Raw genomic sequence first — 72089 nt, 5'->3', positions numbered from 1 at the left:
AACTTGATCCTTGCAGCCATGGGGAGCCAGTGAGGGAATTTCAGCACCTGAGAGATGTGTTCCCTGGGCTTGATGCCAAGGATAAGTCTTGCGGTTCTGTTCTGCATAGGTTGTAGAGGTCGGAGAGTAGAAGTAGGAAGATTGAGAAAGAGACTGTTATAGTAGTCATGTCTGGAGACAGCCTCTGTTCGAAGGTGAGAAAAGGTAGAATACCTCTGGGGAGGTGCAGCTTGTAGTGTGACTTTCTGGACATGTCTGAGATGTCAGAAGAGAAGGAGAGAGTAGAGTCAAAGATGACCCCCAGATTTTTTACCTCACTAGTGGGTGAGGGTGCAGGCCCAAGGGTGATCGGCAAGAGTTAAAGTGGGAAAATGGAAGCAGGGGTCCCAATGAGGATGATCTCTGTCTTACTAGCATTAAGGCAGAGATCAATAACAGCACTCCAGGACTGAATTGTGGACAGACAGTCCGGGATGAGCGAGGGGGAGGAAGAGGCCAAGGGTAGCCTGAAGGAGAGCTTTGTGTCATCGACATAACACTGAAAGTTGAAGGTGAAGGCAGAGATAATGCGGCCAAAACATAGTGCGGTAGATCGCTGGACAAGCAGGGTGTGATGATATTTTTTTAAGGCATGCTTGAGGGAGGAGGGGAAGGAACCAGTAGCAAAGGAGTGGTTACAGGGATCAGCGAATGCAGGGACAAGAGAGACAATGATGTCCTTGATGGTTCTGGATGTGCAAAGGGAAACCTGTTTGGAAGAGACCTTCATGGATTGGACAACTCTGGTGACTTCATCAGGTGAGACACGGGTGAAGGAAGAGAAGGAGGAAGGTGGAGCGTGAGTGGCCAAGGGAAGCAAGGGGGTGAGAGATGGGTTAAGAGAGTGTGTATCAAGGCTGTTGCGGATGTCCTGATTTTTGGTGATGAAGTGAGTACTGAGTGCACTGCAGAAGGCCTGAGAGGGAATAGGGGAGGAGGATACTGGAGAAGGGTTAGCTAGTTCTGTGCAGATTTTGAAAGGTTCAGCTGTTGGCCGTTTATATACTATTTTGAAACAAAAATCTCTCCCACATTTTATTACTCTCCACCAACCTAATATGATTGGACAAAACATCTTCAAAGAAATTCCACCTTTCCCCAATTCTTCCATTTTCATTAGTTAGGCTTATCTTCATTATCATCTTCAGATCATATTTTAAAACACATTTCTTCTTGGGATTGGTTGTAGTAGGTTCTGACATTGGTGCATGGTTTAAACATTACTATTGAAAATATAATTCATTTCTAGCAATAACTGGCCTAAAATGTTTTAACTTTAACTATGATTGAAAATGGTCTTGCTGACTTATTTTAGCAAATAGAGGAAGGTCTGCTTAACCATTATTTACCTTGAACTATAGATAGCCATCTCCATTCCACAGACTTCTGGTGCTTTTAAAAGACCTTCTAAAAGTGTGCAGCCACATAAAACCTCTGATGCCCTGGAAAGATATTTAACCGAACACATGACTAATCCCCAATAAACATTTTAATACAAAAGACAAGATAACATCTGTTCCCTTGCAACTTTTCCAATTTACAAGGCTCCCACTTTATCGCACAAATTGAAACTCCTAAATAGCTTTAGGCATTTAGCTTATCCCCTGTTTTACTACTGATCAGAATCAGAATGAACAAAAAACTCTTTTGGTCACGCTCTCAAACATCAGGAGATTATATGGCTTACTCATTTACCTGCCTTCTACTAGAAGTTAAAAGTGCATTTTTGCAAGAGATGCCTAACCACTATGTTTTGATCCATTTTAAAAGGGCACTTATGTCGAGATTATTGAAACCGTGCTCAATTTGCTGCACCCCCAGTCATCAATATGGCACTCGCAACATAAATTCCTCATAATAGAAGGGACCCTCTCTGACCACCCCGACATTCCCCCATTAGTTAATACTTTAACAAATCATAATCATCTTCTTGGGGAACATCTCTACAACCATCCCTCACCCTGGTCTTAATAAAGGAATACTCCTCCAATGAATCAACCTGACTTGTGCCTCCACCATTTTCACAATCTACTGTCCCCCTTCACACAAACATGCCAATTTGGTGGGGGAAACAAAACAACTTCAGTTTGAGTATTCGTATGGGATGCAGCAGTGGTGGCCCTAGTCTCGGACAGAGTTACAATCATCACGGCCACAGCTGTTGGTACCTGGGCAGAGCAACCATGTAAAACTAACTGGCAGGAACAAAACATAATAAGTAAAAAGACTAAAATAGGCATCAAAATCTTCACACCAAGGCTCAACCAGGGAGGTACCCATGCAAACAAAGAGTCTATCCAAGAGTCGTTGGTGATCCCAGCCTCAGCAGTAGTTCTGGTGAGAGTGCCACTCTCTGGTTCATTTCGAGGAACAGATGTACAGCAGGTACTCCCTATTTTCCGGCATACTCTGCCCTCCATTTCCGTCAATAGGTTGACCATTTAGCAGTTTTGCAAAGTTATGAGCTTTAGTGCCTGCAATTCCTCCTTGATGGTATTAAACACTGTCTCGGAAGTGTTCAGAATGAGCAAGAGTTTATACCTAGTCACCTGGAGCCATTTGGCATTTGATGCTGCTTGAATGCCAGGTGCCAGGAGGGTGTAAAAAATGGTTTCTGTGTGGCTAAACAGCTGATATCGATCAGGAATGTCTACTAAGGCCTGTGAGGATGCTGCTGGGAGGTAGTTGAACCTTTTCCTTCGTAGTCATTTTTTTCCAGTATTTCCTCCATCAAAAATAGTCTCAGGTTTGTCCTTATGTGGTGATGAAGAGGACACAGGGGGCACAGGGGACAAAGGTGGCACCGATGTAATTGCAGAAATTGGATGAGCCAGAATCAAATGCTCTTCTGGGATTACAAGGATGGGCACATGAGGGGCTGAGAGGCTGCGCACATCTCATCAGGTTGGAGGGAACTGCCAGTATGCATGCTGTCCACAGATCCAGAAGTTGTTGAGAAGGGCAGCCGTACCTCTAGCCAAAACCTCAATGTGCAGAGTGTTACTGCAGTTCCCATTTTTGCAAGCGGGCACCATGCCATCGGCATTAAAACATAGAGAAAAATGGTTAAGTGTCTGTATCTTAACAGGTTTTCTGGTTCTTTGAGCCACGCCAGATACTGCAAATGATTTTCCATACTGTTCCACACTCTTTGTTTATTTATGCCACACTTTCTTCCGAGAATCCCCTCATTCCTCCAGCTCTGCAACTCTTCACCCCTTGCTCCCATCTATTTTTTTAGAAAAAATAGCTCCTTCCAAAATCAATTGAACTGTTTCAGTACACATAATTTTGATGTGCTCTGCCCCCTCGGCAATTGAACAGTCCCCATCACCAGGTATAACTGATGCTGTGCATTGACAGGCCCTTAAACTGCCCTCGAACCCTGCATAGGGCTAAGTGCACTATGCATAGCACATCTGCTACCTCCATCTCATTTGGAATAAACACAATATGAACGCCAGAAGCATGAGAAATGAGAGAGTAGATGTAGCAATATCCTAGGGATCTCTCTCTCCCCACCTTTCTCATATGGCTGCACCATATGTTGTCAGCTGCAAAATCATGTGCATCCTTTATGGGATTTAACGTATCATCATCATTATCAAAACAATAATTGTTATCATTTTGTTTTCTTCGGAACATTTTCTCCTCATACTTCATAAGATTAGACAATTCTAATTGGTTTCCATTTGTCATCTTCAGACATGATGACCCAAGGACCTGAAAAACCAAAAAAAAACATTAATTGTTACGCAATATACAATCATAAACATACCTTTTCTTATACAAACATTATTTAAACTCCTGATCTCCATCCACACCCCCTCTCGCACTGAAATGAACAGTGAATCCCTAGGGCGTACTTAACTTCTATGTCTGCTACTGCTCCTGTGCAGGTGGAGGGCTTCCAGTATCCCTTTGAGTGTCCTTTAGGTGGATCCAACTCCTATTCCCTTCCACCTTCATCGCAGATGCAGTGCATAGACTACTGTGTGTGGCCCATGGAAATGCTGCTCATTCCCACGATGCACGAAGGTGCGGATGCAGACTCTGTCCCAGCAGAGAAGCTGTATCTTGTGTTGATTTTCAGTAGTCTTGCTGGTTGCTCCTGTTGTCTGTTGGTGTGAAGACACAACTTGTGGTGCTATAATCTTAACACTTTGTGTTAATGCTGTAAGATACTCCTTGAACTCTTTCTCCTAAAACAGCTGAGGTCTTGTGTGCATCTGATGTCATACGTGTAGGTGAGAGAGGTGTATGTAGCCTATAGCCAGTCACAGTTTCGTGAGGGCTTAAATGGTGGTCCTTCCCTGGCTGATTTTGCATGTAAAACAAAGCCAGTGGAAGGCAGGTGAGCCAGGATTTATTTACTCTGCACAAAATCTGGAAAACTGGGCCTTAAGGACCCCTTTGAGCCTCTCAATGATCTGTTGGCCTGCAGGTGGTACACCAAGCACAACCCATGTTTTATTCCTAGCAGCAGAGTGGTTTCTGTGAACAAGGAATTAATGAAGTGGACTTTGTTGTCAGATTTTAGAACTTCACAAATGTCCCACCTCAGAAATACCGCTCTCATCAGAAGTTTTGCTGCCGATTCGCAACCTGGGTGTACGCAGTTACCAACTTCAAGCAACCTTGAAAATGCACAATCCACCACAATAAGATATCTGTAATTGCTGCACCTTTTCATCATGTCCATTAAATCGATATGGAGCCCATTCAATGGGCCTGAAGGCCTGGGCAAGACCCCCCTCACTGAACTCATGTTATTCCCGGGATTTAACTCCTTGCAAACTACACAATTCTCTATGAGTCTACTAGCTTCTTCTTGTAAGTTAGGGATAAACCAATTCTCCTGGAGCTCTGCTGCGATTTGTCATCGAGAAGTATGTAACAAGTAATGTAGTTTCTTGAGGGCCAAAAGAAGCAGCTCTTCAGGCATTACTACCTTCCCTGTCATGTCCTAAGCAAATCTCTGGGTGTGAGAACACACCCTCTCTGTTTCCAGAGCTCCTGTTCTTCTCTAGGGGCATTACCTTGTATTTCTATTATTTGGAGAACTGCGACTGCGGTGTACAGGGCTGGTAACTGTACTTGTTGGGATATGGTTTCCATTTTCTGGGAAACTATGTAAGGAAAATATGCTGCTTCAATCGCTTCCTTGTCTGCAGCATTATTTCCAAAAGCTATTGAATTAGTGTCGTTAGTGTGGGCAGCGCACCTCACTAGGCCTATCTCTGCTGGCAAGGTTAACGCTTCAATTAGCTGGGATAGCAGCACAGCATGCTGGACAGGGAGCCCGTCAGGCCTCCTAAATCCTCTTCTCTGCCATGTTGATAACCCAGAATGGACAGTGGAGGTGAGGTCAGAATAAACAGTGACCACCTTCCCCTTCCACATTTCTAGCACCTCTATAAGTGCCACCAGTTCTGCCGCTTGTGCAGAGTAATGAGAAGGCAACCATTTCGTCAATCTGACCCGGTACTCCCCATCCACAATGTCCATGACAGCTGCCTCCCTCCCATCTCTTGGTTGATGATTGAAGACTCAGAAACAAAAATCACCTCACCCCTCTCCGGGGCATCCTCTTTCACATTTACCCTCTCTTGCTCTTCTCGTTCATACACGGTGCAATCATGAACAATAGCCTTAGGGTGCACCAGATCTGCTACCAATGTCGCAGGATTTACTAGATGACATCGCACAGGATGAATTGATGAATTTAAAAAGATGACCTCATACCTTGACACTCTTTGAGTCATCAATGTAGATTTAGATTTTTCTAGAATCACAAAGACGTCATGGTCTACATACAATGTCACTGGGCAACCCATCATATTGGTTGAAGATTTTGAATTGCAAAAGCTGCTGCCGCCACAGCTTATTCGCAAGGGAGTGGTCCCAGCATCACTGGGTCTAGGGGTCTGCTGTAATACACTGAAGGTTTGTGGCCTAGCGATGTATGCTGGGTCAGGACCACTGTCATTAGCTGCCCATTTGAATGGGAAAATATAAAGAATGGCTTCTTGTAATTTGGGGCATTGCTGATTGCAGCCTTGAGTTCCAGAAAGCAAGTCCCCATTCTCTCGGACCACTCTTCTGGATTTTTGTATTATGTGCTTGGGCCCAGCATGTTTCCGCTGCACTACTCTGCTGTGTTCGCATTCTGTGCTTCCTTTAGACCCTGCAATAAGGGACTCACATAACTAGAGTAATCATAAATCCATAAGCTACAATAGTTACAGAGCCCCAAAAACGGTTCTATTTGTTTACTGAGACTGGTTGAGGTGTATTTTGAACTGCAGTGGCTCTCTCTGGCATTACTTTCCTTCCTCTGGACAATATTACTTGCCCCAAATAAATTACCTCTGTCTGACAATATTGTAATTTCTCTTTGTCCACTTTATACACTTTTTCTTTGAGCAGGCTGAGGAGCGTTATTGGGTCTCCTCGACACTGCTCCTCTGAAGTGCTGCAGATTAATAAATCATCCACGTACTGAATTACGGTACTGGACACATGCACATTCCACAAATCCATCTTAACCACCCTGTTAAAAATACTTGAGATTCGCAGTACCCCTGGGACAAGCTCACGTGTTCGAATCTCTCACCACGATACGAAAATGCTGTGAGGTACTGAGAATCGGGGTGTAAGGGAACAGTGAAAAATGCATTCTTTAAATCAACTACCGTAAAGTGGGTCGACCCAGTAGGGATGTTACAGAGAATGGTGGCAGGATTTGCTACCACCGGAAATTCCACCTCAACAATATTATTGAGGGGGTGCAAATCCTGGACCATCCCCCAACTGGACCCCTTCGCCTTCCTCACAGGATAGATATCCGTATTGCATGGGGATGCAGAGGGTTGTATTATGCCTTGCCATAATAGTCTCATAAATACCTTTGTCTGGCTCCTTGGACATGGGGTACTGCTTCACCGGTGGTAATATTACACCGGGTTTCAATTTTATCCTAACTGCTCCAACACTTTTTAGCAGCCCTACATCATGAGGATTGCTGGTCCACAAATAGTCTGGCACTTTTCCCAGATCCCCCTTCCAAAAAGATAATGCATCTTTAATGCCGTGCATGGTCTGTGATACTTCCCTTTGCTGAATCACTATTTGTAAAGGCACCCCAAGGTCAAAGACCATCTCTCCTGTGTCTTCAGTGTCTTCGAACAATTGCTCATCAGACACGTCCTTTAGCGATAAGGTTGGATCGATGCACAGAACTGTGAGACACTCTCCGCCTTCCTCATCTGTGCCTGGAAGAACCACCCTGTACTTTCTAATCACTACAGCCTCTAAAAGAATTGTAACAACAGCACATGGTGTTATTTCCTGTGGCACATCAGGCTCAAATAAAAACTCAAATGGCACACCCCTGGCCTGATATCTGATCCCTGGGACCCATCTCAACAAACCATCACCCCATAGAGAAACAATGCTGTATGAACGGGAACCCCCCTAGTTGCACTGTTGCTACAATAGGTCTAAAAATGCACTGCTTCCCTTACCGGATACAACCCTGGGGTTGAACATACTGTAAAAGCCAAAGGAAATATCGAGGCTGAGTACCCCAAAAGGAAATACACCTAACACGGGCTTATAAAGATACACAGATCTTTATTCTATAACTGTACAGTTTACAAAGAAACAGTATCAGATAGCTATCTGGCCCCTCAGTACATCACAGCGAATACCAGCCCTTTCGGTGTGAGAAGTGAGAGGTACTGGACGTCTAGACATTTACACTTTTTATACAGTTCTGATCATAATGTCCAGCCCCCCTACAGGTTAATAATTCTCGGTCTAGGGTTCGTGCCGAGTTCACTTATAGTTTGTCCAACTATATGCATGTGGATTATTTTCAGTTTGTACATCAACAAGTCACAATGGCAACAGTGTATCTTCAGATTTAACATTAAGCCTTAGTACATGTCCTATACAATGTAGTTCAACAGGTGTCCACGTTCAGTATTTAGACAGCATTGTATTTGATTAGACAGCATTGTATTTGATGTATGTCCGTGGATCGGACTTGTTGGAGCAGATAATCCTCTGTCTACAAGTCAGGCGTAGGACAAGGTTGCTTTACTTGACCCAAACATTCAGCCAACCGACAGTTTATGCATTAACTTGTGTACAAAAGTCGGGACGGCTCAGTTATGAGCGGAAAACACTGTCCACCATTTTAGAACACAGAACTACTTTGGAGTGAGAATAAAAATGGCAGATGGACCTAAAATGGCGGCTAAATCGATCTAAGATCGGAACTTTGCAACGCAGATTTCTTCGCAGAACGACTGGACTTAGGCCAATATATACAATAAAGGAGGCACAATATCATATCCCGTTTAACAATACAATACCTTCCTCCATAAAGGCAACTGACAACTCCAATTTGCCCAGGATCTCCCATCCCAATAGATTTGCTATGGTATCCGTACAATACAAAAAAGAGGCTCATACATTTTGATCATCCATCTTGATATGCAGATTTTCACTATAAGGAACCAACAGGACAGCCCCAGAGAATCTCTGTGTGTACATTGTTTTGCCTGACAAGGGGAATCCACCTTCCTTAATACAAGACTTGGTAGCTCCTGTGTCGACCATAAATGAAAACATTTGGTCATCCACCTGCACACCTATCTGGGGTTCCGCTTCCAGATCAGTGGTAATGGACAGGACTGGACATATTAGAGATCCCAGTGGGCACTCCTACTCCTGGAACATATCAGCACCTGGGAGCGAAAAAAGGATTTCCCCTGAAAACACTTGCTTCTGTGTAGTGTGCAACTGTTCCTTGGGGTAAAGGATTCATGTCCCAAGTCTGCACTGATGCTTATGCTGGCATGGTCGGCGGGATCAAAAAAGGTCTGTAAAGCCCCAGTTGCCGGGTTCTGGTAAAACCATGCCTAATGCAGTTGCACAGGACATGGAACATATGGCATGGTCGGGCCTGCATCTGTTCAGCTCCCATGCTAAAGTACTGTGGCAGTTCACAACAATCCTGTGACACATGCCCCAACCTTCCAGATGACCAACACTGAATCCCATAAAATCCTCCACAATTATTTCCTGTTGGCTCATTGAACCAGGACCCATTCCTTCGAACCAACCAAATGACCCACTTCCCAGTGGAAATCCTCCTCTGCCACTCAGAAACCATCTCATTGGCCTCTGATCGGCAACATACCCATCCACTCAACCCTGCACCATATCCGGTTCACTGTATCCTTGTTGTCCCAGTTGCCCCTGCTGTCCCTCTATAGAATTTGTAATTACTGCCCCTTCTAAACAAATCTTTCCTAATGTATTTTGAATAAGCTTAGCCTCCTCTTTTCGTGCCTGCTCTACATTCTCTCTCTTTTTCCTGCCTTCTCTTGCAGAAATGCACAATGTGTGCCTCCATTTCTGGCCAACTCTTGGCTTCCATCCCCACTACTTTATCTAAATTGTTCTGGACTTCTTTCAGAAGTCCCTTCTTCTGAATGTGGTTAAGAAAATGCCATATTCTTGTCTCATGCTTCTCCTGTTTCTTCCCTCAACATCTCCTGAATTAACTGGATGCATGTGGCATGATCATCATCTAATTTCTTTGTCTTAGCTAAAGTCAAATTGATATCAGGAGTATAGGGGTACATAATCGGCAAGACCCCCCATACATGTGCCCTAACATTATTAAGAGCTGTGCCATCGTGGGCATTTGTATGCAACTGAACTCCTGGATACCCCGACCTCTTCCAAAGTTCATTTTACCACTCCCCAGTGGGGCCGTGAATAATCTTGTCATGTCCCCTATGGCCAACATGACATCGGCAGTGTGTTTCTCTAATGCATAAATACACTTCACTGCCCCTGCAGTGAGCAAAGAAAGTGTCTTCATCAAATTCTTAGGGTCCATGAGTGGCCAGGGGGCATAATAAGCCCTTCCCAGACCCTTCTGGAGCAACGGAGACTGAGTTATACCTATTTTTACTGGGGCTTCCCCATCTCTCCCATGCCATTTAATACAACCATTTGAATACCCTGGCGTGTCCTATAGTTCCATAGTGTGCTTTCTATTGCTGCTACTGGAGTGGGAGGTAGGCTGCCTACTCCCTTCTCTCCTTGCCCGACATCCCATTCCTCTTCTTCTTCATCATCTACTCTGACTGCTACATCCGCTACCCCTTCTACAGGCATGGAAGCATAATCAGCACTACCATAGGGTGCCGTCTCCCATCCTCCCTGCTCAGCCTCTGTACCCCTGGCAGCATCCCTGTTCTCCTTGGTCAGCTCAACTGTTCTGATAACTGAGTTTTCCAATCTAACAAGAACCTGCCCATTTCTCCACCTTCCTTCTTCTATGTCCCTTGCCTGTCTTCTCACTTCCTCTCGCTCTTCATCTCTCTGCTGTTGTAACAGCATTACTTCTTCATCCGCTAACCGTAGCACTTCCTTCATGTTTTCCCATTCTTGCACATCTACTACTCTTTGCAATCAATCCTCTATCCTCACAGGAAAAGGCCAAACCTCCTCTTTCTCTCTCATTTCCAATCCTGCCCCTGCTCTTCTAACTATCGGTCTCAATGATTCTTGCTCCTTCACCCTTAACATATCTTCTAACCTAGCAGTTGGAGGAGTTATCCCCTTCCTGCTCTCTATTTTCAACCTCTCTGCAGCCCTAAACATTGAAGGAGTTACCCTTTCACTTTCCTCAGAATCCCAGTTCTTAGAAATTGTAGCTGATTGAGGTGCTACCTGTGTCCGTCTTCCAACCACTGGAGTAGCTGTTGGGGAAAATGTTGGTACAAACTCAGGGTCTGTGTACCTCTCTCCGGCAATAAAGGATAGCACCCATATGGGGGGACGGTGCAAAAGAAATTTCTGCACCTTCCTTTTTCAGCCCTTCCGCCATAATTTCAACATTATGGCCCTTCCCCCTCTTTTCATACATCCTCCATAATTCCTAGATGTTTAACTGCTTTTCTAGCTTCAAGCACTTGTGCTCTGTACTTAAAAAGGTATGCAGGTTCTCCAAAATCTACGTATTATAGGATTCCTCAATAAGACATGAGTTTATCATTTTCCCCTTACTCTCCCGAAACCATTCCCTATGATATTTTAAAATATTAGCCATGTAGCCAGGCAACATGGCACAAATGATTCAATGAAGTGTCCATGCTCCAATGCAAGTTATCAAAAAATAGTTTCACAATAAATCTGATACTAAGCCGAAACTGCAGCATGAAAAATATTTCACCCAAGAGCTCCCTTTTTACCCTTTCATAATTCCTTAGTCGCCCTTCACACTCATTCACCATACTCGCTTATACCACAATTACCACACTTCACTATTTGCTTCAATTCTACTTCTCACTCATACAGAGAAGACAGCATTTTATCAAAAACACTCGCCGGCCAATATTACTGAGGTATCCTCACCACTCAAGCATAGGAGGGGTTCAATTCTTTCCACTACAGCACAGCTGCTCTCGCTCTCCCTTCTTTTACTAGTACAGCCTTCTCTACTACAAAACTGTCTTTTCTTGACTACAGGAAGTTTCCCCTTCACTACTTCGACTAACCAAGAAAATCGAAGAGAGGGACTCTGTCCGGATGCCAAATACAAAAGAATGCCAAGACCTAATTCAGAAACATATCTACGACTTATCCTAAGATACCACCTCACCTTTAAGTGAAGGCTCCTGCCAACCATACAAGCAAACTAAAGAGTATCAGGACAAGCTTCACACTGGGAGTGCAGTGTAAGATACCCCCTCACACCTCTAAAATAACAAATTAAGTAAAAAATATATACAAAGGGTTACAACACAAAACAGTTCAATCATTCTATCAAAAAACATCCACTTTTCCAAACCCTGCAACCTCAACTAATCTCACAACCACACTCCAGGTCTACCCTTGCCCTCCAAAAAACAAGAAAAGCCCAAAACAAAACCCCTTAAGTCAAGGAAACAACCCCTTTTCTACCCCTATTTCCCTTCTTGCTTTACACCCCCAACCGTCTACTCACGTGAACTTGAGGTGCTCCGATGTGGTTCTTCGTCAAATCGTTCCACACTGCTAGGCTGTGGCACCACGTCTCTGGGGAGCAGACGGACCTTTAACCAATATGGCTTATGCAGGCCTCTTCTTCATTGTGCATGTAAGACTGGATCCCGACGGGAGGTGCCGCAGCTGAGAGGTGTGGACAGAAGACCCCAAACATCTTGGAACGCCTGGGCTCCTACCTGGCCTGCCAAATGTGGCGGTGGACCTTTAATCACCTTAACTAAAAACAGCTTCACCACTTAAGAAGTGAGCAAACAGTTGTCCATTAAACAAGTTTGCTGTAGAAAAGCTCCGGGGAGCGGTTAGATGGTGTTGCTGGACCAGCCTAACGCAAGTCTCAAAAATACAACATCAGTTGGCAGTTTATATACTTTTTTGCAACAGAAAACACTCCCCGATACATTTTCTAACACTCCACCCACCAAATATGATTGACCAAAAACTCTTCAGAGAAATCCCATCTTTCCCCAATTCTTCCATTTTCATTGGTCAGGCTTATCTCCATTATTATCTTCAGATCATATTTTAAAACACACCACTTCTTGGGATTGGTTGTAGTAGGTCCTGACGTTGGTGCATGGTTTAAATATTACTATTGAACGCATAATTCATTGCTAGCAATAACTAGCCTAAAATCTTTTAACTTTAAGTATGATTGAACATGGTCTTGATGACTTATTTTAGCAAATAGAGGAAGGTCTGCTTAACCATTATTTACTCTGAAATATAGATAGCCATCTCCATTCAACAGACTTCTGGTGCCTTTAAAAGACCTTCTATATCTGTGTGGCCACATACAACCTCTGATGACCTAGAAAAATATTTTACCAACCACGTGACTAATCCCCTCTAAAGGTTTTAATACAAAAGGAAAGATAACTTTTCCAATTTACAAGGTTCCCACTTTATTGCATAATTGAAACTCCTAAATAGCTATGCATTTAGCTTATCCCGTGTTTTACTACTGGCCAGAATAAACAAAACATGATGTTGGTCATGCTCTCAAACATCAGGAGATTATATGGATGACTCATTTACCTGCCTTCTACCTGTCTAGAAGTCTAAAGTGTATTTTGCAAGAAAGCCCTTACTGCTATGTTCTGATTCATTGTAAAAGGGCACTTACATTGAGATTAATGAAACAGCGCTCAATTTGCTGCACCCCCAGTCATCAATATGGCACTTGCAACATGAATTCTTCATGATAGAAGGGACCCTCTTTGACCACCCCGACATGTGTGTCATGCAGCAATGTAGAAATTATGCTATCCTCCCAAAAAGTGCACATGGTGCAGAGGCCTAGTAGCAACTCTCCAGAGTTTCCTGTAGGTCAATCCACCACTGCCTATGTTACCCCGGCTTGAAGAAATGCCATGGTGTAGATGTTTCTGGTGGTAGATAATTACAGTCACTTTCTGATTGTTGCTATAGCAGCCACCCATATATTATTATGTTTATTCTGTTACTGGGGTTGTATCCTGTCATAAGGAGCATTACCGAAGCTGCCCCATCATCGGTGGTCACCATTACTGTGGCTGACCCCCGTGATCTACCACTCTAGTTTAAAGGGTGGACTGTTTATCTGAAGAAAGAGAGGGTGGCGCTCAGCAATATTTTGTCTTTAGGACGGTTTCTCTTTTCAGGCATCTGTGATTGGAGGAGTTATTTTAGAAACTGCGTCGACATTTGTCTGTGCTCCTTCCATACTCATGACACTAAGTGATCCCCTCTATTCCCAAGCATTTCCCTTTTAGGTTCTCCCTTAACCCAATGGGCTAATCCTATGCCTTGGAAAAGAAAACGTACAAAGAGTATCATAATAATGAAAACAACCAAGACATGTCCTTACCCTGATAAGTATGGATTATTAGCTTGTGTTGTTTTTATCCACATCCTGAGCACATATGCCAGACACACGTGTCTAATGGGGCAGGCAAATATTTAGGGAAAAAATATTTCCCTGACTCAGATAAGTATGCAAGTACCCTTTCCCATCCCCAACCCTTGCCAATATAGTCCAGATGAGAAACCTTACAAGCTGAGACAGCCCTACCGGCCCATGAGTCTTGGGTTAGAAGATGAAACAAACTAAAACCATGAAGGTGACATTAGGAATATACAATAGATGGTGTGATAAGTAGAAAAACAGGTAGTTGTTACTATATACATAGATAGAGAATGACTAGGTGGCTAGACGCATACACACAAAGTGCACGTAGCAAACACGAGTAGACAGAGACATGAAGAATGCATAGACACGAAGAATAGTCGCCCAAAGACATGAAAGACACATGCACGTAGACATGTAGAATGCTTGCACGCAGACACAAAGAACATATATAAATATAAGTATAGACCCGAAGAGCATCCATATGTAAGAGGTACAAAGCACAGCGTGACAGAGAATGAACCATGGTGCAGCCATTTTCCTAGCTCAGAGGCCGCAGTAAGCCCAGAAGGAGCAAGGCCTCAGAGAAATGCTGAACTTACAAAAATGCATTTGAATTAGATGCTATGAAGCTGCCCAGAACAGCAGCCGTAACACACATCAAGGTCAGGCACAGAAGGGAGTGGTGGGCGTTAAGGGCGAGCACAAAGATGAGGTAACAGTTTCCATGAGACAAAGCAGTAACCTTCCAACTTAATTGAATAAATAGAAAAAGACAGCCCTGATGTCCAGGTGCATGAGAGTACCATGCCAGGAGATTCCACAGGGAATAGGGAATGGGGGTCCCAAGTGGTCATGGAGAACACAACTTGCCTGTTAGAATTAGCTAGTATCTTAATACATAGAAGGAAATCTACTCTCAAACACGGTACCCTAACACATGACCCAGACATGAAAACACTAGCTATTCATTGCAATCCAAACACTGATAAGGCACCTGCAGAACTCCCTCAAAGCCCATGTAGACACCAGATAGCACCCAAGGCCAAGTTCAAAGGAGAGGGAAGGCCTCATCTCATCGGGGTGACCAGGAGTATTCTTTTAATTGCAATTATGGCAGACGACAGAGTTTGATCCCCTCACTTGTGTATCACACATATCTTGACACCTTGTCAAAATGTCCAAGGTTGGTAAGCTAGATGCCAACCAATGATGAGTCCCTTTGCTGCACCACCTATGATAGAAAATGCCAACTAATCAGCTGTACGTGTAATAATGTATTAGAAATAATGTCAGAAGAATGATGGGTCAAAGCAGATTCATCAGATAGACATTGACCAATAAAGTAACTAACCCATATACATCCTGTATGTAGCTTGGACTATTAACCAACCAAACATCTCCATAGGTTTTGTAAACTGATACTGAAATGTGACGTCACTGCTGACACAGTTGTGGTGCCAAACTTGCTTGCAATCATTGTAAAAGTTAAGAACTATGAGAATGAAGATGCTTGTATGCTGTCCCAGCTTAGAATCGTTTGAATAAACCTGGGTTTTGACGTGCACCTGAGTCCTCCATCACTGATTATCATTTTGACTCATTGTTTGATCTTGGGTGCACCTTTACGTGTGGGAAAGGCATGAAAGCATATAAAATAGTGTGAGGGCATCTGCAGTCTGCAGGTTTACCCGTGCATTCATACAGATTTCACCTACAAGCATTTAGATAAGTGGGATTACGAGCTAACCAAACATCGCTGATTATTTAAAAAATTGCACGTATTTGCTAATTGAAAAGGTCTTGTATTCTCTGCAAACTAAGTTTCATAAGTATGAGAAGATCTGGAGTAGATTTATGGATCTAGGCTGGAAATCTGTGCGTTTACTGTGTTTAGTGTGGAATTGCTTTTTCCTCAGTTATCTCAACTTGCAAGATATTCTGTTTGGTGCTGTTTATTGTAAATACTTGAATGTATTCAATAAAAAATAAATTTAAAAATGAAAATCGCTGTAAGCTAACTCATCATTTTAACCTGTGGCCTACTTAATTCCCTCATAATAGTTGTTATTTGTAAAAACAGCAAAATGAAGCAGCAGTCATAATTATGTGCTGTGTGTGACAAGTCTTATCCAAAACACCAGGTTCACGTTCTTGAGAAAATTAAAAGCGAGTCTTGTGTTTGGTGTAGCTGTGTATTCATTTACAACGCAGTTTAGCATTTTTATTTTAAATTCAGGCCTACAAATCCCAGAACGCAAAGAAACAAACAGTATTAGATGAGATATTCGCTTCTTAAATGGGATACCCTGAAAGATCCCTATGGTAGAAATGCTTAGCCATTTTCGTTTCTGCATTGTCTGGTGAACATGCGCGTTATACATTTGGAGATAATGGTACTATCCCAGTTTTACCAAACCTAGTTTCAAAAGAACTTCCTTGTTTTGGATGCCATCTGTGTGGCTGAGAAGAAACGCAATCAAAACAAAGGCGTGTTTCTTCCTTCACTGAGCTGTTGATAACGGGGTGCACTTGCTGACGTAGGCAGATTCTACAGTTCCTGCACTGTCAGCGGTTTCTGTAAGTGCTGGCGGGATTTGATACAACCACTCGCAGCTTCTTTGCAGAGAGTTGCGACTGCCAGGTGGCAGGGGTGTTGCTAGCTCTGGAAAAGACCCGGAGCTACACTAATGTCGGAACTGTCAGAACTGGGGGCTAGCTAGCCTTTTGGTTGTAGCTCCTGAGATTCTATCCGGGGCTACAACCAAAATACCAGGGGCAATAGCCCCTTTAGCCCCCCCTAGCAAAGCCTCTGCCAGGTGGTAAAGCGGGGTCATTGGAAGCAGGCCACAGCTGAAATCCGTGGTGGGATGGAGGCTGCCAAGCTCAGAGCCAACAAATACGTTTGAATTTCCCCGGAAACAAGCGGTACTGATAGGAGCCCCAGATGAGTGTGTGGAAGTGCAGGCCCGGTGGTTAATGCACCCACAGTAATACACATGGGGTCAAAAAGAAAAGGCTCCATCCAGTGCGTATGGGTGAACTAACTGGGTAATGAAGTCCTTTTCTTAATATGACACAAAAGAATCACAGGACCCGGGAAGGCCGGTAGGGGACGGGGGAGGGGATTTAAACAAAAGTTGAAGACAACAAACAGTGATGGATGGAAATACTTGAGTCTGCGCTTATTAGCCAATGGAATCTCCTTAGGTTGGCGTCCAATCGCAATTGAATGCCTGTGCCACCACAGAAGGAGACAGCCATATAAATGTCCACATTGAAGGCCCCAAAGAGGGCAGTCCCTAGAAGTTAAAGGGCCATACCCATCTGCATTAGGAACACACAGAGCCACAGACATGTTTCAACCTTTTTGGGCCTCATCAGAGACCGGCGGAGGGCATGTTTGCCCATACCCGTTCCAGTTCAGGAGACGCACTGGGGGAAAAACTGTACAGGCGGAAATGCTTAATGAAATGCTCCCTAACTACTGGGAATTGCCCTGGACAGTTTTCAATTTACATTGTTATTTTCAGGTGGTCTGCTCCACTTCACAACCTGATGAACCATTTTAAAATCGGACTTGACCTCAGCCCCAAATGGAACATTCCAACCCAAAGTGTTAGGCAATGGGATAGCTGCACTGGAACACAGGCAACTCAAGACATGTTTCAGACGTGTTGTGGTTTCGCCAGTAAGGTGCTGCTGGAGTCCATACGAAGAGCAAGACAGGCCCCATGTTTAGCCATACTGGTCCTACTTAAGACTCACGAGAAAAACAAAAAGTGATGGATAGAAATGCCCAAGCCGACACTTCTTAGTCACCAAGAATGTATCAGGGAAGTGAGTCATAGCATCAACTTTAAGCTTGTCTGTGCCCTTAGAGACCATAAGAAAAGAATTCTTCCCCCGCCCCAATTGCTCCACCATGTATGCCTCTGCACCGGGACATAAACAAACCTTAGGGTGACCAAATTTTGAAAATAAAAAACTGGGACAGGTCACTGACATAGATGTAGGACTACAGCTTCAGCTGTGAAACTGTAGTCCTACTTCTACGTGGGTGGCCAGTCCCGTGTCATCTTGCAGCGCTGGGATCCCGAGGCTATTTTAAGTTTAAAAAACCCATCCGGAATTTGGGGATCGGGTGCCAAAAATCATGCTATCCGTCTAAAAACCGTGATTGTAGCCAGCCGATCCCCAAATCCCGGGACAGGGTTTTTAAACATTAAAAAGTCTCGGCACCACAGGACATAGGTGCAAATACCCGGAAAGTCCCAGCAAAATCAGGACGTCTGGTCACCCTAACAAACCTAGACATGTTTCGGCCTTTTTGGGGCATGCATCCACCTGATTGAACCTAACCGCCAGTACACCCCCTGCAATAAAGGTCAGGATTTGCAATTTCTTTAAATTCATAGTGACTGACAGCAAACAGGTTGTTCAGAGCATATTGCAATGTGAAGCGCCTTTCTAAAGAGAATTGTACGGCTCTGACTTGGTTTGGTTTATTCCGGAAAAGAAGTCCACGACTTGGAGCAGGCAATGTCTGCTGTATTTCCTACCTCGCAAATGCCATTTGCATCAAGGCTGCGCCTCTAGGTTCGGTGTAAATCTAGTTTAAAGGCGGCCTATGGTCCTATGGCGCCTGTGCTATTGTTGGCACTCGTCCCACTGGGCATGGCGCCAAGGACCCCCCATTGCAGTCCTGGGTCGAGGGTGGTGTGAGCTGCACCTGCTTATACTTAGACTGCGCACTGCGTCTTCCAGTGTTAGTTTGTAAATCTCAATAAAGTCCTCCTTGAATCCTTCCCTGGGGACCTCAGTAACATAGAAACCAGAGACCACTTTTGCCTGGGAAATGGGAATTTCACCTATACACAAACAGCCTCATTTTAAACGGGGCCGCATGTTAAATGCAGTTGGAAAAGAGAGGCGCAATGCTTTCCCGCCTCCATTTAATGCGCCGCCCCCTTTTTGAAGCAGTGACGAGGCGAGTAGGGTCGGTGCAGAGGAGACCTCGTCAGTGCGCCTAGTTGTACACCTGCATCAGGTTTTCATGCAGACGTACAAGCAACGGCTTTCTTTGCAATCCGACTCGACCAGGCGGATTCCATCGGAATCCATTAGTAAACACCGCCTGTAAAGCGTATTTTGCAGGAAAAGTTTACTTTTTCACCAGACAGAAGTTTAAAATAGTTTTCCTTCTCCCCTCCGCCTTGTGAATGTTTATAATTGCACGAGGGGGTCCCACAGCACGTAAGGGCTAATGTTGGTGGTCCCCTGCCGGCATTTTACATTTTTTTGTAAAATGACCAATATAAGGGGCCGCATGGGACAGGTTTGTCTCGAATCTTAACCGCAAGAGATTTTTGAGCTTTGACCAATTAACCATCGTGTAGAGTGTAGCTCAGTGGCCTATTGCACATGCGGTGCAGAAATACGTTTGCAGAATGCACGTGCTTTTTCAAAACCCCTGAGATCGCAAAATAGAGCGTCTTTCTATTGCTTATAAGAGAGAGTTATCCGTAATTTTCTTATCAGCGTTTTGAGTTCAATTTCGGATGAACAGCAGTCAACTTGTTCAGCAGCTAACGTGTTAAACTCCCCAAGAGGCGTGTAGGAAAAGGAAAAGGAATGCCCACAACAAACAATGCAGGGGAAGCCATGCGCGTGCCTCCAGCAAGCCCTAGATAAAGGCTGCTGGCCCAGAGCACGTGGCGTGGAACGCGTCCACTGATGACGCGCTCAGCTGCTGGGCAGGCGTTCAGTCCCACTGCCCCGCTGGTGCCGCCATTTCTTGACGTGAGAGTGGCACAACTGGGCCAGATGGCAAGTGCCCCCCTGCCACACATGGCAGATCAGCTGGTTCACGGCTTTTATCAAACAGACCTCACCATTAGGGCAGTCCCATTTTTGGCGTGGGTTAGACATGAGTGAAAAAGGTATTCACAAAGAACTCGCATATAGCGTAATGCTGTTAAGAACCAATGTCTCCTCAGGGCCCACCCTTTACAAGAAAAGGAGAGAGAAACATGAAGCTAGTGTGCGTTCAGCACACTAGACACAGAACACTGGTTCGCTAGGTGGGCTTCACCTGTTAGCACTGGGGTCCTTCGATGGAGCAGGGATTGATTTGGAAAGCCTGGGAAATGACTTTAAGATGTTTCTTTGTTATTAGCAGTGCCTATTCTAATATGTAAACGTTTAAGTAATTACCGAATTCCTTATTATTTAACGAAAGGGAGCATTAATTAAACTCCACTTCTAAAGCTTAGTTTACAGCTATGATATCTGCTAATCTGATATCTAAAAAATAGTCTATTTTAATATAGATGTTCAAACTTTCTGAACACAATGCACAACAACAAACTGGAAGTTTGTGTGAAAGGATCTCAGATACACTGCTTTACCTAGGTGTTTGCTCCTTGGCACAACTGTGACTCTCACTGGGCATTGTCTGCAAACTACAAGGTGCGCCTAAAAGGGACCTGTGTCCAATGTACCATGCTGAAACAGCTGGCGCCAAAAGCGCTATGCTAAAATGTCCGGCTTCGTAGCTTGGCGAGTACCTGCTCTTCTTTATTTCCATTTAAAGCACTGGATATACCCTAAATTGGTGGTCTGACATAGAGTATCTTGCCCCAGAAAGTTTAGCAAATGCTGCTTCTATTTCTCTCACAGAAGAAATCTCTCCAGCACCCACCCCTGCGTACACCATGCATCCAAAGTAAGTACGTACACGTTCATAGCGCACAATCAACACTTACACCTAGAACGTTCAGGTGTTACGTAAGTATGTTCACAACGTTTCTGAGATAAGTTTGAAGTGTTCTGCATGCTTCCAAAGTTATACTTTTGTGGCCGTGTAACTCTTGCCCATTCAGAGATGCCTCGGAAAAACCCACATCTCCCGAACACACCACTAGGAATACCAAAAGCTGCTGCTGGTCATGGAGCTTTTCCGTAAATTTTTTTTATGTGTTTTACTGGTTAAATAAACCTTTAACACTTTTAAAAATATCACACTACAATCTTAAAAGTGTTGATGATACAAAGTAGAACATTTAGAATTTCATACATATTGATGATATTTAAAATTTCCCACCAAATAAAACTGATTATAATCATATAAAAGTTTAAACGCACAACAAACATTTCTACAAAATGTATACATATATCTGGCGAATGCTAAAAACATTTGAACAAGATTAATCAATACATCAGGTATATGTCACTGATTTAAGTTATTACAAATTATCTAAAAATGTACATATTCTATTGCAGAAATGATAAGCCGTAAAATTCAAAACCGTGCAGTTACCACCAAATATTACCGCCAAAGATTGATTTAGAAGTTTAAATTTCAGATTATGGTATCCCTTTTTGTAAGGTGCCACTGGATTAGGACATTCTGTTAAGAGATGTCAGAAGGTTTTAACTTTGCCATTGCAGAATCCACAAAGTCTTTGGTCATATTGAATATTTGTTCAGGAACCCGTTCGAGATAATGTAGGTAGTAAATTAAGTCTTTATCTCATAGTGAACCTTCTTACATTAATATCAAAGGGGTTCGTGAGATAGCTACATAGAGTATCCACCAAAAAATCCTTGTTTAACATATCCTTCATATTTTCTCATAGTACCCAATTTGTAATGTTGTTATCACGATCCCAAACCTTAGCCAAATCTTTTGTTTTTCGTCTCCATTATTAATAAGGGGATATTGTTAGCCCATTGAAATCCAATATCATTAAAAAAGATCTTAATATCATTTTTCCATTCTTCCATTCTTTCAATGCTAACAGGCAACCTTGCTTAAGACCCAGATTTATAGATATTTTATCGCTCAATCTACCCTCTTGATTAAGTCGGATCTGGATCACATTGTCAATATATAAAGCCACTATGAAGTACAATATCACCGGACTCAGGTTTCTATCCCTTAGCTTTTGCCTCAAGATTTCTCTATCAACAGCATCAAATACACCCTTAAAATCTATAAAACAGGCAAACAAAGGTTTCTCTCTTGAGGTAAGTCTCTGACATATCAGATGGTGTAGAGTCCAGATATTGACCAAAATGCCCATCCCGCATCTGAACCCTGTTTGTAGTTTGGCTAATATATTGTGCTGTTTGGCCCAGAGATATCATTCTGAAAACAAAATTTGGGCAAATATTTTAGAGCAGGCATCGGACATTGCTAACATTCTATAATTCCTGTGGTTGTCAAATGCTACTTTTTTTAATATAGGGATAAGGATGGAAGCCTTCCAGCTATTTGGTATGATACCAGTATTTACTATCGAAGTAAACAGCATTGAGAATGTTTTTGACCAACTTTGAGGTTTGTGTTTGTAAATCAAATTGGGGATAGAGTCCGGACCTGTTGCTCTAGAGGGTTTCAATGTATGTATTAATTTCTGTTTGTCATTCTGGCAGCATTCGGATAAAATTTCAGAACCAACAAATTCTTTGGGCACCCTATTGTTATGGAGTAAGTCGCACAACTGTGCACAACATATTCCAAAATATATGCCAATAGAAAAGTCTTCATTCTGTTTGTGGTTGATTTATGTGTCCTTTTGTGACCTCATAGTAACACATTCATGAAAATGTTAATACGTTTTCCCAGGGTAAAAAAGAGTTACTTCTGAAAACATACTGCAACCTAGCCACACGGCAGCTCATTTTTTAGTTCCTTGTACATTATGCAGAGTCCTGTTGCATTTACACTTTTACGCAAGCATGCACTTTCTTTGCAATTTTCCCCTTTTGCACAGAGTGTAAAAAGGCCACCCTTTTCTTTGTAGGACACCCTTTTGTGGTGCGCTGAGCAAGATGAGTAAATGCTTACTGCCATTTACACATAGCAAGCAGCATTTACAATGGATTCCTATGGAATCTGTCTGCTTTTTGCTGGTGTAAAACCTAGGCGGATTCCTTAGGAATCTACAGCATTTGCACCAGCATGTATTTTCATGTTGGCGCAAATGCTAGCATATTTGTGTGGCGGATAGGAAGGGTGTGCCTCCTCTCCACCATGCAAATAACCAGCACTAGCTCAAGGAGATCTCAGGGGTGCCACCGCACAAGGCTGCACCACCCGCACTCCTGGTGCAGCAAATAAAAGGCGCCTTGCGTTCAGCTCAATGCCATGTTTAACTTAAGTATCGGTCTGGCCCAGCGCCTATGAAGAATCCCACTATTCAAGAACAGAAGGGGGCTCAGTTCTGTTGTTTGGCTGTTATTTGTTCTTGATACTTTCAAGAGCAAGTATCAGCCAAACAACAGAACTGAGCCCCCCTGCTGTTTTACATTTGTGGTGGGTTGGCGCGGTTAGTGACCCTGATTCTAAGGACTTGGGGATGCTCACAAAAGCGAGTAATGTGGGCACCGCCTCCATATTTACTTACAGGTTGCTTTCCAGAAGCAGCTGGGTGACACTTATATGCCAGGCCAACTCCCCCCCCTCGCCATAGTGCCTCATACATATAGCACTGCTTATCAGGACAGCCTCTAATTAGCCAGCTACTTGAAAAATAGCTGAAAATCATCACTAAACATAAAACCCAGTTTGCATACCTCTGGGGCAGGTATGAAAACAGAGCTATTTCAAGGTATTGTTAATTGCATTAGAAAAATAATATAAAAATAATAATCACAGAGCATTTTCTTTTCTACTGTCCCAAAGTACATATTCTGGCGGTCTACCCTCCTAAACATTTACACTTTGGGAGTATTTCTAGGAAGCATTATTGAACCATGCTTCCTAGACATTCTTCTATAATGCTGTCAGGATGTTAGGGAGGGCAGGGCCGGGAAGGGGGGGGCACAGACAAATCGCGCACAGGGTGCTGGCATACCGGGGGCCGGCACTGCAAATAACCAAATGTGAGCCGTAACGTAAAATCATTGCGTAAAAGCCTTACTCAAGTGTAAACTTTTACAGATGGAATTTATGTTATGGCTCATTGCACATGATCCTCACAGAATTCATACATTGAAGGTTCGTGTAATGCGTTTAAAAGGCCACTCGAAGGCTGCTTCAGAGCAAATTGGAACCTGCCTCACAGGGTCTGCATCAAGAACAAGATAAGGCCAACCTGGGGTGGACCTCGACCGTGAGTGGAAAGAGCCCTCCAACTAGTTGGAAATCCAATGGAGTCACGCATATCGTTCTGAACGGCACAGTGCCTTTGAGTCAGCCTCTTCCTCTACCTCAAGCGCTAGAATACATCTTCACTTATAACATAGCACCTAACGCAGTTTGCTGACCTATTTCTAAGCACTTCGATTTTGGTAGGTAGGGTACTTGAGGCAAAGGGGAATAGTGATTTACCTAGGACGACACCATTTTGGTCAAGTGGCGGAGCCTCGAGTGCTCTGGTCTCTTGGTACTAGATTACCCAGATCAATCTAAAGGCTGCCTCTCCTCCCAGGCAGCTGACTTACTGCGGAGCCCATGTTGATGGCACTTCTTTTGACAATTTATAATCATCGTATAGTTCTAATGATTCCTTGCGGAGCGGAAGGAAATCCATTGGATAAAGCATCATGGCACTCGTCTGTGGAAGCAAGGCGATGCAGAGCAACACAGGTATGAATCCCGGGTCCATGATTAGAAACCTCTTTGGAATTAACCGCGTTATAAATAACCAATTATCATTACAATCATGGTTGGATAAGTTAGAGGGGAGCATATGGTGAAACATAATAGGCTTACCAAACTGAGTCCCAGTGCAGAGTTGGGTCTGATTTCTTAGAAATCTTTGGCAATTTTAAAAAGTCTATTATTTATGATTAAGATTATGAAAAGTACTTCTATTAATATTTAGGAAACAGTATCACATGTTTTAAATTCAAGTTGTTGTAAGATTCTACAATCCTATGGTTCGTTTTTGGAAGATTTTACGTGTTCTATACACATGGAATTGGCTGGAATTAGTCTCATTTGGATATAAAATGAGACATAGGTATTTTATTGAGAATATTCAAAGTCTGGAATCCAAGAAAACATATTAGAAATGGTAAAATTGACCTATTGTCTTTCAACTCCTCCCCAATATTTGATCAAATTTCAATTGCACTCAAAGAGATTCAAATTCTTATTATTAAGATTGAAGCAATGACTGTGTTTGGCGTAGTGGGTCCCTGATGTGGGGTGGTTCTACATGTACGCATGTGAAGGATGTGCAATGAACCTGGACACATCAAATCAATACGACATGTATTGCTTGAATGCAAAGTATTGCAACATATAAGAGGTATACACTTATGTAAATGCGTTAATAATCTACATATAATGAACTTAAGTCATTTTTGGGGTGAATATTTAACTGGACATCAGTTATCGCTGTCTCTCGCAATTACCAAAAAATCGATTCAGAGATGCCTAAAATATTTACTGATAATCCTCATCCTAGCCCCACTTTTTCCAGTGATTGTTTTTCCAGAATGATGTGAAACCCACCGTCAAGACAGAAACACCCGTTGGCCTAAAAAATCGTAACCCTTTTCAGTACAAACCCTGCTCCCTCTTTCTCATGATGTGTAACCGGGCTGGATTACCTGGACACCTTCTAAATACTATCCAGGCCGTGCCATTCTGGGTCGAAGCATTAGACCCCATTGGAGGCCGGGGCAGAGACGCAATGTCTATGACAAGGAAGAGTTGCCTTAGAAGCAATGGGGGTTACCAGTAAGTGATCACGTCATTACCCCACATTTTTCTTCCTCGGGAGAGATAAACATCACTGCAGAAAAAATGGCTTCCAGCCAGCACCAGGGAAATAAAGGCACATGCGACAACATTGCTACATTTTTGTGGATAAACCAACTGAAAGTCTCTGGTCGTAAACACAGAATGTCTAGAATCCCCAACCTGCAATCAGCCATAGGATACGAAACAATGTTGGAAAGCACAATGGAACATAGTGAACAGGGGAGGAAAGTGGTCTGTGTTCTGATCGCTAAATTAATCGGTATCCAGTCAATATATCTAAAACATTACAGAGTGGTAAATTTCAGAGTGGACCATAAACCCGAAAAACCCTAATCAAATAAATAAAGGGTAGTGGGTAAAGGGGTTAACATGGGTCCGGATGGGATTGGGGTGGAGATATAAGGGTAAAAATAAAAATTGCAATGAAACGTACCACTCTGTAATTGTGGTCAGTAAGAGCACATATAACCAATGAATCATTTTTGTATTCCCCATTGTGCGTGTCTGTTATAAAACGGGAGTAGCAAAAATAATTAATTTTCCTACAACGTCCCGCTCCCAAATCTGCCTCTCTAGGGTACACCCCTAGAATCACCACCTTTTTCCATGCCAACCTCCCACTCTCTCCCCACTTGCCAAATCCAGGGACACCACTAGTCCTCCTGGCTGCCACTCTCTTCCCCCCACCCCCTCCATTCTCTCCTTTCCCCTCTCCATTTTGCTTAGCCCTCTTCCCCGGCCCACCTCCACATACCACCTTACCTCTGTGGAGCCCACTTTGAAATTTCAAAGAAGGGTGCCTGGACTCTAGGACCGAAAAGTATGTGGCAGGAGAAGGGGAGGCCAAAATGTTACATGTGGGCCCAGACCATAAATCTGTCAGCAGGGTTGGGATATAACCCGAGTCCCTAGAGATGGCCTGGGACGGAGATTGTGCTAATTATAGGTGGAACAAACCAAGGTCGAGGAGGAGCTCTGAGACGTGAATAATGGGCAAAACTCTGTCTCTGAGACATGCCGCATACTTGTTTTTCCCCTGAGTTTCCAGGCCCTGGAGCACATGCATCCTCAGCACTTCTGCCTCGCCTCCTCCTGCTTTGCTGGTCAGGAGCAACTTGTCCTCTTTCCCTCTCCAAAAATTTGGAAGAGAACATTTTGCGCTGGATTACCTGCAAAACGTCCTCTCCGGAATGTATGGCGCGGTCCAAAAAGGGATGGTTTTGTGTAGGTTGTCCCCTAGAGTTCCCCACCTCTGGAAGTGGACAAGCCTAGTTCTGAACTGGGGTCAACCAGTGCTTAATTGGTGGAAGTGTTTGCCAGGGCTCAGCCGCGGCACTTATTTTTGAGCCCTGGCACTTATTTATGAGCCCCTGCACTTATTTTTGAGCCCCGGCACTTATTTTTGAGCCCCTGCACTTATTGTCGCAGACTCACTTTAATTATGAAGGGGTTATAGGCAGCGCATCCATCAACCACAATGAGCAGGTGCGAGATGTAGTGTAGTGCCAAATATGTCACCACTGTGGGGAACAGCTATGGGTGATCACAACTTTGGTGAGGGAACTGCGCACCCGCAGTGTCACAGGAGTGCCAGAAAATATTTGGGCCCTGGGTCATCCATAGTCAAAGCAGCACAGGTTGCTCCGGCCTTGGATCCGTGAGGTGTGTGGCCAGGAAGAGCAATGTGGTGGCACTATACATTTAACCTCACCTGTGTGATCAGTTAGTTCTGTTTTTTGTCCTGACAAAGTGGGCATTATTTGGAACAGATAACTTCCCTCACAGTTCAGGCCTCAGTCCGATTGGTGGGAAGGAGTCGAATCACGTGGTCCTAACTCTGTCTTCAGTTCCAACGGGATCTGGATCTCCCAACCTGTCCCAACGTGACTCACTCTGTAGACACAGCTCTGAGTGTAGGCTGCCGAGAGTCTGTGTGGGGGTGTCCTCCGGGGCACGTGCTCTCCGTTGCCCTACTGGTCCCCCTCACCCTGCACATGTAACATTCCCATCAGGCCCATTGGTGAGCAGTGCTTCGGTCCCTCCCTCACACGTTGATGTATCTTACTCGCCCACCTCCCCCCTCCCACCTCATTATCCCTTCTCCCGTGTGCCCTCCCCTCCCCACTCGCTGCATCCCTCCCCTCCCGGCGCTGCCCGTCCCCCTGAAGACCAAGGCGGAGCTGCGGCTCGGAAACTTTTTAAAAGCCTCCTGTCAGACGGTGCTCCAAGAAAAAAAAACTTTGCGGCGATAACAGAAGTTTCCCGGACAGGAGGAGGGAGGCAGGACTAGCGCACACCCCAGCGGCTCTTTAAAGTCTATGCGGACTGGTGGGCAGGCTTAAACACCCCGTTCCGCGTGCCACAGCTGAGCGGCAAGGTACGTTTCCAGGCAGGCAAACTTTCTTGAACTTTTCAGCGAGTGGCACTGTGCCGGTGAGAGTGCACCAAAGGAGTGGGGATGGCGGGCATACTTTTCTAACCTTTCCTGTGAGTTGCACTGCGACTGCCAGAGTGCACCTAAGGAGTGGGTCTGGCGGGCATACTTTTCTAACCTTTCCTGTGAGTTGCACTGCGACTGCCAGAGTGCACCTAAGGAGTGGGGATGGCGGGCATACTTTTCTAACCTTTCCTGTGAGTGGCACTGCAACTGCCAGAGTGCACCTAAGGAGTGGGTCTGGCGGGCATACTTTTCTAACCTTTCCTGTGAGTGGCACTGCGACTGCCAGAGTGCACCTAAGGAGTGGGTCTGGCGGGCATACTTTTCTAACCTTTCCTGTGAGTGGCACTGCGACTGCCAGAGTGCACCTAAGGAGTGGGTCTGGCGCGCATACTTTTCTAACCTTTCCTGTGAGTGGCACTGCGACTGCCAGAGTGCACCTAAGGAGTGGGGCTACCGTGCATACTTTTCTGAGCTTTCTGTGGGTGGCACTGCGACTGGCAGAGTGCACTTAAGGAGTGGGTTGGGGGCAAAGTTTCCTTTGAGGGACACTGCGACTGGCAGAGTGCACGTGAGGCTGGGGGCAAACTTTTCTGACATTTCCTGTGGGTGGCACTGTGACTGGCAGAGTGTACATAAGGAGTAGGGATGTGGGCACACTTTCTTGAACTTTCCTGTGAGTGGCACTGCGGCTGGCAGAGTGTACTTAAGGAGTGGGGCTGTGGGCACACTTCCTTGAACTTTCCTGTGAGTGGCACTGCGACTGGCAGAGTGTACTTAAGGAGTGGGGCTGGGGGAAGACTTTTCTAAACTTTCCTGTGAGTGGCACTGCGACTGGCAGAGTGCACCTAAGGAGTGGGGCTGGCGGGCATACTTTTCTGAGCTTTCTGTGGGTGGCATTGCAATTGGCAGAGTGCACCTAAGCAGTGGGGCTGCTGGGCATACTTTTCTAAACTTTCCTGTGAGTGGTATTGCGATTGGCAGAGTGCACCTAAGGAGTGGGGCTGGCGTGCATACTTTTCTGAACTTTCTGTGGGTGGCACTGCGATTGGCAAAGTGCACCTAAGCAGTGGGGATGGGGGAAACTTTTCTAAACTTTCCTGTGAGTGGCACTGCGACTGGCAGAGTGTACTTAAGGAGTGGGGCTGTGGGCACACTTTCTTGAACTTTCCTGTGGGTGGCACTGCGACTGGCAGGGTGTACCTAAGGAGTGGGGCTGTGGGCACACTTTCTTGAACTTTCCTGTAAGTGGCACTGCGACTGGCAGAGTGCACCTAAGCAGTGGGCTGGGGCCAAACTTTCCTGTGAGGGACACTCCGACTGGCAGAGTGCACTTAAGGAGTGGGGCTGGGGGCAGACCTTTCTAAACTTTCGTGTGAGTGGCACTGCGACTGGCAGAGTGCACCTAAGGAGTGGGGCTGGCAGGCATACTTTTCTGAGCTTTCTGTGGGTGGCATTGCAATTGGCAGAGTGCACCTAAGCAGTGGGCTGGGGCCAAACTTTCCTGCGAGGGACACTCCGACTGGCAGAGTGCACGTGAGGCTGGGGGCAAACTTTTCTGAACTTTCCTATGAGGGACACTGCGACTGGCAGAGTGTACTTAAGGAGTAGGGCTGTGGGCACATTTTCTTTAACTTTTCTGTGAGTGGCACCTCGACTGGCAGAGTGTACTAAGGAGTGGGGCTGTGGGCACACTTTCTTGAACTTTCCTGTGAGTGGCACTGCGACTGGCAGAGTGTACTTAAGGAGTGGGGCTGGGGTCAGACTTTTCTAAACTTTCCTGTGAGTGGCACTGCGACTGGCAGAGTGCACCTAAGCAGTGGGGATGGGGGAAAGTTTTCTGTGAGTGGCACTGCGACTGGCAGAGTGTACTTAAGGAGTGGGGCTGTGGGCACACTTTCTTGAACTTTCCTGTGGTTGGCACTGCGACTGACAGGGTGTACCTAAGGAGTGGGGCTGTGGGCACACTTTCTTGAACTTTCCTGTGAGTGGCACTGCGACTGGCAGAGTGTACTTAAGGAGTGGGGCTGGGGGCAGACTTTTCTAAACTTTCCTGTGAGTGGCACTGTGACTGGCAGAATGCACCTAAGCAGTGGGGATGGGGGAAAATGTTCTAAACTTTCCTGTGAGTGGCACTGCGACTGGCAGAGTGTACTTAAAGAGGGTTGCTGTGTACACCCTTTCTTGAACTTTCCTGTGAGTGGCACTGCGACTGGCAGGGTGTACCTAAGGAGTGGTGTTGTGGGCACACTTTCTTGAACTTTCCTGTGGGTGGGAACTGCGACTGGCAGAGTGCACTTAAGGAGTGGGGCTGTGGGCACATTTTCGTGAACTTTTTTGTGAGTGGCACTACCACTGGCAGAGTGTACTTAAGGAGTGGGGCTGGGGGCAGACTTTTCTAAAGTTTCCTGTGAGTGGCACTACGACTGGTAGAGTGTACTTAAGGAGTGGGGCTGTGGGCACACTTTTTTGAACTTTCCTGTGAGTGGCACTGCGAATGGCAGGGTGTACCTAAGGAGTGGGGCTGTGGGCACACTTTCTTGAGCCTTCCTGTCAGTAGCACTGCGACTGGCAGAGTGTACTTAAGGAGTGGGGCTGTGGGCATACTTTTGTAAACTTTCCTGTGAGTGGCACTGCGACTGGCAGAGTGCACCTAAGCAGTGGGGCTGCTGGGCATACTTTTGTAAACTTTCCTGTGAGTGGTACTACGATTGGCAGAGTGCACCTAAGGAGTCGGCCTGGCGTGCATACTTTTATGAGCTTTCTGTGGGTGGCACTGCGACTGGCAGAGTGCACTTAAGGAGTGGGCTGGGGGCAAACTTTTCTAAACTTTCCTGTGAGTGGCACTGCGACTGCCAGAGTGCACCTAAGGAGTCGGCCTGGCGTGCATACTTTTATGAGCTTTCTGTGGGTGGCACTGCGACTGGCAGAGTGCACTTAAGGAGTGGGCTGGGGGCAAACTTTTCTAAACTTTCCTGTGAGTGGCACTGCGACTAGCAGAGTGCACCTACGCAGTGGTGCTGCTGGGCATACTTTTCTAAACTTTCCTGTGAGTGGCACTGCGACTGCCAGAGTGCAACTAAGGAGTCGGCCTGGCGTGCATACTTTTCTGAGCTTTCTGTGGGTGGCACTGCGACTGGCAGAGTGCACTTAAGGAGTGGGCTGGGGGCAAACTTTTCTAAACTTTCCTGTGAGTGGCACTGCGACTAGCAAAGTGCACCTACGCAGTGGTGCTGCTGGGCATACTTTTCTAAACTTTCCTGTGAGTGGCACTGCGACTGGCAGAGTGCACCTAAGCAGTGAGGCTGGGGGCAAAGTTTTCTAAACTTTTCTGTGAGTGGCACTGCGACTGGCAGAGTGTACTAAGGAGTTGACTGGGGGAAAACTTTTCTAAACTTTCCTGTGAGTGACACTGCGACTGGCAGAGTGTACTTAAGGAGTGGGCTGGGGGCAAACTTTTCTAAACTCTACTGTGAGTGGCACTGCGACTAGCAGAGTGCACCTATGCAGTGGTGCTGCTGGGCATACTTTTCTAAACTTTCCTGTGAGTGGCACTGCGACTGGCAGAGTGCACTTAAGGAGTGGGCTGGGGGCAAACTTTTCTAAACTTTCCTGTTAGTGGCACTCCGACTGGCAGAGTGCACCTACGCAGTGGGGTTGGCGGAAACTTTTCTTAACTTTCCTGTGAGTGGCACCGCGACTGGCAGAGTGTACTTAAGGAGTGGGGCTGTCGCACCTTCTTGAACTTTCCTGTGGGTGGCACCACGACTGGCACAGTGTACTTAAGGAGTGGGGCTGTGGGCACACTTTCTTGAACTTTCCTCTGAGTGGCACCGCGACTGGCAGAGTGTACTTAAGGAGTGGGGCTGTGGGCACACCTTCTTGAACTTTCCTGTGGGTGGCACCGCGACTGGCACAGTGTACTTAAGGAGTGGGGCTGTGGGCACATTTTCTTGAACTTTCCTGTGAGTGGCACCGCGACTGGCAGCGTGTACTTAAGGAATGGGGCTGTGGGCACACTTTCTTGAACTTTCCTGTGAGTGGCACCGCGACTGGCAGCGTGTACTTAAGGAGTGGGGCTGTGGGCACACTTTCTTGAACTTTCCTGCGAGTGGCACCGCGACTGGCAGAGTGTACTTAAGGAGTGGGGCTGTGGGCACACTTTCTTGAACTTTCCTGCGAGTGGCACCGCGACTGGCAGCGTGTACTAAAGGAGTGGGGCTGTGGGCACACTTTCTTGAACTTTCCTGCGAGTGGCACAGCGACTGGCAGCGTGTACTTAAGGAGTGGGGCTGTGGGCACACTTTCTTGAACTTTCCTGCGAGTGGCACCGCGACTGGCAGCGTGTACTTAAGGAGTGGGGCTGTGGGCACACTTTCTTGAACTTTCCTGCGAGTGGCACCGCGACTGGCAGCGTGTACTTAAGGAGTGGGGCTGTGGGCACACTTTCTTGAACTTTCCTGAGAGTGGCAACGCGACTGGCAGAGTGTACTTAAGGAGTGGGGCTGTGGGCACACTTTCTTGAACTTTCCTGCGAGTGGCACCGCGACTGGCAGCGTGTACTTAAGGAGTGGGGCTGTGGGCACACTTTCTTGAACTTTCCTGCGAGTGGCACCGCGACTGGCAGCGTGTACTTAAGGAGTGGGGCTGTGGGCACACTTTCTTGAACTTTCATGCGAGTGGCACCGCGACTGGCAGCGTGTACTTAAGGAGTGGGGCTGTGGGCACTTTCCTGTGAGTGCCACTTCAGCTGACACAGTGCACCTAATAAGTGGGACTGTCAGGAAAACGTCCTTGAACTTACCTCGGAGTGGCACAGGGACTGGCACAGTGCACAGAAGGTGTGGGCCGGGCGTGCAAACGTTCTTGTGAGTGGCACTGGGATTGGCCCAGCGCACCCAATGCGTGTGGTTGGCGAGCAGACGTTCTTGAACGTTCTTGTGAGTAGCCGTGAGACTGGCACGGTGCGTGCGCGTAAGCAGGGGACAGGCGTGCACACGTTCTTGTGGGTGCCACTGGCACAGTACACATAGTGCGTGGGAGTGGCGGGCAAGCTTTCTTGCACTTTTGACACACTGGGCATAAGGTGTATGGAGGACTAAGTGCTAGAATTGTTGTCACTTCTCAAGTAGGCGACCGCTGGCATAGCTCTTCTCGTGACGTTGCACTTGGGGTGAGGAGCGCTTGCGTTGCGCACAGGCCGGCGGCGAGAAGTGCTCTTAAATCTGGGCTCTGGGAGTCATGAAAACAGGCTAGGCCGCGTTTGGCCACTACGCCCCACTCCCCAGGCCCCTCGAGTGGAGAGTAACATCCACGGAGGCATCTGCGTGTGGCATCTGTTGCCCTGCTTACCTTTCGTATGCGGGTGGCACCACGTTTCTTGGTGTTCGTTACCTTTAAAGGTGTCTGTCGATTTTTCTGTTGAGTTTTTCCGTGACGCTTCGGCCATAACTAAGCTTTTGGTATAGATATAACATACCAGGGAAGAACTATTATTTTGCTTTTCCGCCATTTTTATGAGGCAGCCAGCAAAGTAGCTCGGTGGGTTGAGCGCCCGCAGCAGATCTCATGCACCAATCCTTGACGGGCAGGCGCATCCGCTTCAACCAGTGGCTTTGTATCGTATGATGCACGTTTTTAAGCGCCGAGAGATAATCGGGGGTCGGAGGGGGGGGGGGGGTCGCTGTGTGTCACATTGCCACAATTCAGCCATCATGTATGTGTCATCCATCTCAGGGCGCGTGGTGCGTGCGCACGTCCACTCCACTGTCTTTGCCCTTCATCTGTGGGGGGATTTCTCTCACCTGCAGTGTGTGGAGCTCAAGCTCTGAGGGAAAGCGAGGCGGGGTCTGTGGCGTCCACACGCCAGCAAGCAGGACGGCAGCATGTAGCGTGCTAAATGCAAAGCTGCGCTTGAAGACTACGGGGCCTGACTGACAACGCGTTTTTAAATGGGATTTTCCCATTCAGAAACGTCTTTGTAGATCAGGCGCTGTATCTCCACTACACACAACCGCTTGACGATTTAAGAAGAGTGGAGTCGGGTGTGTGCGTGACCTGCAGTCCACAGTGCCGGATTCAGAGGGTGGCGCTTATCGGCGTGGCGCACATAGGCCATTTCATCCCTAGGAGGTGTTGGGGGTCGCCATCCGCGCCCCCGATGCGGTCCCGCAAGCCCCCACAACAGATAGCACACGGAGACCGGTGTTGTTCGTTCGGGCTTCCCGGTCGCTCTGATGCGGCCGGGAACGCCCCCTTTATTTAAACACCACGCGGCGGCGTGACGCGTCACGCCGCCGCGTCCGCCCGTCATCGGGCAACGCCACACTCCTCCTTTTCCGGGAGGATCAACAAACATTACAAACTCGTCAACTTTATTAACTTCAACCCACACTTATAAAACTTCACCGCACACCCAAACTCGTGGACCCCTTTAATGACAGCCACCCCCATTCGGATCCCCAGGCTCAGGGGCAATCTGCCCCACAACATAGTCACTGAGGTAGGCGGGCTTCCCACGCCCAGGTCTCTGGGGGTACCTCCGGCCTACCTCTGGCACTTGATGCCCCTCGGCTCCTTCACCTCGGATGGGAGACTCCGGCACTTCAGCCGGGAAACTGTCATTAAACAACGTGTAGGGGGGATCAGGCTCAGGGGGAGTTTCAGTTCGCGAATCACCCAACTTCTTAAAGAAACTAACGTTCCGGGTGACGGCCGACCTGCCGTCCGAGGCCGTGATCATGGAACCCTTCACCGCCACCACGTCCAGTGGGTCGGGTTCGTAGGGGAGTGAGAGTTTGCCCTGGGGACGTCTATTCCGGATTAAAACCTCATCCCCTGGCTCAAGACTCTGTGGCTGGAGGCCCCGTCGTAGATTTTCCTGCTCAATCCGAAGCCGTCTTTCACTCTCAACACGATTATCATCGATGACCCCTGGTTCCCTGTCCCCCACTTCCGGCAACAGTCCTCGGGGGCACCTCTGGAACAACACCTCGGCCGGGGCTACTCCAGTGGCGGCGTGTGGAGTGGTGCGATACACACGGAGAAACTGGTACAGGGCCCGTTGTAGTGATTGGCCTTGTCCCTGAGCAATTCTGAATGTTTTGTTCAAGGTCCGCATGAGTCTCTCGGCATCCCCATTGGCCCGGGGCCACAGGGGGGACACCTTCCGGTGATGTACTCCACAGCTCTCCATCAGCTCAGAGAATCTCTCACTTTGAAACGGTGAACCATTGTCGGAACAGAGCGTGTGTGGAAAACCATGGGCCGCAAATATTTTCTCAACGGCGATCACCACATGTTCGAATGCTACGGACTCCACAAACTCAACCTCTGGATATCTGGAGTATTCGTCAATTATCACCAGGAAATGGGTCCCCACCGATGTCGAGCCAAAGTCCGCATGGACGATCTCCCACGGCCTCGTGCCCCGGGGCATGGCCTGAATGGCGGGCTCCCGTTGGAGGGGGGATGCCGCTTGACACCACACACATGCGGCCACGAACTCGTCGACCTTCCTCTCGAGCTCGGGAAACCAAACCTTCAAACGGAGTCGCGCCTTGGTCTTGGCAGCCCCTTGATGACCATGGTGTGCAAGGCTGATTACCTCAAGAACCTTTGACTGTGGAACGACAATGCGGTCCCCCCGGAGCAGCAGCCCTGAGTTAGAGAAGGATAGCTCTTCCTTGACCTTCCACAACTGTTCCAGGCATGCTCTCGCTCCTGGCGTGCGTCCAGCCCCGGCCTCCAGCACGGACTTCCAGGACCCACTGTGCATGGCTTGTTTCAGAATTCGGAAGCACTCATCTCCTGCGGCGGCGACTTCCAGTTCTTCTATGGACATCGTGTTTGGTGTTGCCGCCTCCACGACCATGCGTACGTGACTGTCAGTTTCCTCTTCACAGGCCTCGTCCTCCTCTCCCCCACTCGCTCCAGGGTGGCGGGATAGATAGTCCGCCGCATTGTTAGCTCCTGGTCTGTAAACAAGTGTTACGGAGTATTCCAGTAGGGCCAGCATCCATCTCTCGATCCTTGCCGGGGGTTTAGATGAGGACCCCGCCAGTATTGGGATCAGTGGCTTGTGGTCTGTCACCACCGTCACCGGGCGCCCCAGCACGTAGAGCCGGAAATGGCGGCAGCCCCACAACACCGCTAGAGCCTCCCGTTCGATTTGGGAGTATCTCTGTTCCGTGTCCGTGAGAGCCTTGCTGGCGTACGCCACGGGCTTGATGGTCCCAGTGATATCAATTTGGGTCAACACAGCGCCCAGCCCGAAAGGGCTCGCGTCTACCACAATTTCGGACTCCAGCACTGGGTCGAAGAATGCCATCGTATCCTCCCTGGCGAGGGCCCTTTGATGTCGTCGAAGGCAGCTTGTTCCAGTGGGCCCCAGTGCCACAGCGTGTCCTTCTTGGTGAGCGCCCGGAGGGGTTCCGACCTTGAGGCCAGACTTTGGATGAACCGCCCACAGTATGTGACCATACCTAGGAAGCTCCTCACCTCCGTGACAGACTCAGGTGCTTTCGCCGCCTTAATGTCTTGGACTTTCTTTGGATCTGGCGACACCCCACCCTCCTTGAATATGAATCCAAAGAACTCGATCGACGAGCGCAGGAACTCACATTTTTCCCGGTGAAGGGTGAGGCCCAGCGACAGGAGACGCTCCAGGGTCTTGTCCAGTCTCTGCATGTGGTCCGCTTCGGTCCTGGCAAACACCAGAATGTCATCACTTATATTCAGGACGCCCTCCAGATCTGCCAGCGCGCCCCTGATGATATTCTGGAATACCTCGGCGGCCGATGACACTCCAAAGCTCAGCCGCTTGTACCGGTACAATCCCCGATGGGTGGTGAAGGTCGTAATGTACCGGGACTCAGGGTGGAGTACTACTTGATGGTAGCCCGCTCGGAGGTCCAGCTTGGAGAATACGCGAGCCCCTTGAACCTCCGCAATAATGTCATCAATAGTCGGTGTAAGGTGCCGCTCCCTTCGGATGGCCTTATTGGGGAGCCTCATGTCGACGCAAATGCGTACTGAGTCAGGTTGCTTGGGCTTTCTAGCAACCACGATCGGGGACACCCACGGTGTCGGGCCCTCCACCTTCTCGATGATGTCGAGTTGTACCAAATTGTCTAGCTCTTTGTCCACAAGTTCTCTGAGGTGGAATGGCACTCTGCGGTGTTTCAGCGCCACCGGTTGCACGGACTCGTCAATATGCAATCGGATCGGTTCTCCAGCCATCTTGCCGATCCCCTGGAAGAGCTTGGCATAGCGGTCTAGGAGGTCGCTGATGTCCTCTCGGTGCACGGCGTACGCAAATTTTACGATTCCCAACGCCTCCGCAGCCGCACAACTGAGCAAGGTGTTGCTACTGATCGGTGTTACGTAGAATCGAGCCTTGATGTGCGACCCATCATGTTCCACCTGCGCTATAAATGCCCCGTCCAGTGGTATGGGATCTTGACCACCAAACGCAAATATGCGGGCCCTCGGCGTTACCAAAACTGGAGGAGGCCTAAGAGAGTCATAATGTTCCCTGGCCATCACATTGACCGAGGCACCTGTGTCCACCAGGACTGGGACCGGGGCGTTGTTGATCCCTACAATACACCGTGGTTGCCTTCTGCTCTTTCCTTTAAGCATCCCCACGCTCGAGATGATGAATATGTTTTCCTCGTCCTCTTCATCCGCCACCTCCGCCTGGGGATCACCTTCACCCTGTTCCACCTGGGCTACGCTGGGCTGCTGGTATTGGCGAGGGGCCCATATCCTAGCCTGACCTCTCGGCACCATCACGGGCAGGGCGGCCCGGCACACCCTCGAGAAATGATCTGCCAGTCCGCATCTTCCACAGACCTTTCCGGCCGCCGGGCACTCCGCGGTATGAGGGAGGTCGTAGCCACACTTTTGGCATGACTCACCGGCTCTCCCTGCCCTGTCTCTGGGTCCTCCGCCTGGACGCCTCACTCCTCGCCCACCTCGCCACACGGCACACACCTCCTCCGACCTCACTGATCGAGATCCAGACTCCATCTTGACGGCCCTGGCCTCCGCTACCTCATGGCACCGGCCTAGTTCCAGTATGCGCTGTAGCGTGATGCCGGGCTCCCGGAGGATTTGTCTCCTGAGTTTTCCGGACGAACATGCTTGAATGAGCATAGTGCGCATCATGTCGTCCGCATCACCCCATGCACATCCCAGAGAGAGACGGCGTAGGCGACCATAGAAAGTGTCTAGCGTCTCTTCCTCCTTCTGTTTGGCCGAGAGCATGATAAACCTCTCATAGTCCGCGTTGGCGAGGGGGATAAAATGATTCAGGAGTGCCGCTTTGGCCGCATCATATGTGTTATTGGCAGGCGTCAGGGACTCAAAAATGTCTTGGACTGCCGACCCAGCCGAGTACAGCATAGTGGCAATTCGGCTGTCGTCATCCGTTACGTGTGCCGCCCTGAAATACATGTCCAGACGACTCACCCATCTCCTCCATCGAGGCCCCATGCTTGAGGGCGGACCCGATGCATCGAACTCCGGGATGGGCTGCAGAGCTGCGTGTGCGATGGGCACCGGGAGTTGAGCCATGATGGGAGGTGCAGGTTGACCCAGTGGCCGACCTGGTGTTGCAGCAGCGGGCTGTTGGTTGGTCAGCGGGGCAGTCACCTGGCTCTGATCCCGGGGCTGCGACGTTAATGAAGAGTCACTGTCAGCACCATCCGATTCATCCATGGACTTGAGCGCACAGGCACCCCCAGCCACAGCGTTGGGGGCCGCAACTCAGACCCACCTGATGATGAAGGAGATGAAAAAGAATGCACAGCACACTGATGATGAGGGTGATGAAGAAAATTGCATGCAGCCACTGTGTCATGTCCCTTCCAACTCAGAAAGTTCCAAAAATTAAGCCTGGAGCATAGGATTGGTATCAGGCAAACCCAGTCATGGCAATCCTTCTCCGGGCTTCTACACGACGTGTGAGTCCCAGGAAAACTCAAAAAACCATATCACAGGTATGGGCGTGCAGATGGAGCTGTCCGCTCCTGATGTGTCCAAAAATTAGGCCCATAAAGTGATTCCGCTCCGAACCGGAGCCTTCGAAATATTTATGGCCTTCAAACAAAATGGCCGCCGGCCGCGTGTGCGTCCTCGCGACCCGGCCTCGATCGGAGCGAATCTTCGATCCGCTCCCACTAGAAAAATTAAGATGAATGCATTCACCGCCGGGCCCGGGTCTCCTCTACACCTCGTCGCCACTGTTGGGGGTCGCCATCCGCGCCCCCGATGCGGTCCCGCAAGCCCCCACAACAGATAGCACACGGAGACCGGTGTTGTTCGTTCGGGCTTCCCGGTCGCTCTGATGCGGCCGGGAACGCCCCCTTTATTTAAACACCACGCGGCGGCGTGACGCGTCATGCCGCCGCGTCCGCCCGTCATCGGGCAACGCCACAGGAGGGACCAATGCTCCCGTGCTGCTGGTGCTCCTGGCCCTTTAGCTTTGCCAGGATTTGTCAGTAATCTGCCGCGTGCATAACACCCCCTCGCGCGGCACGTTATATAACTGCTCACCGACGGCTCTTACACAACCGCCAGAGCTGTCCGAGGGCTCGCACTTACACGCGCACACAGGACCTGCTCCCGTTTACTTGCACTTTAGGAGGAAGTTGGCGGCAGTGCCTCGGCGACCTCGCGCGTGCCATTCACACAGTTCGCGCGTGCATGTCCTGTTTCCCCTATACCGCGTCATCATTGCGCTACGCTTGCTTCTAGCGATCAGATAATACAGTAGTTGCGCAGGATCATGGAATTTGGTCGAGCAGAGAAGCAATGATATTAGCGCCGCTGTCTTGCGTAAACACAAAGCCATTTGGCCAGGCTGCCCATTCCTGGCATGGTGTAGTTTCGCAAAAGAGATTATTTCCAGCTGTGAGACCCTCTGTAGCAGGTAGATGTCTCGGGAGTTTAGCCCAGGCCCCTCCCTCAGTTATTTCTTCATGAGTTCGTTTCCCGTCAGAATTCCTGCCGAGGTCTACAAATAGAGAACAGTTAACTTGGTAGTGATAACTTCTATCATCACAGCGCTTAGAAGCGCGAGTAGTCCGACACGAAGTGCTATACAAAACATATTCTTATTTCATGACTCAGCACTGTAATGGTACAGAAGACACATGTGGTGTCTTGTGCGTGCAGGCCACCCCCTGTCTCCACCCCGACTCTCCCCCATCACCCGTCCCTGGCTTCTCGGCTCTCACAGGGGAGACGCTGGACTTTTTACTGCATTTTCCATGCGGCCTGCAGCGAGGAAGCGGCCATGTAGAATCGCAGCGTGTTTCAATCGTGCCTTTGGAACATCTGGACAGCACACATCTGCCAGCACACTTCTGCCAGCACACACTGCTCGAGCGAGCTCTGCCCGCACTGACCACAGACATCAAAAGCTAGGTCCCGGAGGCGGCGTGCCGGCACAGAGCTGCCACTCCGTGGCACGCACCTTGGAGACAACCCACACCCCCCGCACCCAAACCTGCCAAAAGGTGGTTGAAGAGGGAAGATCACTTAGTGACGGACTCCTCGCCCCGTGGAGGCTGGGAGGGAGGGAGGGCTGGGCGCACTCTACAGCGTGACTGATGTCCAGTCCAGTGCAGAAGGCTCATCACTCATGCTGCGTACATTGGCCGTGTTTATAACTGGAGGGAAAGCCCTAAGAGACGGACAGGATATAGTGGGATAAATAAACAAAGTATGTACACATTGGGTGGTCCTGTCCTCCCTAAGTTCTGTGTGCTGCGCACAATTTAAGGCAGCAAATGAATCAACCTTCCTGAAGATCCCATGCAGAGGTACAGAGATCCCGAGCATGGGATAGGAAAACAACCATTAACAATATCTGGTGTTTTTGAAGGTCGCCTTATTTTATTTCTTAAGTGGCTTTTTCTTGTAACTTTTTTTTGTAAAAACGAACATTCAATTTAGAATAAAGGATATAGAAAAAGAATCCACAGAACTTAGGGAGGACAGGACCACCCAATGTGTACATACATTGGCCGTGGGGACAGGGTGCGCCTGAAATCTGCGTACCCTGCAGGTCGCACAGCGTCAGAATACAGAGGCAGGATCGGATGTGTGTTGGCCGCTTTGGGGTTGGTACAACGAATGCCACTGCGATAGCAAGTCTGATGGCGGTGCTTGGATACCCCAAGCTTCAAGGCGCTGTGTAAAACGTCCAATATTAATGTGCGTGCACCTGAGAACCGAAGCACGGCGCCTTCATCAATGTAGTACTCTTGTTTTGTTGCCCAATAACTAAATAAAGGTTTTTTAATGCGGTGAGTGGGTGGCTTGGTGCAGTGATCGTTCTGCCAACTCTGATGCACCGGCTACTGTATTCAAGGGGATGGCGACACAGTGCCCCATTTAGACCGCTAGGGGTCGCTATTGAAGGACCTTCTCGCTCGAGGTTCCTTCGCAAGTTCCACGCAGCTTTTGCCTCCTGCATTCTCGCTGTGTTCGCAGCTTGGCCCCAGCTTCCCCTATTTCGGGTTAAATGGGCTGTTCTTGATGGATGCCCATTGGCAGACATCTTTGGTGAGGAGCCTTGTTTCGGCGGGATTTGGCGCTCTTCAGGTTATTCGTCAGTACCGTGTTTATCTGAAGAGTCGCCCCCTTCTCTTTTGATAGTAACTGCCCTTGAACAGTGCTGCCGCACAGTGCAATTTTATTTTTTGTTATTGCTGTTTAATTTGTGTGCGAGTGGAATGTTAGCCTGCCGCAAACTTCTGGCTGCAGGTTGACGAGGGGCTCGAGGAGTGAGGTCTGAACGCCACTCCCATTATAAAGCCCCTCTCTTAAATTATGCCTTATCATGAGGGTTAAATCACAACAGCCTGTAAAATAGACCAGCAGGTTAATGCAGATGCTGCCAACAATCTCTGCAAGGCATACATTACGCGTTTAAACCCAGCCTCCCATAATTTGGGGGTAGTAGACCCGATGAACAGCACTGGGCTGAGTCTCTTGCACCTGTTATTAAAGCACAATAGACCACGGCTACCGATTGCAGCACCTATGCCAAAATCCGAGGCAACTTATTGGGGTCATACTTAGGCCACGAGCAGATGTTCCACCAATTAATAAAATCCACTCCGATTTTTAGAATGGTCAGGAAACATGCACAGACGCTCTACTGGAATTCAGTATAGCTAACCAGTTCTGATGCATAGTCATTGAGGCTACCCCGAACACCTGGACTGGATTTGGCTGCTAGAATCAGTCGGGCCCTAGTTACACGTAGTGCGAGTTTGAGCACGCCTGTGCTCCACAAAGCAGAGGCTCTCGTGTGACGCATGCTGCACGGTCTGCTCAAGGGCAGGGTTAACACTTCTCTCCATCATACGAATGGGCGCATTGAGCCGCCAAATGATAATATTCAATCACGTGTCAGAGTGACCAGCACATGTGCAAATGTTATCTAGTGAAGCTCATTCTGTATAAACCTAACTCATGCACACGCATGAAAACCCGTTGCGAGTTGGCTGCTCGGTGAGTCGGGTGTTCTGTTGCTTTCTAGCTAGATTTACGGTTAGGGCCCTGCTAGTGCCCGTGAATGGTGGCGGGTTTAGGGCATTGCTGTTAATTTAGGGCACTGCTGTTGATGATGTGCCCATGAATGGTGGTGGGTTTAGGGCACTGCAGTTGACGTGCTCATGAATGGTGGTGGGTTTAGGGGACTGCTGTTAATTTAGGGCACTGCTGTTGATGTAGTGCCCATGAATGGTGGTGGGTGAGGGCACTGCTATTAAATTAGGGCCTTGCTGTTGATGTAGTGCCCATGAATGGCGGTGGGTTTGGGGCACTCCTGTTGATGATATGTCCATGAATGGTGGTGGGTTTAGGGCAGTGTTTTGGATGTAGTGCCCATGAGAGGTGGTGGGTTTAGGGCACGGCAGTTGATGTAGTGCCCATGAATGGTGGTGTGTTTAGGGCACTGCAGTTGATGTAGTGCCCATGAATGGTGGTGGGTTCAGGGCCCTGCAGTTGATGAAGTTCCCATGAATGGCGGTGGGTTTAGGGCACTGCGGTTAATTTAGGGCACTGCTGTTGATGTAGTGCCCATGAATGGTGGTGGGTTAGGGCACTGCTGTTAATTAAGGGCACTGCTTTTGATGTAGTGCCCATGAATGGCGGTGGGTTTAGGGCACTGCTGTCGAGTTAAGGGCCCTGCAGTTGATGTAGGGCCCATGCATGGTGGTGGGTTTAGGGCACTGCTGGTGAGGTAAGGCCCATGAATTGTGGTAGGTTTAGGGCACTGCAGCTGATGTAGTGCCCATGCATGGTGGTGGGTTTAGGGCACTGCTGGTGATGTAAAGCCCATGAATTGTGGTAGGTTCAGGGTACTACAGTTGATGTAGTGCCCATGCAAGGTGGTAGGTTTAGGGTACTGCAGTTGATGTAGTGCCCATGAATGGCGGTGGGTTCAGGGCCGTGCAGTTGATGAAGTGCCCATGAATGGCGGTGGGTTTAGGGCACTGCGGTTAATTTAGGGCACTGCTTTTGATGTAGTGCCCATGAATGGCGGTGGGTTTAGGGCACTGCTGTCGATGTGCTCATGAATGATAGGGGGTTAAGGGCCCTGCCGTTGATGTAGTGCCCATACATGGTGGTGAGTTTAGGGCACTGCTGGTGAGGTAAGGCCCATGAATTGTGGTAGGTTTAGGGCACTGCTGGTGATGTAAAGCCCATGAATTGTGGTAGGTTCAGGGTACTACAGTTGATGTAGTGCCCATGCAAGGTGGTAGGTTTAGGGTACTGCAGTTGATGTAGTGCCCATGCAAGGTGGTGGCTTTAGGGCACTGCTGTTGATGTAAGGACCATGAATTGTGGTAGGTTTAGGGCACTGAATTTGATGTAGTGCCCATGCAAGGTGGTGGCTTTAGGGCACTGCTGTTGATGTCAGGTCCATGAATTGTGGTAGGTTTAGGGCACTGCTGTTGGTGTAGTGCCCATGCAAGGTGGTGGCTTTAGGGCATTGCTGTTGATGTAAGGACCATGAATTGTGGTAGGTTCAAGGTACTGCAGTTGATGTAGTGCCCATGAATGGTGGTGGGTTTAGGGCACTGCTGTCGATGTGCTCATGAATGGTAGGGGGTTCTGGACACTGATGTTGATGAGCTCATGAATGGCGGTGGGTTTAGGGCACTGCTGTTAATTTAGGGCACTGCTGTTGATGTAGTGCCCATGAATAGTGGAGGGCTTGGGCACTCCTGTTGATGTTGTGTCCATGGATGGTGGTGGTTTCAGGGCACTGCTTTTGATGTACTGTTCATGAATGGCGGTGGGTTTAGGGCACTGCTGTTGATGTAGTGCCCATGAGTAGTGGAGGGCTTGGGGCACTCCTGTTGATGTTGTGCCCATGGATGGTGGTGGTTTCAGGGCACTGCTTTTGATGTACTGTTCATGGATGGCGGTGGGTTTAGGGCACTGCTGTTGATGTAGTGCCCATGAGTAGTGGAGGGCTTGGGACACTCCTGTTGATGTTGTGCCCATGAATGGTGGTGGTTTCAGGGCACTGCTTTTGATGTACTGCTCATGAAAGGTGGGGGGTTTAGAAGACTGCTATCTGATGACCTCAGCAGAAGCGCGAGCTTCCCACACTGCCCACCAGCGTGCCTCAAACTGTGCAGACCGAGGTAATTCATAGCAAAACACAGACAAAGAACGGCATGACGGTGCTGCTGCTCTCCCCTCGACCCCAGGGAGGGTCTCGGGCAGCAATGCTTTAGATGGGCTTGAAACAGTGCAGGCCCCTTTCTCCTAAGGGAACTTAATTTGCTCGCACTGGGTTCTGGGTACCTACACATACCAAGTCGTTGGTTTAAGTAAATCCCCCCGCGCTCTAAGGACTGTCGTCTACCTGAGCGCCATCCAGTGCTCATTGCTGTTGTCCCTTATGATAAACATGCACATTTGCTAGAGTTTTATCACACATATTTCACGTGGAAGTAAACGAGCCATCCCCTAATCCCAGGGCTCTGTTATGGATTAAATAAAACAGAAACCCTGAAGACCATGTGACTTGCCCCACAGAGGGTACTGTGTCCCAGAAAGCGGAAATATCCCCTGACAGCTGATCACATGATCACCAAACGCAACATCATGGCTGCGGCCCATGTCTCTCTGGACCAAGCAACGAACGTGAGGACACGCAGAGCACCAGACAGAGCCTTGCACCCCCGTGGCACGAGGCAGCTCTGGGCAGGACATGCTCTACATGGGCAGAACGCGAGCGAGCAAGACGTGAGGAGGGAGTCCACATGCAGGAGATTGAATGACAGAAAACAGACCAGATACTCCATGGATCACATTATACCTGGGATTACAAGTTAAATCCGAGCCCGTGGATAACCATTGTAAGGACTAGGCCCGAGCGTCCTGGAAGATACGGGCCGCAGAAAAGTGTGATGGGAAAGGCACTACATGCAAACGTGCCTCCTGCCTGCCCCCACGGCTGAAGGAAGGTGGACAGCACTTTCTTTGGACAGACCTTCCATGCCGTTAGTTGGACATTGGATGGGCTCTCGTTTCAACTGGTTCTGAAAATGGAGGATCAAGGATTTCCACCATTTCAAAACAAGTTGAGATTTAGGTGCTTGGCGTGGAGTTAAGCAGTTTCATCACTCCCTTTAACCAGCTGTATCTACCATTCTCCCCACATAACCCACAATTCCCATCCATAGCCCACATTCCCCACATACAACCATGCATCAAACACAGCTGCCTGCAACCCTGCAGCGTCCACTCCCAAGCATTTCTTTACCATCATAGCCCCCCCCACACATACATGACCCGATCACTCCCATACACAAGCCTCCCTATATACTCCTTTAATTCCCACACAGCTGCTCAAGCACATAACCTTGACATGCCCATGCACATAGACCCTCACACAGCCACTATTTAACACCACACAGCAGGTACCATGCACACCCAAAAGCACTCCCACCACCTCACCCTCTGCCATTCAACTTATCTCCACACAAACAAAACAGCCACCCGTGCCCCCAAAGCTGCCACACACAGCCCCTTTTCTGCACCCCACATACATACCACACACACACACACACGCATACGCATACACACACCATACATCTCCCCTTACCTGCACGCAATCCTGTCACTACTTTCACAGACACACCTCTCATCTCCTACCCTATTCACCAGCAACCTCATATACACCCTGATAGGAAATTCTCTCTTGCAACCATAGGCAACACCACTCCATCTCAGACATACCACAAGGTGAATGGAAGTGGTAGGGCGGTACATCAACAGGCACATCCATGTCAGCTTTAATATACCACAAATTGTTTTTCTAAAAATAAGCTTGAGACACTTGTAAGCATTTGCAGCTGGTGAATTTTTTAATTGAAGGGTTGCAAATGTTTCCCCCGATTATGCAGGAGTGACCAAGCGTAGCAGGGATGCCGTACCAAGTAGGGTGGGTCAGGGGGTTCTACCCTGAGACATTTTTTAAAACATTCTGTGAAATATTAGACCCGAGCGACAGTTGCAATGGCTTCCGTAGGGTAACACATGAAACAATCCAATAGATGCAAATTAACAATGCACTTCGGTGGTTCCAATCTGGCCATGTTTCATTACTGCGATAGAACATTATTTACTGGGCATCAGAGGTGAAGGCATACCGAGCTTTCCTGCATAGAACTGTCCCACATTGGACCGACCAATGTGGGCCAGTACCACATAGGTACACTCATTATGCTGCCTTTACCCTTGCTGCCCAGTAAAAATGCGATGCTAGAGTAAAGTAACCTGTCCAGACTGAAGCCACTAATGTGGGCAAGAGCCACATAAGAAAACTCATCATGTTGCCTTCATTCTTGATGCCCAGTGAAAAATGACAAGGCACAGTAATTAAATATTTCCAGATTGGACCCACCATTCAGGGCCAGTATCACGTAGGAACACTGATTTCACTGCCCAGGAAAAAATGCCACGCCACAGTAAAAAACATGTCCAAACTGGACCCACCAATGTGGGCCAATACTATGTAGGAACACTCATCATACTGCCTTCACCCATGATGCCCTGTAAAAAATTCCATGGCATAATGAAGACGTCTAAAGAGTGGGCCCACCAATGTGGGCTAGTACCACATAGGAACACTCTTTTTTTCTGCATTCACCCTTGATGCCCAGTAAAAAAGTCACACCACAGTGAATATTTCTCCATACTGGCACACCAATTTGGGCAAGTACTGCAATGGAACACTCATCATGATGGTTTTACCCTGATGGGCAGTAAAAAATGACCTACAAGAAATATGTCCAAACCGGACCCTCCAATGTGGCCTCAATGTGTACACAATACTGCCTTAACCCTTGAAGCCCAGTAAAAAAAATAAAGCCATGCCACAGTAAAAAAAATGTCCAAAGTGGACACGTAGGGACAATCATGATGCAGCTGACACCATTTATGGCAGCAGAAATTCCATGCCACAGTGATATATCCAGAATGGAGGCAACAGTGTGGCCCCTGATGCCCAGTAAACAATGCCCTAAGTCAGTAAAGAAATATGCCCAGACTGAACCCTCCAATGCGGGCCAATGCTCGCATTATGCTGTCTTCACACTTGATGCCCAGCAAAATAAATGCCATGCCATAGTGAATAAACATGTCCAAACTGGACACATAACTACACTCATCATGCAGCAATCACCCATGACCCCGTAAAACATGCCATGCCACAGTGAAGATGGGTCCATACTGGACTGGCCAGTACCACATAGGGAACACTAATTGTTCTGCCTTCACTCTTGATGCCCAGTAAAAAAAAAACACTATTCCAGTGAAGATTTATCCAGTCTGGGTGCAACAATGAAGGCCAGTACCTTATAATTATTTTATTTATTTATTTCATTTGTAAAGCACACAAACAACCCTTAGGCATTGAGACACTGTTTCCGGTACAAATCAGGAAGCATACAAGTCATACAGATAGCAACTTACAAGCATAGTAGGTAACAAGACTGGAACAAGCAGAGGTGATTGGCTGCCACCCAAGCCTGTATGGTTGAGTAGATTTTGTTGAGTGTGTTAGAGTCAATTATGTAATTGCTTGAGAGTTTGATGAGGATTTGTGTATCATCAGCATAATTGGTGTAGGCAATGCCATGTGAGTTAAGGATGTTGAAGACAGGCGTAGCGAATATATTGTAGAGGGTTGTGGCTGTGCAGGACCCCTAGGGTACTCCACAGTTAATTGGAGAGGCCGATGGGTTTGCAGTATCTGAGAAGAACCTCATGACTCTACCTTCCAGAAAGGAGGAAATCCAGGCCGTGGCAGGTGGGGAGAAATAGCATGTGTGGTGAGGTGGGGGCCGAGGATTTGGTGGTAAACCAAGTCAAATGCCGCAGATAGGTCTAAGAGGAGGAGGAGGGCAGACTTTCCTGTGTCTCTGATTTCGTCAAGTTGAATCTATAAGTTGAATCTATGAAGTTATAGGAACACTCATCATGATGACTTCACCCCTGATGCCCAGTAACAAATTCCCTATGACAGTAAAGAAATATGTCCAGACTGGACACACCAATGTGGGCCAGTACCACGTAAAAACACTCAGCTCTATGTCTGTATGCCACAAACGAAACGCACCGACCTTTGATAGAAAGGGCTGCACCTGCAGTTTTGGGCCATTTTGGCAGCCCGCTCCCTATGGGGGGATGGGTCTCCCTGCACCGTCCTCCGCTCGGTGCTTCCAACCCCATTGCTCACCCTCTGTCCTCTCACCCCACTTACCTGATGAGCTCTAGCAGCTGCTGGCAACACTCTTCGTAGGCCGTGGCCCCTACATGTCTACATACGGGAGGTGGCCACACGTTTTCAGCCTTCCATAAGTAGGCCTTTTGGGGTGCGGCCTACAGACTGTGAAAAAACATGCATCAAGCTGCCTTTATCCATGACGCCTATTAAAAATGGTCTGCCACAGTAAAGAAACTTGTCCAGACTCGACCCACCAGCGTAGGCCTGTACAAAATATTTACTGTCCTTCTCCTGCCGTTACCCTTGATGCCCAGTAAAAAAAAAGCCATGCCACAGTAAAGAAAGATAGACTGGGAAAACCAAATGTAGGCCTGTAACAGGTAGGAAGACTCATTATGCTACGACAACCATCGATGCCCAATAAAAAAATGGCATGCCACATTAAAGCAGCATGGCCATACTGGCCCGCTAATGTAGACCAGTATCCTGTAGGAACCCTCATTATGCTTCCTCCCTCCTTGATGGGCAGTAAAAAAAATACCTTGCCACGGTGAAGATTTGCCTAAACTTGTCACACCAATAAAAAAAAAGTCCCCCTGTCTGCCGTCCCACCCTTTTCCTCCTCCCCAATCAGAGGCCTGCTGCCCAACTGGCATACACGCATCTGAAATTCATCATGCATACAGCATTCATTTTTCATTCACTCTCACAAACACACGCAACAGCATTCACCAGCATTAATTTTTTGTTCCCTCACAGACATCAGCAGTCATACCACATTCACGCTCACATCATTTACACACTCTCAAATAATCATGTGCACGAAAACAACATAAGCGCTCATACTCATACACTCACTTTCAAACACAAACCCTCTCATACACTCAGCCTAGCGCGCCTGCTATAATGGAGGACCTCGGGCTTCCACGCAGCATACAACAGGAACCAGAACGCTGAGGGCACTTTCTGGTTACTATGTATGCATGGTCGAGCCAGCGTTCCTCCATCATGCTGTCCCTTGGCCCCTGGATGCAGGGGTAGGTGCAAATTCCCCAGCCTGTATACCCAATGGGCCATGCAAGGTCGGGGATGCAAAACACCCCCAAACTTGCATAGCTCATTAGGAATGCGTGCTGGGGTACAAGTGACAGTTCATGTAAAGCCACCCCAGGAGCACTCGCTCAGCTGCTTACAGCAGCTTGGGGAGCACGTATGGCCTGATTCACTGAAGTTTTTTTTAAATAATGGAACAATCCCATTAGAAAACGCTCTTTGAATCAGGCCCTTGGTGTTTTAATTGGGACGGCGTATCCCGTACCTAATGATTGGTAGGTCGGCGCCCCATTGCAAATTCAGGACGAGTCACCCCTGCTTGTATGCATTTCACCCTCAATTATTAAGCACACCCCTTCATATTTATTGATTCATCAGAACCTGTTAAGCTAAGGTTGTGGTTTCTATAGAAGGCTAGGATTTAAAGTGCCAAGATATGATGGCAACGAGTACGAATCTCTCTGGAAAACTACTCTGCTGAGAGAGGGGAAGCTTTGTTTCTGGCCTAAGTGCACGGTAGGAAGGAAGGCTTCCAGGAGGATTGACAGCTGAGCAGCTCACTGAGGTGGGATCTGCAATGACTCACCAGCCACAGCAGGCCAGGTGGCGGGAGCCCTCTCTTTCCAGAGGATATGACGGCAACCAGCCGCCTACTCACATCAGCTGGAGGTCAGCTGGCCACCACAGAGCCACAGGCCTGCTGGCGGAGCTGCACCAAATCCAGCAGCGCAATCAATCGCCAGGTCCTGCTTCTTAGGGTGCTCGTAGAGTGCTTACAACTGGAAGAGACCGATAGGCTCTGGACACTTGAAGTTCTAATCTTTTCAACTGCTAGGGGAACCCTTCAAGAAGTAAGCAAGTGACATCACTCAATGCACCTGTACCTCGGTTTTACATCCGACCACACCACCAAGGACCAGTTGCTCTCCAACAGTTGCCGCCATTCCTAGAGTTCCTGATTTTCCCATTGAATATGCAAGCAAAGGATACAGGTGAGCTGAGCACCCTGCTAGATGCTATGATGACAATGACATATCCGGCCAAGGTCACCATTAAGGCAGTCTTCTTTCAACTCTGCCACCTGAGAGCTGCTGCGCGCTTTATTTCCTGTGGGGATAGCGCACGCATAGTGGGTGCTTTAACCTACTTCCGTTTAGACTATTGCAATGCACTGCATGTGGGGATTCTGGCTCGACTATTACAGTGGTTGCTGTATGTTCAAAATGCTGCGGCCAGGTTGGTTGGGGGCTTTCTGCAAGGTGCTCCTGTGAAAGCTCGGATTGACCTCAAGCTGGGCAGCCCGGTGTACATACGTGGGCATGGATGGGCTCTTAGATAGCCTCGCTATCAGTCACTAAATCCCCAGGAGCTCCCTTCGCTCCAGTGATAAAGGCCTTGTCAGGGTGCCAACCTTTCATGACTCCAGGAGGGGCCTATGGGACATTTATTCGTGGCCTTTGGAAGAGTCTGCAGTTTGATTCCAATTTGTCTCCATTTAGGAGACACTGAAAATCATACCTTTTTTACTAATTTCTCGTTTCCTCTACAGCTGTTCGGTTGAGCGGTAGCATGCATTTCGATACCCTGATTAACTTATTTCCATAGGACTCTTGGGCCTTATGAATGTAGTCACTCTATGAGTAGCTTGCATCTAGATGGGCAACCACCAATGTATCGCACAGGAGCGGTTCCACTAGAACTGGTGGCTACCCAATGCAGCGTTTTGAGGAAACCATTAAGATACAGAAGCCAAGACGTGTTTATTGCTGAATGTTACGATAAGACTTAATCATGTGATCCCAGAGCTTCCTTCACACATGATACATGAGGAAGGACAAAGGAGTTAGAGAGACATTAGCCAAAGTTCAAGAAATTAATCCATGAGGGGCATTCTTCTCTTGAACCGTCTAACTAGGCTTCAAGTGGGGTGACTGCACTACCAAGGCACAGCCAGTGCAATTTCACTGAAAGTGGCCAGGTCGAAATAGACATTATTAAAATTCCAATCATCTGTTCGCCTGTCCCTGGAGGATAGCTCAGTGGCAACATGCGCGCCTTGGAAGCAAGATGACACGAATTCGATCCCTGTCTGTGATTAGAAAGCTCTAAATTTTTTTTTTACAAAATCTGTAATAGGCCTTGTGTGAGCGCTTTCAATATAAGGGATGAGGTGAACATGGCCACTGAGGGCCTCAAAAGAAAAGAGCTGGCAGCGAAGACCACAGACATTTAAAGTATTCCTTTGCTTAAAGTGACTAACACTGTTTCAGTCCATACAATGCATGGCTCTCAGCTGGACATTTGCTTGCCCAATGGTACTCCCATAGGCACTCAATGGTGCATAACTGAAGCTGGGGGTTGTACATTTACACTATCCACTCAATTCACTTCACAGAAGAAAATAAACACTCCCCATGCGCATCTAAACAGCATGCAGCATGCCCCTTTGAGGGGCTGATTCTGGGGTGCATGCAAATGTAAGAAAGTATTCTTCCATGAAGGAGGAACACTTACAAACACCATATTCTGATGAAGAAAGAATGTGAGCAGGGACATGAAAACCTCTGCTTTTGCATGTGCCCGATTTATGGCTTGACAACAGCCCAGGCAACTGTCAGGAAAGCTGGGCAGCCACATGGAGGGGACACCACCCCCCCCCCCCAGCAGCACTGGGCTAGCATGACAAAAAAAGGAGTTCAAATACGGCACCTTGGAGGTATCGTTAAACGCCACTGCACATCTTTCCCCTTTATAAACAATGCATTTCTTAGACTGCAGCACCACTTTTCTAGTTGAAGGAAAGTTTAAGAAAACTTTTTTGAACTAGAAAAGTGGCAGTCTCTTAAGACACGCTCGCAATGCCACTGGAGCACATGTTTCCCCCACAACACGAGATTTCGGCAGCGTTTGCTGCTGGAAAGCACAGCACCTGGCTCCAATGCTTCTACCCACTTCCGAATGGTGCTGCTGGAAACTGGATGGGAGAATGTCGCATTTCCCCACACGTTTTATCATGAGCTCAGAATCTGCCCCTGAGTCTTATCAGCCTCTGCCCATCCACATGTTCAGGATATCCTGAATGGATGCTTACGATGCCAATGGACATATAATCACGTTTTGACAAACATGTGCATACTTATTTGATGCTTCTGATCACCTGACTAGATTTTACCAATCAAAGGGATCCCGTCTTTAGTTGTTTACAAGGGGTTTCTGCCCATCACAAAGGAAGACACATTCTGCTGTGACCATTGACATTTTCACAAAGGAGTCACATATTTCTGCCTTTAATGAGGTCATCTAAATAAAAAAATGTAAAAGTGCCTTTGTCTGGTAAAAGCCAACATTTCATCACGATGTTCGATGTTCACAGGTGACTTTCTCTCAACTTGGGCATCATCAGTGTGGCAAAGTGGCATGATTTGGTTTCAGTGTAAATAGGCTTAATTAACGGGTGACAGTTCACAAAATGAATGTACTTGAAGGTTGAAAATTGGAGGATACCTCTACACACCAGCCCTGACCCCACTGTAGCCTTGTATTACTTTTGGCTAGTATGTGGCACTGTCGCACCGCCTATACACTGACACTGTTGCATTGGAGTACTGCTAGGTGGGAGAGGAGGAGAGAGACACAGCTTGTGGGTGTTGTTTGGTTATTCACCCACCCATTGCTTGCCAATGGCCCTGCAAGTGCCTACGCACATACCTAACCACTACTGCCCTTCCCTGCCCAAAACACATCCTCCAGGGATCTCTTTGACCTAGCTCTATCAAATGGCAACATCAAACCTCGGCCTGCCAGTGTTATTTCTAAGCAGTCTGCTGAGAGTTAATGCTTAGCTTCCCTTGCAAATGCACTACTGCTGTAATCAAAATGTTTTAACCAAGTGTGCTATCAGCCACTTGATTTATAGCTTTTCCTTGCACTGAAGCCATGGTAAAATCATGCTCAGATAATCACACACTTTCACACTTCTTGCCATCTTATGGACAGGTAGCACCATTATGGCAGTGCCTGGCACATGCCTATCCTATGCCTAAACAAGAGAAAATACTGTTGGCTTTGGTAATGCTTGTAAAACGCTCTCATGATAGAATTACTTCATGGAAATGGCCTCCCCATAACCAAGAAGGGTCAGACTCACCCCGATGCCAAGGGAAAGCAAAAGCACCATCTTCTACTGACGGTGATTCTGCACCCCAACCCCTTCCAACAAATTGGACACCTATCATGTATGTGAGATCCTGTGCCCAGAAAGTGAACGTTGGCTCGGATGAGGGACAAGTTGTCTGCAACGCGCAGAGCGAGGAATTTGGGTGGGCGGGAGCTCACTAATTCTTCGCTAATCATCTCCTGTTTTATCCAGATTGTATTCATGACACCCTTCCAGCTTGGGCTATTGCTCCAAGGTTGGTGGTAACGGTAAAACATGCCTTCTTTCTGAAAACCACCGAGACAGGTCATTCCTGCCTGCTTTAGTGCAGTGGTACTTACTGCCACTCAAAAAGCAATGCCACGTGTGCTACTAGCACATGTGGTAATTCCAACATGCAGTGAACATGGCCTTTCCCCATGGAAGTCCAGGGGACTCCAGGGCTGCCTGACTCAGAATCAAGTGGACCCTACAAGTTGCCACATGCTTCCTGAATGAGGTAGAGGTCATTCTGCTTATCAGCATTTCGAGAGGAAATACAGACATACTTGTAATCAAGTCTTTCGACATTATCTGAGACGCGGATCTCAGGGTAAAAACATCTCAGATCAGTGCAGGGGTCTGAGGGACTTTTGTTTTCAAGATTTGACGAACTTAGCTTGTTGCCTGGCATTGGTGGCCGCCTTAATATCTTGCAGCAACACGTTCGCCTGATCTTTCGGCCAGACAACAGGGATCATCAGGGGAGGAGGGGGAACAGTGGGGGGGGGGGGCTAATTTAGTTTAGTTTATGTGCTTGTATAGCGCACCGGACCCGGAGGTATCTGGGCGCTTTTTATGAATATACAACAATTGTTACAAAACTGGTAATAATATTACCAGGACAGATGAAGACACATATTAACAAAAAAGTGCATTGTAAAACATGTAGGGCAACTGACTTGTGTTGCAGATCAAGCTGCATATTTTCACTTGACATAGGAGTGGTATACAGTTGTATACTTTAAGCAGTTGCAGATAGAATTGTAGGGTGAGACCTTGAAGTACAGTCGGCTAGTGTTACATATCTAGACTAGGGTCTTTTAGGCACATAGTTTAAGCAATAGTATAGAGACAGAGGTGTGGTGGTGTCACTAATTGAGCTGGGAGAAGAGTCCATTCCTATTGACATAACCATGCTTTAATTTGAAAACCCGAGGGGACAGAGGTTTTTCTGCTCAAGCCCCGAAGATTTGGAATCGTCTCCCGTCTGAGCATTTCCAACTTTTCAGCTTGTCGCAAAGCGGTGTTCCTGTAACATGCTTTTGGGATATTTGGGTCTGTCTATTCAGTGGGTCGCCCTGAATGCACCCAGAGCAGTGGTATACAAGCTTTTTTAATGCTGAGCCACCCATCGGTAAACACCTTGAGTAAAAATATTGTCGCCAGGCCCCCCAGATGCCACATCACTTCTACTTTCTATTAAAACAGTGACTGTTCTCCAGATTTGACCATCCTTGCACCCTGCTCCCGCCCCCGCACACCCTTCTAGCCACCTCGTAGTGGGGCCAGCTGCACAGTTTGAAGACCACTGAGAGCCCATTTTGTTTGCTCTGTTTTTCACTCTGTGCAGTTTATTACAAACCCTTCATCAAATCAAATCACTATGAGCAAGATCCAGTTCACGTTTCCATATAGCGCTGTGCACAGATGCTATCCAAGCGCTCCAACCTCTTCATTAACAGCAATCACAGAAGTAAAGAAGTGTTAGGGCAAAGTGGAAGCTTCAAGAAGCTGCTGGAGTCTGGAGCACGTTTGCTAGGCCCTTTAAAAGAGCACGGGCAGTGCCAGCGCTCGGCGCTTGACAGTACCAGGCCATTTAAAGCCCTGGCACAAGCTGTTCCTGCGCACAAAGAGCCCCTTTCTCGGATTCGCCCGTCTCTGGCAGAGTGCGAGGTTCTCAGGCAGCCTGCTCAATCACTAAGCCAAGCGTTTCTATGGCAGAAAGGGGGCAGGGGACACCGGCTTCCCAACAAGCCCCCCGTATTCGCACGACCTCCTTTATATTTGCAGCCTGGCCTCTTGGGGCCCCTTTTTCCCGCTTCATCAGTCACTGCAACCTGTGAGCAGTGCATGTCACCAAACAGTGCGGGTTCTGCAAAGCTCTCTGTTTGCAGGACTGGCAATCACTTCCTGGCAGCCCTCTCTGCCCGGTCGATGCTTGCATCGATTTGACAGTTTCCAAATGGAGATGTCTTTGCCATTAAGAGGGGGGGAGAACTGGTGGCATATTAACATGAGATTGCAGTTAGGTACTGGCATAGGAAATATGCCCCATAGGAAGGATGCCTGGCAGTTATTTACAGCCCTTTAGTGTAAACCCTTGAGTTAATTGCAACCAAAAACCTGGCTGTTTAAGTAGCACTAGTTGGAGACAAGCAGCAACCTCTACTCACCGAACGGCAGCATGAGGCCAGCACTGAAACATTCAACCAATCTCTGTGGCATTATCATCTCAGCGGATGGCACCCCGACATTCAATGATAAACCAAGGACTCACGCGGACCACCCCAAGTAAGGCTACTGGAAAATGAAGACATCTGGGTACGGACACCAGAAAACGGAAGGGAACTTGACCGGATAATAACACCATCTCATCTTCCCAGAAGTTACCATCCACCATGTATATCCCTAACGCCACACAATGCCTCACCCCTTCTACATGTACCCCCGCTTTATCTACCTCTATTCTGCACAGCTAACCTTTAAAACCTCCCTTACACTATGCACACAAATCCCGCCACACATGGCAACTGTGGCCTATGCGATTCCACACCAAAATGAATCGCGGTACGGCTAAGGTTTCTTTTTAGACCTACCATACACTGCACATCAGCGGCTAAAACACAGACTCAAAGCGCTTTAAGCTCTCAGATGTTGGGCTCTCCCCTTCAGAGATAATATGTTTAAGTGCACACCACCACATCCACAGAAGCAAAATGGCACTCAGGAATTGGATCCTTCCGACCTGCACCCATCAACACCAGAGGTTTCGCATCTGCCTCCTTTTCCATCCTACTAACAAGCTCCTTCCCTCTTTTCTCACAGAGCCATGCCCAGTGGGGCCACCAAAAATGCCAGATGGACTCTATGTCAGATCACTCATAAAAGGGTGGTTTATCAAGTCGTCACATTCTGCAGTGACTTACACGACCTCCTTGCCTTTCCTCCTAGCCCAGGCTCTTACCTAAAAGTGATGCAGTGGTCCCTTGAGAGGGACAACACCCCTTGACCATAGCCCTCAGAGAACTCTGATCTGAGGTCTCTGCCTTGTAAAGATCAAAGAGCCTCAAACGAGCTGATACGCACGATGCTATTGATAACCTCAAAACACTAACAGACTCACAGGAGAGACACTGCATGCCAGATTCGTACAGGGAACCACAGCCAGATGCAAGCATCCAACACACGACCTAGTTACATGTTTGCATGTGATGATACACACACACATACACCATACACACGAATATATTATACCAATACACGATGTCAAGATCGGAGGGGAAGGTAAAGAGGAATCTAGACCAGGAGTCTGCAACGTGTGTTTTTGACTACACCAGCCCCTCCACCCCCCCGACCACATGACCCATCACCCTTGCCTAACCTGACTAGGGCTGATGGGAGTTGTAGTTCGAAACATCTAGACCCCTGATCTAGAGGTAAGATCCAAACAGACCTTTACCAACTCAAAGACAGAATAATGCAAATCACACAGCACTTAGTTAAGGCCAGGAAGCTCCTTGTGGCAACAGGGCAATCATGTTTTTTCAGTAACAACATGCCATAAAATAACATATGTCTGAATGGGTTTGTGGCAGGAAGCACAGTGTTGCTCCTCCCCTACACATTGTACAGCTATACCACCCTGACACAATCTCTTGTTCCCAGAGGAATGCCATTGTGCTCTCCCTCCATAAAGAAATGTGTGTGAATGTCCGCAGCTCACCAATGAGCTGGCACTCCAGCGGGAAAAGGCTGCCACCTGACACTGGACCCAATGAGAAGCCCAGCTGATGTGTACACTCAATGTGCCCTATGCAGGTGTCCAAAGACGCCATATAGCCCAGTGCTCTACAAGGGAGAATGACGACAGGGTACAGGGGGGAGGTGCAACCCACCCTCTCCCCCCAAGGCAGTTTGTCTATGAGCCTTCCGGAAGAATATTTGAGTTAAGGAGCTGAGCTGGGTTATCCCCCCTCCCCCACCGCTCCTCCCTACCCTGATGAAAGGTTCACTAATGGTGTGCAATTGCTATCAATGGATATTGTTTCCATCTGAATGACCCCCTATGGAAGTAGCTGAAACCGATTTGGCATTCTCATTATACTTTGTCCAGTAATGCACGTTCGAACCCCCGCCCTCCCCCGCCCAAAATCGTGTTTGAACTGTTATGTCCCCTCAGATTGCCAGCCACATTTTTAATATCTGGAAATGCCCTGCAAGCTTCTTTAGCAAATACCTCTCGCCTAGAAGGACTCGAGATTGGGGCAGCACTGCTTTATGTAAGGCGCCCTACCAGTGCACTGCAGTAGTTGGAGATGAATGCTTCCAATAGTAATCACTACTTCCTCTTACGTCTTCCTCGTCACAGTCCTTATGAAATGGGAGTGTCTGCTCCTGGCACAGGCACCTTCCACCATGCTTTAATCAGCGTAAGAGGACTCACTTTCTCTATTCAGGTTTAGTCCGTCTTCACCTGTTGTTGTAATTGCTTGGCTTGCTCCATAAAGTGGACATTGCCTAGACCCTAAAGTGTGGGTCCCTGCGACCTCATAGCTCAGCTGTTGGACTTCACTTTGTGCGCATTGGATAGACAGGAAGTGAGGGGGCAATGACCCCCAGAAGCCGTACAACAAATACAAAAGAGGTCACTAGCAAAGAGTTGATAGGCAGACAACCTGTTCACCATCACATATTTACATCACCCACCCGAGCGCACAAGCAGCAAGGCGTAATGCCGCAGGCTGGGCTACTGGATGATCATGAATCGGCAGAGATTGAGCACAACCGGTGAAATCTGTACACCGCGATACAATGTCAATATACAAACCTGACTGCAGGCAAGATTGACTATAGGCTCTGTGATACACCTGCAAAATCGGCAAGCAGAATCTGCCTTTCTCCACCGAGAGATACATCCATTCAGGCTCAGCGTCACCTTATGCCCTCTTCTTCAAAGGACTTCCTTCTGTTCCTTGAGCCACCTCTTCCAGTGGTGGTCCGGAATCTTCACTGGCCGAGCCTGTAGTTTATACAGCAGGCAGAGTGAAGCCATCAACCTGTAGAGTGAGAGCTCAAATTTCTCCCATCTGCCAATTAAACAGTTCAATTCTGCGATGGGGATCTAGGTTCAAACTCACTGTCCTCACAACGTCTCAGGAGGAGGACTGATCATCAGGTCCCCTCCACTCTCCATGACAATTGTCCCCAAGTTCCACCAGACTCCCCTTTATATATACCTTGCTGGTTCCCCCAACCGGCTGGGCCAGCCACAGACAAACCAGCATATATTTTTTTGCAGTGAATGACACACCCAGATCATACTGGGCAACTTGATAAACTGCTCACCTTGAGAAAAACCTGTGAGGGTTGAAACACATTTCAGCTGATTGACTGATCTTTTCATTAAATTGTATTCATGTACATCTATCGCAATCTCTGTGACCATTGATCAGGATAACAAGCTCAAGATATCCAGGTGCAACCCTTGCTAGTCGTCCAATGAGATGAGGGCTACACCTCCTCCTCCTGTGTTCTTGCAGCAGGTTCACCCCATCCAATTATATCTGAGAAGCATGCGATCTATCAACTAATTTCTATGTCCTGCGCAACTTGATTCAGTTGCTAGTGCTCATCTCTTGTGTTTATCTCATTCACAAAACATGCCTGGCCTGTTTTGAACAGCGCTGGCCACATAGTTCTTAGATTAACCCTTCAAAATGGGACAATGTGGGAGAGATAAGTTAATTTCAACACTCCTTAATGGGTAGGACTAGAGAGAGCATTCCCTGGAGCAACAAAGAACTCTCTTATCCTCAGAAGAAATTCAAGAAGTTCACACAAGGCCTTGAAATAGAAAGTAATGGAATTTGCTTGAAGGGTTGGTTTGATGGTCGATCTGATTCAAAATGATGGGTACCGCTGGGTCGAGTTGGTGCACGACACACTGCTTCCAGAGATTCGAGTCAAGGCCAGCTGAGTACAAAGGTCCTAGCGGTTCGATGCATTGCTTGAAGATGCAGCGGCTTGAAAGCTTCTATGATAGTGAGAGGTTGTTCCAGCCGAATGGGGAGAGGAGCGCTGCTGGTGTGATTTGGAATTGAACAATTTTGACGGGTGCAAATAGTGGTACGAATGTCCAAACATGTAGCACCAAAGCTCCTGCATGATTTGAAGGCTTTGAGGAAGGTCAAATCAATTCAAGGATGGTTTGAAGTGGTGGAAGCAGGAGCCCAATCTGCTTTGAGCTCCTCAGGATGTTGTGAGTCCCACTCCAGGGGTTCCAGAACATGATTTATTCTTTACTTCAAGTCCAGGGAGCTTGACTGGCAACAGGAGGGGTTTCTTCATTTTGTTTCTTCAGTGATGAGCCTAGTTCCAGTGCAAATAGCGGAGTGCAGGTCTTGGTGTGCAGCAGTTCACCCTAACCTTCCCTGAGACTCTGTTCTAACTTGGATGCACCTGTATTCACCTCTATGGCAGAGGACTTTGGAATGGACTGCACTCCCGCAGTGCTACAGAGATGTCTTCTTCTTGAGGTCCAGGAAAGAATTATAAAAAAGAAGTGGGGATCCCTTGCTTTGCCTTCTCGCATCATAACCAGAGTGCTTTGCTGCACAGTAAGTAGAGGGGACAGAAAGAAAAGAGAGCCACACAGAAAAGCAAGACAGCAAAACCTTTCTCAGCTCCCCTCTTTCGTCATGGCCCATCTCACCCTGCCATCTTTCCCAGATTGCAGCTTCAACTGCCCTTTGGTGTTGTTGAACACCATGGTCCGGAGGTTGGCCTTTGTTAAGTGTGTGCCTTTTCAATGTGTGGTTCACAGAAGATCTCCTTGAGAGAGCTCCTTGGCTTGGAGGAAGCAATACCCTCCCAGTCAGAGAATCAATGTGAGCAGCATCCTGCCTTTGTCTCACTTGCTGAAGTGGAGACAAGCAGGCCAGCAATAAATCCACATAGCCGTCACATAGTTCACCTGAGCTCACATGGTTGACACTTGCATGATAACACTTTGTGTGTGGCTTTAATATTTGTGGGCTATCAGTCACCATACCAAAACCAGGAATGCCTTTTTCTTAGAGTTTGCCCAGCCACCAGACTGATAGAGCCTACATTATAATATTTTAAATAAGAGATGCGGAAGTTAAATGCAGCCTCTGCCTGCAGGAACATGGTATGATATGATATGATATGATATGGCATCTGTAACACGCCTATAAACAAGTGTTTCAAGGCACAAAAGAAGGCATGTCCCAGCAGCTGTCAAGAAGGCTCATGTGACCTTTGAACCTGCTCTGTGCCACTGAAGGTCAAGTGCTGCAGATGTCAGCTCTATGCGTGTTCTATGCTTTTGGCATCATGGGACTTTATGGAGGGGGCTGGGGTTTGATCAGCAGACCCGCTTTTAGGGATGGTTTACCGGAAACATTATTTTATGAATTACAGATGAAAGCAGCTTGGGCCATCTCTCTCACTCTCATCAGAGGGCTTCGCATTCTGTATGCGGGAAAATAAAACGTTTTTAGAAGCGAACAAATAAATAAAAGCGGGCCTCACAGAACTCCAGAGCACATGCACCCCTGGCCTCACAGCACGCTCAGATCGCAATGATATGCTCATCATATATGTACCCGAGGGAACACGCTGGCATGGGCTGCCATGGGCTCAGCTCCTTCCACATACATGCATTGACGGCGCTGCAGCAGAGCCAGTGGGCGGATTCACGTCACTCCAAACTCTGCCGCTTAAGGGGTCGGGGGCGCATTTTCCAAGGGTTTATGCCAATCTAGGCCTCTCTGATACTTGGGCCCTAGCCAGAAGCGCCATATTTTAGCACTGGCTCAGCGTGCTTGTAGACATGCTGGATGCTGTTATCACCATTGTAGCCTTGCCTACTCCATGGAAAAAAAGAAGCACTTCTGCAACTGTGACCGGTGTGAAGCGCCTCGTGCAGTGAGTGAGCGGGATGATGGAAAGACACACACTCCGAGCCTCGCCTTGACCACTCTACTATCAGCCTTCCAGGCAGGCAGTGCCATTTACTAGGCAGAGCCTCACACTGTTTGTTTGTCTCCATTTCTCTTATCTGGCACCACTGGCGTTAGTTTTACATCCGAGCTCTAAATAGTGCCAGAGAAGCCTGAAATATCTTTATAAAAACACAGGCTTCCTGGCCGCCTGCTTTTTCTGCTGCCCTGGCGCTGGCTATCCTGGAAGGCATTCATTGAAAAGTGATAAAGAGCCGGTGGCTGCTTTTTTACAACATTACGCTTGGAAAGATAAACCGATGACGTTGGTGTTTTGGACTTTGTGATACATATGCCGCCGTTTGTTATTCCTTCGTGCCCTGAAGCACTGTGGTATAAAATGGCTGCCCATAGAATGTGTAAATACCGGCCTGTTAGTGTTGTGAAGTGTGCCTGGGTATGACTGCCAGCCAGCGTCAGATGAGAAGCCTGTAATTCCTCCTCAAAGGAGGCACTGTTTAGGTCATACTTTCTTCCTAAATCCCAAGACCAAATCAGTGATCCTTCTTTCCTCATTACCAGTGATGTACTACAGGTGTAACAGTAGATTCAGGCAGCATTCCACCGCCCTGTATGGACCAAGTGATTCCCTTTTTAGTTTTGGCTCTTTGATGGTGCTTGCACCACTTAAGTTGTTAACATTATGCTGCATGTAGGAGTAGATAGATGTGCAGAGGTGCACTGTACTTTGGCCAGGCAATGGGACCTCTACACATCTGTGCACGCCGTACAGCTTGGTGGGGGCAGGGAGAGCATAGAAAGACCGAGAATGCTTCTCAGCTACCTTTGGTGGGATCCAGGATAGGAAATCAGGGTGTATGTACTTCTCACTCACCCTGCCCCTCACCCTCAGCTTCTCAGACCTGAGCATTGATTGATGCCAATACCTGAGCATTTCAAGTCGATATCGGAAAAACTGTTCGAGCATGGGAGCCTGTGATGGCAATGCCTGGCAATGGTGTGCGTACCTGTGCATTGCATTGGCAATGTCTGGCAATGGTGTGCGTACCTGTGCAGTGCATTGGCAATGCCTGACAATGGTGTGCGTACCTGTGCATTGCATTGGCAATGCCTGGCAATGGTGTGCGTACCTGTGCAGTGCATTGGCAATGCCTGACAATGGTGTGCGTACCTGTGCATTGCATTGGCAATGCCTGGCAATGGTGTGCGTACCTGTGCATTGCATTAGCAATGCCTGGCAAATTGTGTGAGCACCTGAGCAAATGATTGTAAAACCTGGAATAGGATGTGAGTACCTTTGGATTTAATGTTAATAGCTGACATGGTGAGAGTCACCAGGGATTATAATGGATAAATCTCGCTTATTCAGTGAGCACTTGGCAATATTATGAGTAAAACCCGACAAATGGTAGGAGTTCCAGGACAGTGATACCAATAGCTGGTATATAGCGTGAGTAATTAGATGTATGATGGCAAAACCTGGGAAATGGTAGCAGTAGCATTCCATACGATGGCAAGTATCTGCATGTTCTTTGGGAATACCCTTCAAAAGGTGTGAATACCCCAATATATCAATACAATATATGGCACATGGTGTGCACAACTGGGCATATGATACAAACCTTGACAATGGTGTGAGTACTTGGCAAAGGGTGTCCCTTGACATATGATGCCATTACGAGGCCTATGATACGATCAACTGGGAAGTTTATGTCAATAGATGTTACATGGTACTAAATAACGCATGCATCTTTGTACCCAGTAATTCCTGCAAATCAGAAGATGCTGTTTTAAATGTTGCTGTTGAGCTCTTGGCTGGTTCGTTTTTACTTGAAAGCTTCTCTTCAGATCCGGCAGTGTTAATGTTAGAGTTCCTTCCTGTGGCACTGCTCTTTTGGTACCACTGACACAAACATGTGTATATCGGTACATGTTAGTGAACGCACGGCACAGGCTGTAAAATTATTGTCCTGCATTTCCTATTTTATTTGGAGAGTATTTGACTGTTTTTAGGGTGTGAACGTGTCTGCTACACCATTTAGCTGCTGTAGGGCTCCTTAATGCCTAGCCCTTTGTGAGCATGATGAAAGATCCAGGGAAAAAGGTCAACACAATTGCCTGTGTGTTTACTTACTGTATCAATACTGCCCTCTCTGTCATTCTTCGAATACTTAAAGTGATTAATACTCACATTGGCCAAATTAACAAGCCTTTCGTTGTTGTTTCCTGTGTTTTAGGCAGCCTTTGGCAAAGATGGGCGACTGGAGTGCCTTGGGGAAGCTCCTTGACAAGGTGCAAGCCTACTCTACAGCCGGAGGGAAAGTATGGCTCTCCGTCCTCTTCATCTTCCGCATCCTGCTGTTGGGCACCGCTGTGGAGTCCGCGTGGGGGGATGAGCAGTCTGCGTTCCGCTGCAACACTCAGCAGCCCGGTTGCGAGAACGTCTGCTACGACAAGTCATTCCCCATCTCTCATGTGCGCTTTTGGGTGCTTCAGATCATATTCGTCTCCACGCCGACCCTCGCATACCTGGCTCACGTCTTTTACTTGATGCGTAAAGAAGAAAAGCTCAACAACAAGGCAGACGCACTCAAAATCATCCAGAGTGATGGGGCTGATGTGGAGCTGCACCTCAGGCAGATTGAAATTAAGAAGTTCAAATATGGTCTGGAGGTGCACGGCAAGGTCAAGATGCGTGGGGGTCTGCTTCACACCTACATCGCTAGCATATTCTTGAAATCTATATTCGAGGTTGGCTTCCTACTCATCCAGTGGTACCTCTACGGTTTCAGCCTCAGTGCCATTTACACATGCAAAAGAGAACCCTGCCCACATCAAGTGGATTGCTTCCTTTCGCGGCCCACTGAGAAAACAATCTTCATCTGGTTCATGCTGGTGGTGTCTCTGGTATCTCTTGGCCTGAACATCATAGAGCTGTTCTACGTCTGCTACAAAAGCGTCAAGGACCGTATCAAGGGGAAGGGTGACCCCTACTCCACCGCCAGTGCTGCCGTGAGCCCCCCTAAAGAATGCGGCTCTCAAAAGTACACCTATTTCAATGGCTGCTCCTCTCCAACCGCTCCGTTGTCTCCCATGTCCCCGCCAGGTTACAAGCTTGTCACCAGCGACAGGAACGCCTCCTCATGCCGCAATTACAACAAGCAGGCCAGCGAACAGAATTGGGCCAACTACAGCGCAGAGCAGAACAGAATGGGGCAGGCTGGCAGCACCATCTCGAACTCTCATGCACAGCCCTTTGACTTCCCCGACGACAATCAGAACACAAAAAAACTGTCACCTGGGCATGAGCTGCAACCCCTGGCAATCGTGGACCACCGGCCACCCAGTAGAGCCAGCAGCCATGCCAGTAGTAGGCCTCGACCGGACGACTTGGAGATCTAGCTCCTCTTGTCTGCCCGCTCAACCGTGAAAAAACATTGGAGCGGTTGGCGCATACATCCGCGCCAGAGGAGGCGGTACTGAACAGCCTCAGCGATGAGATCTGTTACAAAGACATCATCGAACTTAAGTTGTTTTTTTGGAAGGTACACTTGGGTATTTAAGTAACAAATGACAGATTGGATTTTAAATACTAAAACATTCAAGAAAAGATAATTACATGTCACTCTCGTTGTGCTAAAACGGCTGTTTAGTTGAGTGTGCAGGATTCTGAGGTGAAATTGTTTGTGAAGAGTGTTCAGTATCACAAGATATTGGGAAAAAAAAAACTATTGTGCGGATAAAAGGCTGCAAGTCACTTTCAAATCAAGGGTACCAAACTGCTTCCATTTGCAGGGAAGTAATTTACAGCACACAGAAGAGCTCTCTCCTACATACCCTAATGACGTGGAAACTGCACAAAGGAGAAACTCGAGGAAATGTGACTTTGAGTTCAGTGTCTGGAGGAATGTAAAACTGCAGCTGATTTCGGGAAGCGGCAGTGGCTACCTTCTCCTTGGCACAGCGAGTGTTGCTGGTGTTTGCAGGAAAACAATATGGTGTGCCCCATACAATTTAATTCCGCAACGGCTCCAAGCTAAGCAAAGACCTTGATGGTTCCCTAAAGAGGTAGGGGCGGGCTAGATCGTTATGTGCTAGATCATTTTTCAAGAAATGGCTAATCTGTCTAGCTAAGTGTTTCTAAGACTGAGGCCTTCTACCTAGCCATTCCCTTTTTTTCTCTAGCCTTCAGAGTTGGACTTATTGACAGATGGAACTGGCTCCAGACGAACTCCTAGTCGCGCGCTTCTGCCACTTCGTTAGACAGGAACTGGTTACTTAACTGGACTAGGTTCTGGGCAAAATAGTCTTGTTGACATTTTATAAATAGCTGTTAGAGACTGATAATCGCATGAGACCGCACTTAAACTGCCAGGTTGTATCTTGCGTGCACAAATATGCAGCTACATGCCAAGACTGCCAACTGCTAAATACACCAGTGGTGGGGAGATACACTAAACGGAAAGGACCCCAATCTAGCAGCCATCTTACAACTGTGGGTCCATTCAGCTCTAGGCGAATAGAAGGCAGACATCTTGCAAGGCTCCGAAGCTTGGAGTTTCTGCCTTTGCCTAACCAGCCTATACAATTCCCAAGACCTTCCAGCATATTCCTGGGCCCATCACAAGCACTCTCTCTTCTGTAGTGAATGCTCTTTCAAGGCGAGCTGGGGGGATGTTTCCTCACAGAGGAAAGGGTGAAAAGCAAACACATTCTTTTCCACGGAAGAGCATTCTTTTCTACCTTCACGCACCTGCATGAGGTTCACTTTCCTCTGTCCCTCTCGCGTGCAGGATTCCCCACTCTTATTGGTGGTTTAGGAGAAGCTGGTAACATGGAAACAGTGGGCCAAGCCCTGCTTTCTAATAGAGAGGAACGTGACAGATTGATGCATTTCATAGGCATGCACACACGAAGGGGGTCTCTGATCAGGCAGGCAAACAATGCACTTTCGAGCAAGCCACACGAGACAGGCAGAGCACCTATAACATAGGTATAGAGTAGTCAGGCAAGGCACAGGTGTCGCCAGGTTTGTTTTGGGGAAGGTATACAAAACTCCTCTGAGGAGGGCATAGGGGAGAATGACCAATGCATGTGAGAGGTATACAAGACACAACTGTCTCTGAGCACCAGGGAGGCAGGCGAGGCACCTCTGATCCGGGTATAGGTGAGGAAGACCAGGCATGGGGTTTCCTGAGAAAGGTGTGCAGGAAGCAGGAACGGTGAAGGGGACTTTGAGCAGGACTTGGGTGAGCAAAGGGGATGCAAACACAGCACGTGTGTCTCTAGCATTGCACAGGACAGGCAGGCATGGCACAGGGGGCTATGATCATGGAATATGCTAAGCAGGCCAGGTGTACAGGCCTCTAAACAGGTCAGTGCAGACAGGCAAGGCACATGGGTCTCTGAGCTGGAAAAAGGGTAGGCAGGAAAGGTACAAAGTTCTATGAGCGGCTCAAAGTACAGGCAGACAAAGTGGAGATGGCTATACACAGGGAAGAAGGAACGAGGCTAAGATATAGCAGTCCCTCAGCAGAGCATAGGAGTGACTGACAAGCCACCAGGGTATTTGAGAAAGACATACTGGAGCCAGCCAATGAGCAGGGGCCTCTGAGCCGGGCATAGGGACTGCAGGCAAGGTGAAAGAGGCACTGAGTGGGGCACTGCTGGTGAACTTTGCCTTGACATTGACTAATCTACTCGCCTAGTCACCAACCTGGAATAAGCAAATATGCTAGTTCGCGGACTGGGAAATGTAATCTGTGGCCTGGCTATGCACCTGGAAGTGAGACAGTGTATCATATTGCACTAGGCATGTCCTCCGCTATGCTCCAGACCACCAAACTCATACTTTGCTCGTGTAGAGACATGACATTCTTCAAGGTCTCCTTCGTAGAGAAAGCGGCTCCAAAACTAGATTAACCTCGAAAACCAATTAAATGCATCTCTTTTTGGGTTGGGCGTGGGAGATGACAACCTATGAAATGTACAAGACCTACCTGCCATGGTGTATTATAACAACCTGTGAATGAATGTAATTGAAAACTCTGGAGTGCACCATTGCTGTTCAGGGCTTCTAGTCTCAGCGGTGCTGAGAATGCAGTCCTATTGTTTTAGACCATACCAGCTAACAAGGAAGCTGGGGAGAGGCCTTGCACGGAGTTAGTACCCTCACCTATGAAAGCTGCGGCTGGAAACAGTGCTGTTTGCATCCTATGGATACGAGGTGGACAGCGACAAACATTCCATTTTTTGATTTGCACTTTGACATTGAGCATCTTCCTATTAAGGGGGAATTTACAATGATCATGTTTAACCTGTACATTTCAATGCACGCGTCTTCAAATGAGGCTCCCCAACACTCATTTGCCAAGCAGCAGAATCAGATTTTCCTCCCAAGCTAAAATGGCGTCCTGTGTCTTGATGGAGTATTGCATGTCAATCAATACAAGGTACCAGGTGCCACTCATCCCTACAGTGACATGTGCATTTAGGCCTGTGACCTATGGACCAGGGCAATGGCGTTACCCAATTTGCTAGTGAACCACTATGAACACAGGCCTGTCAGAAAGACTCCAGGAGCAAGAGCACAGACGCTTGGGCCACACCACTGCCGCCATTTCAGCGTGATGGACTTCTTGATTGGATAGATCCAAAAGACATGCTCGTCTCGCAGCCCATTTGCTGGCCTGCCATTGGCTGGCTAACAACACGACATCCGAATGAATCTGCAGCAAGCAGCCCACAAGCACAACTGGGCACGATGACTGCGGAACATGGCAACCGGATGTCTCGCAAAATGTGGGCCAAGGCAGTGTTTACATGCTATGACTCGCACTGTGCAGTAAAGCAAACGACAGACTGCTTTTATGACTCTGTAAACATGTTTTCAATGTATCCACTTTTGGGTATAGTTTTATAGTAGGATTATGGTTGGGGGTTTGTTTGGGTTTCTTTTAGTAGCAGTAAGGCCATTTCTGGCGCAAGTGGTTTTTTTTCTGGTAAATTTTAGCCACTGATGCTCGATCGATAGAGTTTTTTTTTTGTACTGTAAACAGGCTCACGTGGGTGATTACTGTGAGTTACGTAGAAGCCGTGCTTTGAGCTGGAATATTCAATGCGCTAATTGGGGAATTGGGGGCGTTTCTGACCGCGTAACTGTTTGAGTGGATGTCGTACACTTTGTACTGTAAATAAAGCTAACTGCAACAAAGTGGCCGCAGTGGGCCCTTCACGGTTAAGCATGCCTTCGGGACTTCAGCTGTTGTCATGTTTGCACTTAGCGTTTGTTTGGAATTCAAGATGAGGCCGACGGATTTTTCTCTCACATGTAACTAATTTATTTGAAACGCAGCATCTGTTGAACGAATCTCGCTATTTGTGTGTCCTCCTCGCTGATTCCACAGCCGAATTGGATGAAACGAGGAGAGGCGTGGCTCTTTCACCGTTTACCACCAACCATATGTGTTTTAAAAAGGGGGTCGTCAACCTATCGGATAGTCAAATCTCATCAGGTTTTTGGCAAACTCCATAATGATTATGCATGAGATAAATGTACATGTACAGATATTCAGTGTAGATTATTTTCATATTTGTTGGTCAGTCTTAAAACCTGACTGGATTTTACAATTCGGTGGGTTGACAAGCGCTGCCCTACCTTAAACTAATTTGTTCGACATTCCACAATAAAACTGCTGTCAAGTTGAGCTTCGTTGCATGTCTTCCGTGCTAGTTCATCTGAACCTGGTCTCTGCAGAGCATTTTTTTAGCAAATAAAGTTTTAATTTAGTACATGCATGTGTGCCGTTTGTCATTTTTACCTTTGCACTTTGCTTTCATGCTCCGTCCTCACTGCCTTGCGTGTTGCAGGCCGCAGCACCACGTGCGCACCTTTCATGTCTGCGCCTCCTGCGGGGTTCGAAATCCCTGCCAAGCAAACTGCGCAGTTCAAACGGTAGCGAGGCCGCGTGGTGCCATTTCCTCTATGCAGTGCCTCGCGCAGAGCGCATAACTCCCTACTCACATTCCCTGCCAAGCAAACTGCGCAGTTCAAATGGTAGCGAGGCCGCGTGGTGCCATTTCCTCTAAGCAGGGCCTCGCGCAGAGCGCATAACTCCCTACTCACATTCCCTGCCAAGAAAACTGCGCAGTTCAAATGGTAGCGAGACCGCGTGGTGCCATTTCCTCTATGCAGGGCCTCGCGCAGAGCGCATAACTCCCTACTCTCTTAATGGGAAGCAAAGTCCTGAGGGCCCTGCGGGGATAACGACTGTTCAGAATAAACCTTCTCTGTCCTGGTCAGGCTCGGTGACATGGAAACAGTTGATGGCGTTAAAAGTCAAGGATTTGAAATCGTACTGTGCCATAGATGTGGTGTCTGGCTGGGGGTGGGGTGGGGAGTTTGGGGGATGGGGGCAGTCGCTTCCAGCAGGTTAGGCACACCGTTGCCAGGTGCACCCAGCAGCAGAAGTGGCGATTTCACGGTAGGCCTCTGCTTCCTGGGCCTCTTTTCTGTGGTAACCTGTTTTTTGGGCTTACTGCACAAAAACACCCAGACTCGCTTGTAGTGGAAAAGGTTGCTTTAATGTGACAGGCCAAAGCTCACAAATAACCGCTGAGCTGGCTCCCTGGCCTTACAGACTAACACAAAATGTTTTAACAACCAAACAAATGTAATAATTAAACACTTTCAATTCCCCCAACAATTAAATAATTAAATCAGTTACACTTCCTCCCTACCTATCCCTTGGTCCCTACCGTCTCCTTACCATCTTCTCAAGGCATCCCACTTTCTTCCCAGGGCCATGCCCCTCCATCTTCAATACCTGTTCCCCCGGGGTAGCCTGTTTGTGCAAACAGCACCACCCCCATCATTTCCCGCGTTATTCCCCATTGTGCTTCACCCCCCCTCCTCCAAAATGGGCCATGCCCCTGGCAACATAAAAACCCTCCACTGAGGTGTTCTTTCTGCCCCACCCCTACCAACATACTTCCACTTCCAAGTCCTTGCTATCTCTTGCACCTGCAAGGTGAAATCCACAAGGTAATAACTTTTCCCATAAATTGACAGGTGAACACCATCCTCCTGAAAAATCTTGAAGTCCTCATATACTATTTCTTTGCGCTCCAAAACCTTCACTTCCGCTAAGCCGCAAAATGTTACCAAGTCTCTATTTATATCCTTCCTCTCCCGCTCTATTGCTCCCTCACTTACCACTCCCCACCATACTCTCCTCGGCAGTTTTGTCCATACTACACTTCCCTTGGCCCATATCTCCTGACCCATACCAAATCCCTCTTCATTTTTCTCAACAGAGCCACACCTGTATCTCGGACTAGGTCATTTTCCCCTGCATGTATTATCACCCCCTCTGGAGACCCATAGCGCTCCTTCAACCCTGCCAACAAAGGCAGCAGCTGATCCCAATGAACCCCCCCTGAACCCGACCACCTCACCAGTGCCACTTTGTAGCTACACCCTAGTTGGGAACCAAACACCCTTTTCTCTGCCTCCTTCCCTGCCCACTTAACAATAGAATCGCCCACAATCCAAATCTGTGGCATCTCCACCAGGCTCTGCACTGCATCTGCAAAAGAAATTACAATTTCACTGTCCAGTCACGACCACCCCAAAATACCAGCCCTCCCCTGCACCCCCAACCCTATTTCAAACAGCCCCTTTTCCCAAGTCCCTGATATACCCATT

At 47.8% G+C, this 72089-nt stretch overlaps 1 protein-coding gene across 1 annotated transcript; it reads left to right on the top strand.

The window, feature by feature from the left end:
* The first annotated feature begins 27950 nt into the window (after positions 1–27950).
* GJA1 (gap junction protein alpha 1) lies at positions 27951–67484 on the top strand. Its single transcript, XM_069606602.1, has 2 exons — positions 27951–28098; positions 64621–67484. Exon 2 carries the CDS (start codon positions 64637–64639, stop codon positions 65783–65785), a length of 1149 nt encoding a protein of 382 aa, XP_069462703.1. The 5' UTR covers positions 27951–28098; positions 64621–64636; the 3' UTR covers positions 65786–67484.
* Positions 67485–72089: the final 4605 nt, after the last annotated feature.

The sequence above is a fragment of the Ambystoma mexicanum genome, chromosome 4p, assembly GCF_040938575.1.
Source record: "Ambystoma mexicanum isolate Mex_15411 chromosome 4p, UKY_AmexF1_1, whole genome shotgun sequence".
Classification (NCBI taxonomy): Eukaryota; Metazoa; Chordata; class Amphibia; order Caudata; family Ambystomatidae; genus Ambystoma; species Ambystoma mexicanum.
Note: the sequence above shows the minus strand (reverse complement) of the source record. Positions and strands in the feature narration are given on the sequence as shown.

What these genes read in the sequence shown, in the direction of transcription:
- GJA1 (XM_069606602.1), top strand. Translation starts at nt 64,637, where the DNA reads ATGGGCGACTGGAGTGCCTTGGGGAAGCTCCTTGACAAGGTGCAAGCC.